The sequence below is a fragment of the Procambarus clarkii genome, chromosome 54 (assembly GCF_040958095.1).
Source record: "Procambarus clarkii isolate CNS0578487 chromosome 54, FALCON_Pclarkii_2.0, whole genome shotgun sequence".
Lineage (NCBI taxonomy): Eukaryota > Metazoa > Arthropoda > Malacostraca > Decapoda > Cambaridae > Procambarus > Procambarus clarkii.
In genome coordinates, this window is record NC_091203.1 from 10529077 (window position 1) to 10601165 (window position 72089).

Consider the following 72089-nt stretch of genomic DNA (forward strand, 5'->3'; position numbering starts at 1 on the left):
GCGGCACGAAGCCATCAGAGCTAAATTTATCTCAAAGGCGTCAGTGAAATCTCCCGTGTTGAGGCGTGATGGTAACACCTGATACAAACTCCTGAATTTCCTACAATTCTTGAAACATAGTTTTTTTTTTGTTATTCTCATGCGGCTCCTGACAAATTATGAGTAACTATACTTATTGTGTTATAAAACTCCTTTAACACTCATATGAACAATTATTATTCTCTAAATAATGATTGGATGACATGTTTTATGCTCTATTGAAAAAATCATTTTTATTATGTTTAGATTTTTATTTATTATTCAATTCATATAATGTTCTTTTATTCTATTATCCGCATTTTTCCTCCCAATATTTTATACGCTATATACTGCATCATGAGGTTACCTTGAGTTGATTTCGGGGCTTAGCGTCCCGAGGCATGGTCCCGGACCATGCGTCCCGAGGCATAGTCCCGGACCATGCCTCCTTTTTGTTGTCATTGTGGCAGCATGTTTACTTACAGCATGAGTGGCGCTAGGCACTGTTCCTGATATATGTAAATGAACTTCTAGAGGGAAAAGATTCATTCCTCTCATTGTTTGCTGATGATGCAAAAATTATGAGGAGGATTAAGACGGAGGAAGATAATATGAGGCTACAAGATGACCTAGACAGACTGAATGAATGGTCTAACAAATGTCTACTAAAGTTCAACCCCGAGTATATGCAAGGTAATGAAACAATACTGTGGAAACAGGTCAGATACAGGATAGTAATTATGAGGAGGATTAAGACGGAGGAAGATAATATGAGGCTACAAGATGACCTAGACAGACTGAATGAATGGTCTAACAAATGTCTACTAAAGTTCAACCCCGAGTATATGCAAGGTAATGAAACTATACTGTGGAAACAGGAGATCAGATACAGGATAGTGAATGAGAGATGAAGGCATTCATGAAACGGGCAAAGAGCAAGATCTAGAAGTTGATGTCACACCAAACCTGTCTTCTAAAGGGCACATCAAGAGAATAACATCTGCGGCGTATGCGAGTCTGGCTAACATCAGAACTGCCTTCAGGAACCTGTGTAAGGAATCATTCAGAACCTTGTATACCGCATATGTAAGACCAATCCTGGAATATGCAGTCCCAGCATGGAGCCCGTACCTTGTCAAGCACAAGATGAACCTGGTAAAAGTTCTGAGGTATGCCACTAGGCTAGTCCTAGAACTAAGAGGCATGAGTTACGAGGAAAGGCAGCGTGAAATGAACCTCACGACACTGGAAGACAGAAGAGTAGGGGGAGACATGATCACTACATACAATATTCTTAGAGGAATTGACAGGGTTATCTTGAGTTGATTTCGAGCACCCCCTGGAAGCAGCCCGTGACAGCTGACTAACTCCCAGGTACGTATTTACTGCTAGGTAACAGGGGCATAGGGTGAAAGAAACTCTGTCCATCGTTTCTCGCCGGCGCCCGGGGCCACAGGATCACGTTCCAGCGTGTTGTCCGCCCGGCTCCATTCGGGTAGATAAAGATAAACTGTTTAACACGGGTGGTACACGAACAAGGGGACACAGGTGGAAACTGAGTACCCAAATGAGCCACTGGGACATTAGAAAGAACATTTTCAGTGTCAGGGTAGTTAACAGATGGAATGCATTAGGCAGTGATGTGGTGGAGGTTGACGCCATACAAAATTTCAAATGTAGATATGTTAGTGCCCAGTAGGTTCAGGAATCTGTACACCAGTTGATTGACAGTTGAGAAGCGGTACCAAAGAGCCGGAGCTGAAACCCCGCAAACACAAATAGTTGAGTACAGTGAACTAACTCTCGTGGGCTGAAATTATTTTTTTCGTCTAAAATTGTCAGTAAATATATTTCATCAACACTCAGAATACTCTACTGATAAACTAATATCACTTTAACCTTACATTAATGCGAGTCTTAGTAAATTTTATCGTATTTTACCCATATTTGCATCAGAGGAAAGAACCGACAATATTTATAAAATAGATGCTTTGACTCGGCGAGCCGTGGCCCCTTCCCATCTAATGCTATTCCATCCACCTAAAATCTGTGTAAAGTATACATAAAAAATATATATTGATTTTTATTTTACTTAAATGTAAATATTTAATTTTATTTAAATATAAATACATTTAAATACTAAAAATATTTAAATGCTGACATCTCAATCTGAACTTACTGTATTGTATTTTATAGCAAACTGTTATGTAGAATTTAGTTTTTGTCAAAATGTTATTAGATGTGTATTGTGTATTTAAATATACGTCTATTTCGCATGCCTCCTAAAGCAAGCAACAATTTCCACGGAAATCGTTTCATAGATTCAGTACCAAATCACAATATATACAAGTATATTCTCTATTAAATTAATTAATTACATACATCTTTTTTCATCAATATTATTGACGGAAGTTAATATATTCTTCCAGATATATTAACCATATCAACATTAAACATCTTAACCATCTCAACCAACCGGAAACACATTGAATCGTTTTCAGCGTTATGATACCACTATGATATTAATGATGCAAATGATAATTAATAATAAACTTAACAATTATTATATAGATTTATTTCTTTGCTGTATAACAGAACACTCAACAAAACAAAATTAAACTTGTTAAATAATTTAATGTATATTTCAGCTCATGGATGTCATGGTGATAGTAATCCTGGCGATGAGTGCAATCTTTGCAATTGTTTGTCATGTAGGCCTCGTAGTCTGAAAATTATTGTTGAGATGGTTTACCATATAGTTTAATTTCTCGTAGGCCTAAATGTAAGTAGAGATGTTGTCATTTAAATCAGCAGAAATCTAGTAAAGGTGGTGACTATAAGGGTTTAGTGGCCGGTAACCATAATTAGAGAAGACTGAGTAGGATGGTTCAGGATCTGCAGACCTCTTGTAGAAATGGCGGCGATAACTGTGACGGGGAGCGGAGTAGAGAGGATACAATGGTTCAGGTTCTGGTTCGGCAGACCTCTTGTAGTAATGGTGGCCATAACCATATCGAAGGCCGGAGGAATAAATTGGGTATGATGGTTCAGGCTCTGGCTCGGCAGACCTCTTTCCATTGTGGTAACGGTGAATGTATGCAGGGTAAGCACTACCGTAATTGCTCGTCACGTAACTGGGCTCCGCATCTCGCTTCTCAATCTCAGAAGCGCAAGCGGCAGCCGCCAGGATCACAAACACCTAAATATGAAAAAATCACACATACAGTCATAAAATATTTAGCAGTAAAGTACTGTATTGTCATTCGCGTAAATGAAATATTCTTCGAAAAGACCACTACTTTTCTTGATATTTTATGTAATACATTGCATTAAATATTAACCAATATCAGAGAATCCGATTGTTAGTGCAATTTACCAAGAGCTTCATGGCTGAAAGTTGGTTAGCTGTGGCCACAGCTGAGCGAGTGTGTGTTTCAGCAGTGATGCCGGGCTTTTATACCTGAGAGTCTTGAGTCCTTGAATCGTAACTCAATGTTATAGTGACGTTCCACTGAGAAAGCTGTAATTATTATGTTTCTTATTTCTTTATTTTATAAAATTTTTCCATATATAATCAATTGCATATTATATTAAAAGATTTTCCTTTAGGTTAATAAATATAAAACCCTAGTTAAATGCCAAATATTAAATATATGAATTTGTTTTACTTCTCGTTAAGACAATGCTCTGTTTACGATTCCTTGTTAATCTTAGCAAGTATTGCATACTTGGTATATACAGGGATAGTTTACCTTGGTCATTTATTATGTTCCATACTGAAATATGCTTAGTGGTTCGCAAGTAATCTCATGTTGTAGCTTTAATACTTTCCTCGGTTTAAAAGCCTTAAACCTAATTCCATTCCAACATGTGCTAGACTTTTCAAGTAATATAGTGTTTGTCAAATCTAAGTATTCTTGCGAATTTGGTAATACACTTTAATACAATTTACTGACTACATTAAAACAATTTTTTTTTGTTTATTAATTCCAGGTTTTACTTTTTCTTTGAATTACTTTTCATGTAATTAAAATTTAATTGTAAATATTTTTTAATTAATCTGAATTAATTAACAAAAAATAAATTACTAATTTTATTAGCTAATTTATAAATTATAATGTATAATATTTATGGCTCACCATAGCCCGTGCTACTTGGAACTTTTGTTCTGCGTAGCGGAATCTAAAACAACAATCATTGTTTGGACAAGTTAGCGACCCTCTCCTGTGCCACTTAAGTCCACAAGGGGCTCACCATAGCCTGTGATACTTGCCCCGCTCCTGTGCCAGGTAAGTCCTCTACTTGCTAAGCATAGCCCATACTTCTTATATATTTATTTATTTATTTATTTATTTATTTATTTATTTATATACAAGGGTTTGGGTTTGTGAGAATATATAGCATGGTATTTACAATCTTGTAAAGCCAATAGTGCGCGCATCGTTTCGGGCAGGTCCCTAATCTAACAGATAATTTTAAGTAGGTAAATTCTAGCGGAATTAATAAAATTATAACAGATACATTGCAAGAAGGGAAAAAAATGAGATGAGAGAGACTAGTAGGTATATTAAAGCACATTGGTATATTATAGCTCTGATTGATTACACTAACAGCTTCATTGGTAATTTAAACGAAGATTAATAGGCAACATACAGCAAATTGAGAGAACATATAGGAATACAGCAATAATAAAGTATATGCAATAAAGTACAAATAAAGTTCAATGATAAAGTTGTTTGGATTTGGTACATGAAGATTGGGAGATTGGGTAGCAGTAGATAAGGTGCAGTTTTAAAGCAACAAGGTAGAAAACTATGAAGGTGAAATTAGGTATTTTTTAGTTTTGTATTTGAAAGACGCAAAGTTGGACAACTTTTCAATTCATTAGGGAGTGAGTTCCATAGACTAGGAACCTTTATTTGCATAGAGTGTTTGCACAGAATAAGTTTGACTGTAGGGATATCAAAGAGATATTTATTTCTGGTGTGGTGATAAGGGTCCTATTACATCTCTCCAGGGAGAATTTCAGAGCTTTATTTGCATTTAAAAACAGGGTTTTGTAAATGTAGTTGACACAATTGAATATGTGTGGAGTGAGATTATGTTTAGCATGTTTAGGGAGTTAAAGAAGGGGGCTGAGTGTTGTCTGAAAACATAATTTGTTATTATTCTGATAGCTGATTTTTGCTGGGTGATGATGGACCTGAGGTGGTTTGCAGTGGTTGAACCCCATGCACAGATACTATAATTAAGATAGGGATAGATTAGTACATAATATAGTGAGATGAGAGCAGAGTTACGTACATAATATCTGATTTTGGAGAGTATACCAACGGTTTTAGAGACTTTCTTAGTTATGTGTTGTATGTGGGTGCTGAAGTTGTGTCTCTTGTCTAGGAATAGGCCAAGAAACTTTCCATCATTTTTACTACTAATGTTAACATTGTCTATCTGAAGCTGAATTGCATTTGTTGATTTGCTTCCAAATAAGATGTGGTAGGTCTTTTCTTTGTTAAGTGTTAGTTTGTTGGTTGACATCTATAAGTGGACTTTTTTTTAGTTCATTATTAACAACATTATTTGATGTATGTGGGTTGAGGTTAGAGTAGATGAGGGTAGTATCATCAGCAAACATTATAGGTTTCAGAATGTTAGAGACATTAGGTAGATCATTGATGTATATAAGGAATAAGAGAGGTCCCAAGATGTTGCCCTGTGGCACTCCAACTGTTATTGGTAGAGTGGGAGAGGTTATATCATTTATGGCTACATATTGGTGTCTATCACTAAGATAGGATTGGACATGCCATTCCTCGGATTCCATAATGATGGAGTTTACGTAAGAGGTAGTTGTCATTAACAGCATCAAAGGCCTTTCTCAGGTCAATGAAGAGTCCAATCGGAAACTCATTTTTGTCAAGGGCTGAGTAAATTATATCAAGAAAACTAATAATTGCATCGTTGGTACTCTTTTGGGAGCGGAAGCCAAACTGTCAGGGGCTGAGTATGTCAAATCTTACGAGGTAGGAGTAGAGCTGTTTGATGGAATGGGTAGGTTTGATATTGGTCTATAATTGTTTATGTCTGTCTGATTGCCTCCTTTATGAACTGGCGTTACTCTTGCTTCTTTTAAGGATGTCAGGGAAGGTATGACATTTTAGAGATTTGTTGAACAGCAGAGCTATGGGTGCTGCAAGGGTATGAGTGTATGATGGACACAACATCTGTCGGGCTGACTGGTGAAAGGAGAAGAGAGTTTGGATAGCAGCCTGAGAGATATGTGTCTGAGAGATATTAACTGGGAATCTGAATTCAATAATGCACAGGATATAAACTCATCAACTAAACGCTTTCTCTCTAAAACTCTAAGCCTCTACAACACTCACTGTCCCCTCCTTACCAAACAAGTAACTGACAAAAGAATAAACAATCAGTGGCTCACAGGAGGCATATTCAAATCATTCAACAAAAAACATGAATATATAAAGAAATTTAGGATTGGCCTAGTTATAAAGGAAGTAGTTAAAAGGTAGTCATCAATGATTACCAGTATCATAAGAAAAGCTAAACTTTCACTTTATGATACTAGACTCAAAGAAGGAAAAAGCAACATGAAAAGCACATGGAAAAGCCATCTCTAATATCCTAGGAACTAAACAACACTCCCACAACCAGATAACACTCTCTATGGAAGGCTATACACCGTCAACTGATTTAGAAATGGCAAATGAATTTATTAGCTTCTTTTCATTGGTTGGTGGTAACCTCGCCAGTAAAATCCCACAGACTCAGACACATATCTCTCAGGAAGCTATCCAAACTCTCTTCTCCTTTCACCAGTCAGCCCGACAGATGTTGTGTCCATCATACACTCACTAAAAACCAAGGCTGGGAACAACAGTGAAATCCCATCTATTGTATACAAGAGCGCCTCCCATGCCCTTGTGGCACCTATAGCTCTGCTGTTCAACAAATCCCTTGAGTGTCATACCTTCCCTGATATCCTTAAAAAAAAGCAAGAGTAACGCCAGTTCATAAAGGAGGCAATCCGACAGACATAAACAATTGTAGACCAATATCAAACCTACCCATACTATCGAGAATATTTGAAAAAATGATCTGCAAACAGCTCTACTCCTACCTCGTAAAATTTGACATACTCAGCCCCTGTCAGTTTGGCTTCCGCTCCCAAAAGAATACCAACGATGCAATTATTAGTCTCCTTGATATAATTTACTCAACCCTTGAAGAAAAATGAGTTTCCGATTGGACTCTTCATTGACATGAGAAAAGTCTTTGATACTGTTAATCACAACTACCTCTTATGTAAACTCCATCATTATGGAATCCGAGGCATGATCTGGACTATATCCAATCCTATCTTAGTGATAGACACCAATATGTAGCCATAAATGATATAGCCTCGCCCACTCTACCAATACCCATTGGAGTGCCACAGGGCAGCATCTTGGGACCTCTCATATTTCTTTTATACATCAATGATCTGCTTAATGTCACCAACATTCAGAAACCTATATTGTTTGCTGATGATACTACCCTCATCTACTCTAACCCCAACCCACATACACTAAATAAAGTTGTTAATAATGAACTAAAAAATGTCCACTTATGGATGTCAACCAACAAACTAACACTTAACATAGAAAAGACCTACTACATCTTATTTGGAAACAAATCAACAAATTGAATTCGGCTTCAAATAGACAATGTTAACATTAGTAGTAAAAATGATGGAAAGTTTCTTGGCCTATTCCTAGACAAGAGACACAACTTCAGCACCCACATACAACACATAACTAAGAATGTCTCTAAAAACAAGTTGGTATACTCTCCAAAACCATATATTATGTACCCAACTCTGCTCTCATCTCACTATATTATGCACTAATCTATCCCTATCTTATTAATAGTATCTTTGCAAGGAGTTCAACCACTGCAAACCACGTCAGGTCCATTATCACCCAACAAAAATCAGCTATCAGAATAAAAACAAATTATGCTTTCAGACAACACTTAGCCCCCTTGTTTAACTCCCTAAACATGCTAAACATAATCTCACTCCACACATATTCTCTTGTGTCAACTACATTTACAAAACCCTGTTCTCAAATGCAAATCCTGCTCTGAAACTCTCCCTGGACAGATGTAATAGGACCCTTATCACCACACCAGAAATAAATATCTCTTTGATATCCCTAGAGTCAAACTTAATCTGTGCAAACACTCTATGCAAATAAAGGGACCTAGTCTATTGAACTCACTCCCTAATGAATTGAAAAGTTGTACAACTTTTGCGTCATTCAAATACAAAACTAAAAAATACCTAATTTCTTCTTCATAGTTTTCTACCTTGTTGCTTTAAAATTGCACTTTATCTAGTGCTATCCAATCTCCCAATTTTCATGTACCAAATCCAAACAACTCTAACATTGTACTTTATTTGTACTTTATTGCATTTACTTTATCATTGCTGTCTTCTTATATGTGTTTTCAATTTGCTGTATGGTGCCTATTAATCTTCGTTTAAATTACCAATCAAGCTGTCAATGTAATCAATCAGAGCTTTAATATACCAATGTGCTTTAACAAGTTCTGAATTGGAAATGGAGTTGTGGATAAGTGGCATGGGCTACCCTCTTGTATTATAAAGGCAAGCAGTTTAACAGGTTTCAGGAATAAATAATATATGTATATATATATATATATATATATATATATATATATATATATATATATATATATATATATATATATATATATGTCGTACCTAGTAGCCAGAACGCACTTCTCAGCCTACTATGCAAGCCCCGATTTGCCTAATAAGCCAAGTTTTCCTGAATTAATATATTTTCTCTAATTTATTTCTTATGAAATGATAAAGCTAGCCATTTCATTATGTATGAGGTCAATTTTTTTTTATTGGTGTTAAAATTAACGTAGATATATGACCGAACCTAACCAACCCTACCTAACCTAACCTAACCTATCTTTATAGGTTAGGAAAGGTTAGGTAGTTGAAAAAGGTAAGTTAGGTTAGGTTAGGTAGGTTAGGTAGTCGAAAAACAATTAATTCATGAAAATTTGGCTTATTAGGCAAATCGGGGCTATATATATATATATATATATATATATATATATATATATATATATATATATATATATATATATATATATATATATATATATATATATATATATATATATACATACATATATATATATATATATATATATATATATATATATATATATATATATATATATATATATATATATACATACATATATATATATATATATATATATATATATAAATATATATATATATATATATATATATATATATATAAATAAATAAATAAATATATATATATATATATATATATATATATATATATATATATATATATATATATATATATATATATATATATATATATATATATATGTCGTACCTAGTAGCCAGAACGCACTTTTCACCCTACTATGCAAGGCCCAATTTGCCTAATAGGCCAAGTTTTCGTGAATGAATGTTTTTTCGACGACCTAACCTACCTAACCTAACCTAACCTACCTTTTTCGGTTTCCTAACCCAACCTAACCTATAAAGATAGGTTAGGTTAGGTTAGGTAGGGTTGGTTAGGTTCGGTCATATATCTACGTTAATTTTAACTACAATAAAATAAAATTGACCTCATATATAATGAAATGGGTAGCTTTATCATTTCATAAGAAAAAAATTAGAGAAAATATATTAATTCAGGAAAACTTGGCTTACTAGGCAAATCGGGCCATGCATAGTAGGCTGAAAAGTGCGTTCTGGCTACTAGGTACGACATATATATATATATATATTGTTGTATACTGGCAGCCGGTTTCATTTAAACATGTATCATTGAATATGACCTACCTATCTCTGGCAAAAAGACTCATATGACCAACCTATCTCTGGCAGCATATGTATTGATTTCTACCCAAGAATACATGAACAAAATTAGCGACATCCAAAGTGATGACACAAAATTTCAACGAATCACGAGGAGCCCTGTGGAAGACCTTAAGCGGAAAGCAAACAAAACAATTACAGCAATCAACGCAAAGAAACGTAGTGTGCATTTCAATAAACTTCAAGGCGACTATGGCTTAGGATATGCCTATGGCAATGTTAAGACACACAAACCAAGTAACCCACTAAGCCCTATAATCAGTCAAATACCAACTCCAACCGATCACCTGGCAAAAAGACTCGATGAACTCCTAACTCTATACACTCCAAGTAAGTATAGTCTACAATCATCAGCAGATTTCCTAGAATTAATCAAATCTACTCTGCCTGATGGAATCATTGCTTCCCTGGACGTCGAATCCCTATTTACCAACGTCCCAGTCGACACAACCATAGGAATGATACTGGACAGAGTATACAGAGACGAGAGCACCCCCAAATTAGACATACCGGAGCCACACTTGAAGAGTCTTCTCGAAGCATGTACAAAGGAAGCCCCTTTCATCAGTCCACAAGGAGACATGTATTTACAAATAGACGGAGTAGCAATGGGCTCCCCCTTAGGAGTTTTATTTGCTAATTTTTATATGGGTACCATCGAAGACAGATTCTTCAGTAGCAGACAAAAACCAACTGTATATTGCCGTTATGTAGATGACATATTCGTAATAGTAAAAGACTCAGATGAACTAATTTATCTAAAAAGCCATCTAGAGAGAGAGTCAGTACTCCGATTTACACATGAAAATAATAGTCTGCCACTCTTGGATGTACTAATAACAAAAACAGGAACCTCTTTAAGCACCAACGTATATACTAAGCCCACCAACATAGGATTATGCCTGAACGGTAGAAGTGAGTGCCCCCAAAGATACAAAGCCAGTGTTCTCAATGCTTATATTCGTCGAGCGCTTACCCACTGCTCTGAATGGAGTAACGTGAGTAGAGAGTTCGAAAGAGTAACTCAGGTTTTGGTGAACAACGGATATAGCAACGCGGAAATAAACGCTGTTATAAGAAGACACTTGGACCGTTGGTATAATTCTGAACCTAGAACAGAAACCACAATACCTCCAATAAAATTATATTACAAATCAACCATGCACAGTGAACATATAAAAGAGGAAAGAATAATGAAAGAAATAATCCGTAAAGGAGTAAAAAGCGTTACTCCTAACCAAAACATAGACCTGATCATATTCTAGAAAACCAAGAAGACTTCCGAACTCCTTATCAAAAACAGCCCGAAGCCAACGGAGAACCCTCTACAGCAGTCAAGCGTTGTATACATGTACACTTGCCCCCACGAAAGATGTAACCTTCAATCTAAGTACATAGATATGACGTCGACCAAGCTGACGAGGCGTTTGACATGCCATCTTCAATCCGGTGCCCCCAGGAATCACATGAGACAAGCTCATGACATCACCCTAACAAGAGAAATGTTGAACAAAAATACCTGTATAATAAACAAAACCCATGATGCCAGAAGATTACAAACTCTTGAAGCAATTCACATAAGAATAGAACAACCTACCATGAACACCCAAATCACGGAACTATTTACTCTACCCACCATGAGAGTAAGGACAAGACCAGAACATAACGATGCCAACACATAAGACACTGTTCAACATAACAGGCCAATTACACTTGATTAATCTTTGTATGTAGATAGGAGCTGCCTCGTATGGGCCAATAGACCTTCCGCAGTTACCTCTATTCTTATGTTTCACCCACCATTTATACCTTATGTATCCCCCCATGTTTTCACCTTTATTGTTTTATCACCTGACCCAGTGCGGGTATAAAATCAACCAGTCCTGAAAAATCTTTTCACTTGAGAATGAAACATGGAGGTTCGAAACGTTGTGCAAATTGTATAAATAAGTGTAATACATTCTATAGTAATTCACTTCTTTTTTTCACCTGGAAATTACGAAAATGAGTTTTGGAGAACTCCTATTTCAACTAAGCCCTGATGCTAAGAAAATAGTTAGAGGGATAGAAGCCCTCTTCTCTCTCTCTCTCTCTCTCTCTCTCTCTCTCTCTCTCTCTCTCTCTCTCTCTCTCTCTCTCTCTCTCTCTCTCTCTCTCTCTCTCTCTCTCTCTCTCTCTCTCTCTCTCTCTCTCTCTCTCTCTCTCTCTCTCTCTCTCTCTCTCTCTCTCTCTCTCTCTCTCTCTCTCTCTCTCTCTCTCTCTCTCTCTCTCTCTCTCTCTCTCTCTCTCTCTCTCTCTCTCTCTCTCTCTCTCTCTCTCTCTCTCTCTCTCTCTCTCTCTCTCTCTCTCTCTCTCTCTCCTCTCTCTCTCTCTCTCTCTCTCTCTCTCTCTCTCTCTCTCTCTCTCTCTCTCTCTCTCTCTCTCTCTCTCTCTCTCTCTCTCTCTCTCTCTCTCTCTCTCTCTCTCTCTCTCTCTCTCTCTCTCTCTCTCTCTCTCTCTCTCTCTCTCTCTCTCTCTCTCTCTCTCTCTCTCTCTCTCTCTCTCTCTCTCTCTCTCTCTCTCTCTCTCTCTCTCTCTCTCTCTCTCTCTCTCTCTCTCTCTCTCTCTCTCTCTCTCTCTCTCTCTCTCTCTCTCTCTCTCTCTCTCTCTCTCTCTCTCTCTCTCTCTCTCTCTCTCTCTCTCTCTCTCTCTCTCTCTCTCTCTCTCTCTCTCTCTCTCTCTCTCTCTCTCTCTCTCTCTCTCTCTCTCTCTCTCTCTCTCTCTCTCTCTCTCTCTCTCTCTCTCTCTCTCTCTCTCTCTCTCTCTCTCTCTCTCTCTCTCTCTCTCTCTCTCTCTCTCTCTCTCGCTCTCTCTCTCTCTCTCTCTCGCTCTCTCTCTCTCTCTCTCTCTCTCTCTCTCTCTCTCTCTCTCTCTCGCTCTCTCTCTCTCTCTCTCTCTCTCTCTCTCTCTCTCTCTCTCTCTCTCTCTCTCTCTCTCTCGCTCTCTCTCTCTCTCTCTCTCTCTCGCTCTCTCTCTCTCTCTCGCTCTCTCTCTCTCTCTCTCTCTCTCTCTCTCGCTCTCTCTCTCTCTCTCTCTCTCTCGCTCTCTCTCTCTCTCGCTCTCTCTCTCTCTCTCGCTCTCTCTCTCTCTCTCTCTCTCTCTCTCTCTCTCTCTCTCTCTCTCTCTCTCTCTCGCTCTCTCTCTCTCTCTCTCTCTCTCTCTCGCTCTCTCTCTCTCTCTCGCTCTCTCTCTCTCTCTCGCTCTCTCTCTCTCTCTCTCTCTCTCTCGCTCTCTCTCTCTCTCTCGCTCTCTCTCTCTCTCTCTCTCTCTCTCTCTTTGCTACATAATCGCTCACCAGATCTGGTAACCACTGCCCTCAGGAGATGCTGTTAATAATTTAAAGAAAGCATAAATACTGCTATATGTTCATAGTTTAATATCCGTTATAAAAACATATTACAGTTATTTACAAACTACTAAGGCAGTCGATGAGATTGAATTTGGGGTCTCTATTCATGCGATGTAATTACATCGCATACAATTTATATTATTATGGTATTATTTTATACACATTTCAAACTTCATATATGCAGAGAACCTTGTAATGAACAAATCCACAAGGTCCGTGACGAGGATTCTAACCTACGTCCGAGATCATCCCAGGCGCTGCCTTAATCGATTGAGCTACGACATGGTCAAAAAGAGTTAAAACCGAAGTTCTACTGAACTTACTGGATCCATCCTGTAGCCTCTCGGAGACACAAAACAGGGTTGGCGTTTTTCTACGCCAACATATTGCTAGCTTTCTCAATATGTATGTAGTTGATGAGAGTAGATAATCTCCAGAAGCTTTTGGCAGCTCACAAAAGTTTATAAATTTCATATTATGAACAATAAATAGAGATATATAGATAAATTCAAATTAATATAATTAATTATTGATTTTTAAATCAATATTAATTTTTGATTAAAAAATATAATTAATATATAATTGCATTACATATAAAAAATTATATATAATTTTTAATTATAAAAATGAAATAATTAATTTAATTAACTAAATTAATTAATAACATTATAATTTATAAATTGCCTAATAAAATTAGTAATTTATTTTTTGTTATTTAATTCAAATTAATTAAAAAATATTTACAATTAAATTTTAATTACTTGAAAAGTAATTCAAAGAAACAGTAAAACCTGGAATTAATAACAATTTTTTATTTTAATGCAGTTAGTAAATCTTATTAAAGTGTATTACTAAATTCGCAATAATACTTACATTTGCCTAACACTATATTACTTGAAAAGTCTAGCACATGTTGGAATAAAGTTTGGTTTAAGGCTTTTAAATCGTGGGAAGTACTAAAGCTACAACATGAGATTACTTGCCAACCACTAATCATATTTCAGTATGGAAATATTTACCAAGGTAACCTATCCCTGTATATACCAAGTATGCAATACTTGCTAAGATTAACAAGGAATCGTAAACAGTGCATTGTCTTAACGAAAAGTAAAACATATTAAATATTTAATATTTAATATTTAACTAGGGTTTTATATTTGTTAACCTAAAGGAAAATCTTATAATATAATATGTAATTGATTATATATGGAAAAAAATAATAAAATAAAGAGATAAGAAACATAATAATTACAGCTTTCTCAGTGGAACGTCACTATAACATTGAGTTACGATTCAAGGACTCAAGACTCTCCGGTATAAAAGCCCGGCATCACTGCTGCAAGACACACTCACTCAGCTGTGGCCACAGCTAACCAACTTTCAGCCATGAAGCTCTTGGTAAGTTGCACTAACAATCGGACTCTCTGATATTTGTTAATATTTAATGTAATGTATTACATAAAATATCAAGAAAAGTAGTAGTCTTTTCGACGAATATTTTATTTACGCGAATGAAAATATAGTACTTTACTGCTAAATATTATATGACTGTACGTGTGATTTTTCATATTTAGGTGCTTGTGATCCTGGCGGCTGCCGCTTGCGCTTTTGAGATTGAGAAGCGAGATGCGGAGCCCAGTTACGTGACGAGCAATTACGGTAGTGCTTACCCAGCATACAGGCACCGTTACCACAATGGAAAGAGGTCTGCCGAGCCAGAGTCTGAACCATCATACCCAATTTATTCCTTCGGCCTTCGACATAGTTATGACCACCATTACTACAAGAGGTCTGCCGAACCAGAGCCTGAACCATCGTATCCTCTCTACTACGCTCCCCGTCATGGTTATCGCCGACATTTCTACAAGAGGTCTGCAGATCCTGAACCATCCTACTCAGTCTTCTCTAATTATGGTTACCTGCCACTAAATCATTATAGTCACCACTATTACTAGATTTCTGCTGACCTAAATGACACCATCTCTACTTACATTTAGGTCTATGGGAAATCAAACTATATGGTAAACTATCTCAACAATAATTTTCAGACTACGAGGCCTACATGACAAACATGTGCAAAGATCACACTAATCGCCAGGATTACTATCATTATGAAATCAATGAGCTGAAATATGCATTAAATTATTCAACAAGTTTAATGATATTTTGTTGAGTGTTATGTAAATAATTGTTAAGTTTATTATTAATTATCATTTGCATCATTAATATCATAGTGGTATCATAACGCTGAAAACGATTCAATGTGTTTCCGGTTGGTTGAGATGGTTAAGATGTTTAATGTTGATATGGTTAATATATCTGGAAGAATATATTAACTTCCGTCAATAATATTGATGAAAAAAGATGTATGTAATTAATTAATTTTATAGAGAAAATACTTGTATATATTGCGATTTGGTACTGAACCTATGAAACGATTTCCGTGGAAATTGTATGCTTGCTTTAGGAGGCATGCGATGTATAGACGTATATTTTAAATACACACTACATGTCTAATAACATTTTGACAAAAACTAAATTCTATATAACAGTTTCCTATCAAATACAATACAGTAAGTTCGGATTGAGATGTCAGCATTTAAATATTTTTAATATTTAAATGTATTTATATTTAAATACATTAAATATTTATATATAAATAAAATAAAAAATATATTTTTTTTATGTATACTCTATACAGACGTTAGCTGGATGGAATAGAGTTGGATGGGAAGGGGCCACGACTCGCCGAGCCAAAGCATCCATTTTATAAATAGTGTCGGTTCTTTCCTCTGGTGCAAATATGGGTAATATATGATAATCTTTACTAAGACTCGCATTAATGCAAGGTTAAAGTGATATTAGTTTATAAGTAGAGTATTCTGAGTGTTGATGAAATATATTTACTGACAATTTTAGACGAAAAAATTTATATCAGCCCACGAGGGCTAGTTCACTGTACTCACCTATTTGTGTTTGCGGGGGTTACGCTCTGGCTCTTTGGTACCGCCTCTCAACTGTCAATCAACTGGTGTACAGATTCCTGAGCCTACTGGGCTCTTTCATATCTGCATTTGAAACTTTGTATGGAGTCAACCTCCACCACATCACTGCCTAATGCATTCCATCTGTTAACTACCCTGACACTGAAAATGTTGTTTCTAATGTCCCTGTGGCTGGCTCATTTGGGTACTCAGTTTCCACCTATGTCCCCTTGTTCGTGTACCACCCGTGTTAAACAGTTTATCTTTATCTACCCGAATGGAGCCAGTTGGCCGAGCAGACAGCACGCTTAACACGTGATCCTGTGGCTCCGGTTTCGATCCCGGGCTTCGGCGAGAAACGATGGGCAGAGTTTCTTTCACCCTATGCCCCTGTTACATAGCAGCAAATAGGTACCTGGGAGTTAGTCAGCTGTCACGGGCTGCTTCCTGGGGGGTGGCGGCCTGTTTGAGGACCAGACCGCGGGGACACTAAAGCCCCGAAATCAACTCAAGATAACCCTGTCAATTCCTTTAAGAATTTTGTATGAAGTGATCTTGTCTCCCCTTACTCTTCTGTCTTCCAGTGTCGTGAGGTTCATTTCTTGCAGCTTTTCCTCGTAACTTATGCCTTTTAGTTCTGGGACTAGCCTAGTTGCATATCTCAGAACATTTTCCAGCTTCGTCTTCTGTTTGACAAGGTACAGACTCCATGCTGGGGCCGCATACTCCAGGATTGGTCATACATATAGGGTATAGAGAGTTCTGAATGATTCCTTACACAGGTTTCTGAAGGCAGTTCTGATGTTAGATAGTCTCGCATACGTCGCAGATGTTATTCTCTTGATGTGGGCTTCAGGAGACTAGGTTTGGTGTAACATCAACTTCTAGATCTTTCTCTTTGTCCGTTTCATGAATGACTTTATCTCTCATTCAGTATCGTGTGTCTGACCTCCTGTTTCCACTGTATAGTTTCATGACCTTGCATTTACTCGAGGTTGAACTTTAGTAGACATTTGTTAGACCATTCATTCAATCTGTCTAGGTCATCTTGGAGCCTCATATTATCTTCCGCCGTCTTTTTCCTCTTCAAAATTTTTGCATCATCAGCAAACAATGAAAGGAATGAATCTTTTCCCTCTTGAAGTTCATTTACATATATCAGGAACAGTGCCTAGCGCCACTCATGCTGTGAGTAAACATGCTGCCACAATGACAACAAAAAGGAGGCATGGTCCGGGACCATGCCTCGGGACACTAAGCCCCGAAATCAACTCAAGATAACCTCAAGATGCAGTATATAGCGTATAAATTAAAGAGAGGAAAAATGTGGATAATAGAATAAAAGAACATAATAAGTATTGAATAATAAATAACTGTTCATATGAGTGTTAAAGGGAGTTTTATAACACATTAAGTATAGTTACTCAGAATTTGTCAGGATACGCATGAGAATAACAATAAAAACTATGTTTCAAGAATTGTAGGAAATTCAGGAGTTTGTATCAAGTGTGACCATCACGCCTCAACACGGAAGATTTCACTCACGCCTTTGAGATAAATTTAGCTCTGATGGCTTCGTGCCGCAGCTAATTTGTCAAACAGAATGTTTAATATTATTGTGCAATATATAAATATATATATATATATATATATATATATATATATATATATATATATATATATATATATATATATATGTATATATATATATATATATATATATATATATATATATATATATATATATATATGCAACAATGATCACAAAAACACTGATCCAAGTATGCAGAATAACCACATATGAAAAATAGAAAATGCTTAACGCGTTTTCGGCTAATTCGCCTTCATCAGAGCAAAGTAGAATGAAGATAAGTTTGCTGATCAGACCTTTATATCCGCCTGGGCAGATCACCTGACCACCAAAAATAAGTGGAGGAAAGGAATTATAAGAAAGAAGGTAACTGCAGAAGGCCTATTGGCCCATACAAGGCAGCTCCTTTTAATATCTCCAAGTGCCATACGTGTTTAAATGATTGCTATATTGTTTTGACGTGCTATATTGAGGCTTAAATAGGGATCCAACTTGTACATACCGGGGCTCACATTAAGGCTGTTGTTACAATGTTTGATCAGAGCAGACTCGATCACGTTTCGTTCAACAAAATCCTTACTTTTAACAATACATTTTGCCCCTGTGAAGTCGATAGAATGATTACATAAACTGGAATGTAAATACAATGCACTGGATTGCTGGGCTGTACGAATAGCATATGAATGCTGTTTTAAACGCGAGGAAAGAGAAACTGCTTCTGCAGTTACCTTCTTTCTTATAATTCCTTTCCTCCACTTATTTTTGGTGGTCAGGTGATCTGCCCAGGCGGATATAAAGGTCTGATCAGCAAACTTATCTTCATTCTACTTTGCTCTGATGAAGGCGAATTAGCCGAAAACGCGTTAAGCATTTTCTATTTTTCATATGTGGTTATTCTGCATATATATATATATATATATATATATATATATATATATATATATATATATATATATATATATTTATATATATATATATATACAATATATAAGTATATATATATATATATATATATATATATATATATATATATATATATATATAAATATATATATATATATATATATATATATATATATATATATATATATATATATATATATATATATATGTATATATATATATATATATATATATATATATATATATATATATATATATATATATATATATATTTATATATATATATATATATATATATATAAATATATATATATATATATATATATATATATATATATATATATATATATATATATAAATATATATATATATATATATATATATATATATATATATATATATATATATATATACATATATATGTATATATATATATATATATATATATATATATATAAATATATATATATATATATATATATATTTATATATATATATATATATATATATATATATATATATATATATATATATATATATATATATATATATATATATATATATGTATATATATATATATATATATATATATATATTTGTATATATATATATATATATATATATATATATATATATATATATATATATATATATATATATATATATATAAATATATATATATATATATATATATATGCGAACAAGCCTGAATGGTCCCCAGGACAATATGCAATTGAAAACTCACACCCCAGAAGTGACTCGAACCCATACTCCCAGAAGCAACGCAACTGGTATGTACAAGACGCCTTAATCCACTTGACCATCACGACCGGACATAATGAGGTGATAGCCGAGGCTATTTGAACCATCTATCTGAACTATCCGAGTGCCGGCGGTGGGGTGGTTCAAATAGCCTCGGCTATCACCTCATTATGTCCGGTCGTGATGGTCAAGTGGATTAAGGCGTCTTGTACATACCAGTTGCGTTGCTTCTGGGAGTATGGGTTCGAGTCACTTCTGGGGTGTGAGTTTTCAGTTATATATATATATATATATATATATATATATATATATATATATATATATATATATATATATATATATATATATATATATATATATATATATATATATATATATATATATATATATATATATATATATATATATTGATACTGATACTGAGAGATTCAGCAGGAATACACGATCCTGCTTTCACTGAATGTTCAAATCAGTGGGATGTTCTTGCAGCCCCAGCAACCATTATAGAGCCAACAAAACAACATAAACAATCCGGCTGGGACTACCCTGTAGTGGAAAAAGTAGCTGATGCCATGCTCAGCGTCGCAACATCAGACAAGGAGAAAGCCCGTGTCAGAGCAGTGCGTGCCCCCCCATGCAGGAGACTTCCTCCTGGCAGTACCCATGTCAGCAATGGGCACACGCCTAGATCCAGAATCGCTTCGTGTAGCAGTGGCCCTCCGCCTTGGTGCCCCAATTCACACTGAATACAAGTGTATTTGCAATAGAGTGGAAGCAGACCAATACGGACTGCATGGGTTGCATTGCGGAAGCACAAAGAGCTGGCATGCAAGACACAACGAGGTCAATGACATCATCAAGAGAAACCTCGTCTCAGCTAGGTGCCCAGCGGAGAGAGAACCTCGCATCCTAGGTGTCCAAAACCTGGATTTCCCTGCACTTCGCCCTGATGGCATCACCATATACTCCTGGAAGGATGGTAGACAGTTGGTGTGGGACTACACATGTGTATCCACCTTGGCTGACACCTATGTACACTTCGGAGCTGATCACGCAGGTGGGGCGGCCAACCACAGGGAAACAGCAAAATCACTCAAGTACAGGCGACTGGAAGGTCAATACCTCTTTGTTCCCATAGGTTCTCAGACGCATGGCCCCTGGGGCAAGAGTGCCTTGGGATTTCTCAAGGAATTAGGTTCCAAGCTCATTGACGTCACCAGAGACCCAAGAGCTTCCAGTTTTTTGTTTCAGCGTCTCAGTGTGGCGATCCATAGGGAAAATGCTTGCTGCGTCCTCCGTTCCTGTCCGGAAGCGGAGGAGCTTCAAGAGATCCATAACCTTTACGCATTTGTCTTGTATGTTTTGTAGCCTTTAAATACACAATAAAGCAAAAAAAAAAAAAAAAAAAAAAGAGAAGGGGGTGGTAGGAGAAAAGCACACAGAAACTGTATTGGAGGGGACCTACATTCCCTCCAATGCGTTATGTGTGGTTTCCTCCGAGGCTATGGGTCCCCCTTCTTCCAGCCAGAGGTGGTACTCCCTTCCCTATTAATATATATATATATATATATATATATATATATATATATATATATATATATATATATATATATATATATATATATATATATATATATATATATATTAGTATATTTTGGTAGCAGTCTTTCCTGTAGACATATATTATTAAATATGACCGAAAAAGTAAGATTAATAATTCTAACACGAATTTTCTCAATCTTTCGTACATTTCTTTTCACTGTTGGAGGTAATTCAAAAATCAATTCTCCAAAATTCATTTTTATTTCTAGTCTGACGCGACACGAGCGCGTTTCGTAAAACTTATTACATTTTCAAAGACTTTAGTTTACAAATACACAACTGAATAGAACTTACACATCTCCGATTTTGTTTATATCTACATTTGAGTGAGGTGGATGGGGTGAGGTGGCATTAATAGGGTATTAATTTCATCAACACAAGACAGAACAAGAGGTGGCATTAATAGGGTATTAATTTCATCAACACAAAACAGAACACGAAACAATTGGTATTGAAATGGAAGTGATTGTAGAAAGCCTATTGGTCCATATTTCTTGATGCTTCTATATTGGAGCGGAGTCTTGAGGTGGGTAGAATATAGTTGTGCATTAATTGGCTGTTGATTGCTGGTGTTGACTTCTTAATGTGTAGTGTCTCGCAAACGTCAAGCCGCCTGCTATCGCTGTATCTATCGATGATTTCTGTGTTGTTTACTAGGATTTCTCTGGCGATGGTTTGGTTGTGGGAAGAGATTATATGTTCCTTAATGGAGCCCTGTTGTTTATGCATCGTTAAACGCCTAGAAAGAGATGTTGTTGTCTTGCCTATATACTGGGTTTTTTGGAGCTTACAGTCCCCAAGTGGGCATTTGAAGGCATAGACGACGTTGGTCTCTTTTAAAGCGTTCTGCTTTGTGTCTGGAGAGTTTCTCATGAGTAGGCTGGCCGTTTTTCTGGTTTTATAGTAAATCGTCAGTTGTATCCTCTGATTTTTGTCTGTAGGGATAACGTTTCTATTAACAATATCTTTCAGGACCCTTTCCTCTGTTTTATGAGCTGTGGAAAAGAAGTTCCTGTAAAATAGTCTAATAGGGGGTATAGGTGTTGTGTTAGTTGTCTCTTCAGAGGTTGCATGGCGTTTCACTTTCCTTCTTATGATGTCTTCGACGAAACCATTGGAGAAGCCGTTGTTGACTAGGACCTGCCTTACCCTACAGAGTTCTTCGTCGACTTGCTTCCATTCTGAGCTGTGGCTTAGAGCATGGTCGACATATGCGTTAACAACACTCCTCTTCTACCTGTCTGGGCAGTCGCTGTTGGCATTTAGGCACATTCCTATGTTCGTTTCCTTAGTGTAGACTGCAGTGTGGAAACCTCCGCTCTTTTCCATGACTGTTACATCTAGAAAGGTTAGCTTCCCATCCTTTTCCATCTCGTAAGTGAAACGCAGCACGGAACTCTGCTCAAATGCCTCCTTCAGCTCCTGCAGATGTCTGACATCAGGTACCTGTGTAAAAATGTCGTCAACATACCTGCAGTATATGGCCGGTTTCAAGTTCATGTCGACTGAGAGTTTTTGCTCGATGGTACCCATGTAGAAGTTTGCAAACAGGACACCTAGGGGAGAACCCATGGCGACCCCATCTACTTGCTTATACATGAGCCCATCCGGGCTCAAGAAGGGTGCCTCTTTAGTACAAGATTGGAGTAGTTTCCTTAGAATATTTTCGGGTATGTCAAGAGGAGTACAGGCTGGATCATGATACACTCTGTCGGCTATCATCCCGATTGTCTCGTCCACAGGTACGTTGGTAAACAGCGATTCTACGTCCAACGAGGCTCTTATCCCTGTGGCCCGTGTGCCCCGCAGTAAGTCAACAAATTCCATTGGAGACTTCAGGCTGAAGGCGCAAGGAACATAAGGAGTCAGCAGGCCGTTGAGTCGCTTCGCCAGTCTGTACGTGGGTGTGGGTATCTGGCTAATGATTGGCCGAAGTGGGTTTCCAGGCTTGTGTGTCTTGACATTTCCATACGCATATCCAGTTTTATATTCCCCAATGATCTTTGGCAGGTGGAGTCCGGATTTCTTGGCGTTCACAGTTGCGATCAGTTTGTTGACCTTTGCTTTCAATTCGGCTGTAGTGTCCTTCGTTACCCTTTGGAACTTAGTTTGGTCAGAGAGTATGAGGTTCATTTTCGCCAGATATTCGTCTTTTTTAAGAATGACACATATTGGCGACTTGTCACCTCTCCTGACAACTATCTCCTTGTTCTCAGGAAGGCTTTTAGCTGCTGCTTTGAGCTCGGGGGACAGTATGGTGCTTCTGTAATTGCCTCGATTCTTTCCTCCTTCTGCAATAAGTTCTATTGCAGAACTTAGTACAGATAATTTCAGAATCTCTGTATTCCAGAATTCTTAATACAGAATACAGAATTTCAGCAATCTCTCCTGCTCTGAAGGGGGAAGTGAGTACTGAACAGTACTCAAGACGGGACAACACAAGTGATTTGAAGAGCACAACCATTGTGATGGGATCTCTGGACTTGAAGGTTCTCGTAATCCATCCTATCATTTTTCTGGCTGACGCAATACTTGCTTGGTTATGCTCTCTAAACGTTAGGTCGTCGAACATCATTATTCCCAAATCCTTGACACGCTGTTTCCTACTATGGTCAATTTCGATTGTGTTTTGTACCCAGAATTATGTTTCAGATCCTCATTTTTACTGTATCTGAGTACCTGGAATTTATCACCGTTAAACATCATGTTATTTTCTGCTGCCCAATCGAAAACTTTGTTAATATCTGTTTGTAGTTTATCAATGTCTTCAGCAGAGGTAATTTTCATGCTAATTTTTGTATCATCTGCAAAGGATGACACGAAGCTGTGACTTGTGTTTTTGTCAATATCTGATATGAGAATAAGGAACAGCAGTGGTGCAAGGACTGTACCTTGAGGTACAGAGCTTTTAACTGCGCTCGGACTCGATTTTACTTGATTGACTGTTACTCTTTGTGTTTTGTTCGACAGGAAATTGAGTATCCAGCGTCCTATTTTACCAGTTATACCAATTGACCTCATTTTGTGTGCAATCACTCCATGGTCACATTTGTCGAATGCCTTTGCAAAATCTGTGCACACGACATCTGCATTATGTTTTTCCTCTAATGCCTCAGTGATTTTGTCATAGTGGTCAAGTAGCTGTGAGAGGAATGATCTTCCTGTTCTAAATCCATGTTGGCCTGGATTGTGGAGGTCATTGGTTTCCATGAAACCAATGACCTCCACAGTCTAGTGACCTGACCTCCACAGTCTAGTGACCTGACTCCTGAATACTCTCTCAAATACTTTTACTATGTGGGACGTTAGTGCAACTGGTCTATAATTCTTTGCCAATGCTTTGCTACCACCCTTGTGTAGAGGGGAAATGTCTGATGCTTTAAGCGCTTCTGGTATTTCCCCTGTGTCCAAGTTCTTCCTCCACACTATACTGAGTGCCTGTGCTACTGGCACTTTGCATTTCTTTATAAATATTGATTTTCATGAGTCTGGACCCGGGGCTGAGTGCATGGGCATAGTATCAATTTCTCTTTCAAAATCTGCCACGTTCGTGTTGATATCAGTTATATTTACAGGTGTTTGAGTATCATTTGAGTACTACATATATAGTAGTACTTTTATAATTTGGATACTTTACATAAAAAGCACAGCTATTAATTACATAAAACATTTTCACAAAATGAATAACATGTAGACATTGGCATTATCAGAATCAGAAAGAATTGGTAACAATTTAAGCTAATCATTTCAATGCCGGCTGCACTTAATACGAGTTTGGCAATCTAAATAAAAAATTACATTTAGGCATCAAGATAGGGATATTTAACAAGAATTAGAAGGATTATATATTGTAAAGACATTATCTATCACAAAATTAGAATGATGAAGCAGATAACAGCAAATTTAATATAAATTAATCATATGGCGTAGAATATTTATGTTCACACTCTGCATCAATAAAATCTGGCCCTATCCTCGCTCAAAATCTCTCCAAACACTCATTTCATTTAGCATCAATCTGACTTCATTAAACTCATAATGCCTGTCAGTAATCCATCGCTGATCACGCAGGTGGGGCGGCCAACCACAGGGAAACAGCAAAATCACTCAAGTACAGGCGACTGGAAGGTCAATACCTCTTTGTTCCCATAGGTTCTCAGACGCATGGCCCCTGGGGCAAGAGTGCCTTGGGATTTCTCAAGGAATTAGGTTCCAAGCTCATTGACGTCACCAGAGACCCAAGAGCTTCCAGTTTTTTGTTTCAGCGTCTCAGTGTGGCGATCCATAGGGAAAATGCTTGCTGCGTCCTCCGTTCCTGTCCGGAAGCGGAGGAGCTTCAAGAGATCCATAACCTTTACGCATTTGTCTTGTATGTTTTGTAGCCTTTAAATACACAATAAAGCAAAAAAAAAAAAAAAAAAAAAAAGAGAAGGGGGTGGTAGGAGAAAAGCACACAGAAACTGTATTGGAGGGGACCTACATTCCCTCCAATGCGTTATGTGTGGTTTCCTCCGAGGCTATGGGTCCCCCTTCTTCCAGCCAGAGGTGGTACTCCCTTCCCTATTAATATATATATATATATATATATATATATATATATATATATATATATATATATATATATATATATATATATATATATATATATATATATATATATATATATATATATATATATATATATATATATATATATATATATATATATATATATATTAGTATATTTTGGTAGCAGTCTTTCCTGTAGACATATATTATTAAATATGACCGAAAAAGTAAGATTAATAATTCTAACACGAATTTTCTCAATCTTTCGTACATTTCTTTTCACTGTTGGAGGTAATTCAAAAATCAATTCTCCAAAATTCATTTTTATTTCTAGTCTGACGCGACACGAGCGCGTTTCGTAAAACTTATTACATTTTCAAAGACTTTAGTTTACAAATACACAACTGAATAGAACTTACACATCTCCGATTTTGTTTATATCTACATTTGAGTGAGGTGGATGGGGTGAGGTGGCATTAATAGGGTATTAATTTCATCAACACAAGACAGAACAAGAGGTGGCATTAATAGGGTATTAATTTCATCAACACAAAACAGAACATGAAACAATTGGTATTGAAATGGAAGTGATTGTAGAAAGCCTATTGGTCCATATTTCTTGATGCTTCTATATTGGAGCGGAGTCTTGAGGTGGGTAGAATATAGTTGTGCATTAATTGGCTGTTGATTGCTGGTGTTGACTTCTTAATGTGTAGTGTCTCGCAAACGTCAAGCCGCCTGCTATCGCTGTATCTATCGATGATTTCTGTGTTGTTTACTAGGATTTCTCTGGCGATGGTTTGGTTGTGGGAAGAGATTATATGTTCCTTAATGGAGCCCTGTTGTTTATGCATCGTTAAACGCCTAGAAAGAGATGTTGTTGTCTTGCCTATATACTGGGTTTTTTGGAGCTTACAGTCCCCAAGTGGGCATTTGAAGGCATAGACGACGTTGGTCTCTTTTAAAGCGTTCTGCTTTGTGTCTGGAGAGTTTCTCATGAGTAGGCTGGCCGTTTTTCTGGTTTTATAGTAAATCGTCAGTTGTATCCTCTGATTTTTGTCTGTAGGGATAACGTTTCTATTAACAATATCTTTCAGGACCCTTTCCTCTGTTTTATGAGCTGTGGAAAAGAAGTTCCTGTAAAATAGTCTAATAGGGGGTATAGGTGTTGTGTTAGTTGTCTCTTCAGAGGTTGCATGGCGTTTCACTTTCCTTCTTATGATGTCTTCGACGAAACCATTGGAGAAGCCGTTGTTGACTAGGACCTGCCTTACCCTACAGAGTTCTTCGTCGACTTGCTTCCATTCTGAGCTGTGGCTTAGAGCATGGTCGACATATGCGTTAACAACACTCCTCTTCTACCTGTCTGGGCAGTCGCTGTTGGCATTTAGGCACATTCCTATGTTCGTTTCCTTAGTGTAGACTGCAGTGTGGAAACCTCCGCTCTTTTCCATGACTGTTACATCTAGAAAGGTTAGCTTCCCATCCTTTTCCATCTCGTAAGTGAAACGCAGCACGGAACTCTGCTCAAATGCCTCCTTCAGCTCCTGCAGATGTCTGACATCAGGTACCTGTGTAAAAATGTCGTCAACATACCTGCAGTATATGGCCGGTTTCAAGTTCATGTCGACTGAGAGTTTTTGCTCGATGGTACCCATGTAGAAGTTTGCAAACAGGACACCTAGGAGAGAACCCATGGCGACCCCATCTACTTGCTTATACATGAGCCCATCCGGGCTCAAGAAGGGTGCCTCTTTAGTACAAGCTTGGAGTAGTTTCCTTAGAATATTTTCGGGTATGTCAAGAGGAGTACAGGCTGGATCATGATACACTCTGTCGGCTATCATCCCGATTGTCTCGTCCACAGGTACGTTGGTAAACAGCGATTCTACGTCCAACGAGGCTCTTATCCCTGTGGCCCGTGTGCCCCGCAGTAAGTCAACAAATTCCATTGGAGACTTCAGGCTGAAGGCGCAAGGAACATAAGGAGTCAGCAGGCCGTTGAGTCGCTTCGCCAGTCTGTACGTGGGTGTGGGTATCTGGCTAATGATTGGCCGAAGTGGGTTTCCAGGCTTGTGTGTCTTGACATTTCCATACGCATATCCAGTTTTATATTCCCCAATGATCTTTGGCAGGTGGAGTCCGGATTTCTTGGCGTTCACAGTTGCGATCAGTTTGTTGACCTTTGCTTTCAATTCGGCTGTAGTGTCCTTCGTTACCCTTTGGAACTTAGTTTGGTCAGAGAGTATGAGGTTCATTTTCGCCAGATATTCGTCTTTTTTAAGAATGACACATATTGGCGACTTGTCACCTCTCCTGACAACTATCTCCTTGTTCTCAGGAAGGCTTTTAGCTGCTGCTTTGAGCTCGGGGGACAGTATGGTGCTTCTGTAATTGCCTCGATTCTTTCCTCCTTCTGCAATAAGTTCTATTGCAGAACTTAGTACAGATAATTTCAGAATCTCTGTATTCCAGAATTCTTAATACAGAATACAGAATTTCAGCAATCTCTCCTGCTCTGAAGGGGGAAGTGAGTACTGAACAGTACTCAAGACGGGACAACACAAGTGATTTGAAGAGCACAACCATTGTGATGGGATCTCTGGACTTGAAGGTTCTCGTAATCCATCCTATCATTTTTCTGGCTGACGCAATACTTGCTTGGTTATGCTCTCTAAACGTTAGGTCGTCGAACATCATTATTCCCAAATCCTTGACACGCTGTTTCCTACTATGGTCAATTTCGATTGTGTTTTGTACCCAGAATTATGTTTCAGATCCTCATTTTTACTGTATCTGAGTACCTGGAATTTATCACCGTTAAACATCATGTTATTTTCTGCTGCCCAATCGAAAACTTTGTTAATATCTGTTTGTAGTTTATCAATGTCTTCAGCAGAGGTAATTTTCATGCTAATTTTTGTATCATCTGCAAAGGATGACACGAAGCTGTGACTTGTGTTTTTGTCAATATCTGATATGAGAATAAGGAACAGCAGTGGTGCAAGGACTGTACCTTGAGGTACAGAGCTTTTAACTGCGCTCGGACTCGATTTTACTTGATTGACTGTTACTCTTTGTGTTTTGTTCGACAGGAAATTGAGTATCCAGCGTCCTATTTTACCAGTTATACCAATTGACCTCATTTTGTGTGCAATCACTCCATGGTCACATTTGTCGAATGCCTTTGCAAAATCTGTGCACACGACATCTGCATTATGTTTTTCCTCTAATGCCTCAGTGATTTTGTCATAGTGGTCAAGTAGCTGTGAGAGGAATGATCTTCCTGTTCTAAATCCATGTTGGCCTGGATTGTGGAGGTCATTGGTTTCCATGAAACCAATGACCTCCACAGTCTAGTGACCTGACCTCCACAGTCTAGTGACCTGACTCCTGAATACTCTCTCAAATACTTTTACTATGTGGGACGTTAGTGCAACTGGTCTATAATTCTTTGCCAATGCTTTGCTACCACCCTTGTGTAGAGGGGAAATGTCTGATGCTTTAAGCGCTTCTGGTATTTCCCCTGTGTCCAAGTTCTTCCTCCACACTATACTGAGTGCCTGTGCTACTGGCACTTTGCATTTCTTTATAAATATTGATTTTCATGAGTCTGGACCCGGGGCTGAGTGCATGGGCATAGTATCAATTTCTCTTTCAAAATCTGCCACGTTCGTGTTGATATCAGTTATATTTACAGGTGTTTGAGTATCATTTGAGTACTACATATATAGTAGTACTTTTATAATTTGGATACTTTACATAAAAAGCACAGCTATTAATTACATAAAACATTTTCACAAAATGAATAACATGTAGACATTGGCATTATCAGAATCAGAAAGAATTGGTAACAATTTAAGCTAATCATTTCAATGCCGGCTGCACTTAATACGAGTTTGGCAATCTAAATAAAAAATTACATTTAGGCATCAAGATAGGGATATTTAACAAGAATTAGAAGGATTATATATTGTAAAGACATTATCTATCACAAAATTAGAATGATGAAGCAGATAACAGCAAATTTAATATAAATTAATCATATGGCGTAGAATATTTATGTTCACACTCTGCATCAATAAAATCTGGCCCTATCCTCGCTCAAAATCTCTCCAAACACTCATTTCATTTAGCATCAATCTGACTTCATTAAACTCATAATGCCTGTCAGTAATCCATCTCTCACTCTCTGTGATATAAGTCCTTAATTATTCCAAACATTCAGTTGGGGTAAGGCATTACCTGTATACTGTTTTAAGTGTTCCGGTAAGGCACTATGTATTATAAGGGTATCGTACCAGCTGAGACCACATTCACTGACTCACCTGGTGTTGCTGGATCCCATGGAAGTATGGTGCCGTTTGTGAAGGACTATAATTGAAAATTTTCTTTATTCATGCACTGAGGTTTCGTTAAATAAATAGGTATACTAGAGATATTCAATTGTTGTGGGGCTGCATCTCAGAGAAGGTCAGAACTTCGACCTTTAGGGGGATCTCGATATATGCCTATTGTGTATAAATGAACAGGTTGCCTGTCCCTGACAAAACCACCTATAATTCTTATTATAATAACAACTGTTCATTTGAGTGTTAAAGGGAGTTTTAAAACACAATAAGTATAGCGTCAGAATTATAAATAAAAACCATTTTTCAAGAAGGAAATAGAGGAGTTTGTCTCAAGTCTGCCTCACTTTCACTCCTCGACACGGAAGATTTTACTGACGCCTTTGAGATAAATTTAGCTCACATGCCTTCTAACCACAGCTAATTTGTCAAACAGCATGGTTAATTTTACTGTGCTTATTTGAGATAGTCTGTAGAGCCTTGCCCGAGAGATTGGGGTGTGGTGAGCAGACGTTTATGGAAGGATGGATGGATGGGTGTGTTAATGTTTAGGATGGATGTGGTGACGTGAGATTATGAGTGAGCCAAAAGTGATGTTGGTATAGTGTGGATAATATTAGGTAATGTGTGAGGTGTGGTAATGAGAGAGATTGATGAAAAAGTGATAAAATGTGTGGGGTGCGTGAGATATGAGGTAGCTATATTATTGGTGGGGTGAAATAGCCTATGCAATGGGTGTAGTGTAGTGTGGGTGAAGTTATCTGTGGAACTGGTGTTATAAAGTATAGACAAGGTGACTTCTGGGATAGGTGTAGTGTAGGGGGTGAGGTCAAGTAGTGATGGGGAGAGATCAAATTAGTTATAAGAGGGCTAGAGCTGGCATTGTTTAGGTGAGGGATAAATTGTGGGTTCTCGACCTTAACGAGCGGCATACTATACAGACGGGTGCAATTTTTTTTTGAAAATTACGTAGTAGAAATGTTTTATATCATCATATAACTATAATATAAAATGACAGAGGTGATTACACGAGTGAAGATATATGTTTTAAGGAGGCATTAGATTAGTTTATTAAAAGTTGTGAAATAACAACCAATAATTTTCGACTAGTTGTATATGAAAAGAGCTGCAATTGTTCTAAGTTTCAGTACTGCAGGCTAAATAGAATGGTAGATTTTTTTTGTTTTTGTTTTTTTCAACGAATATTACACATTTTCAAGTGTGTATATACAACCACACGTTTCAGATATAATCTTTCTATGACACTTTTCTGACACAATAGCATATAATTTTACAAATTCTGACACAAGAGCATATAATTTTACAATTTTTGACACAACAGCAAATTTCATATACAAGAATATAAATACAGTTCTTTTCTGCTTAATATTATATAACTGTTCTTGTGATTTTTCATATATAGGGGGTTTGTGATTCTGGTGGCTGCCACTTGCGCTTCTGAGATTGAGAAGCGAGAAACGGAGCCCAGTTACGTGACGAGCAATTACGGTAGTGCTTACCATGCATACATTCACCGTTACCACAATGGAAAGAGGTCTGCCGAGCCAGAACCATCATACCCAGTTTATTCCTACGGCCAAAGACATGGTTATGGCCGCCATTTCTACATGAGATCTGCAGAACCTGAGCCTGAACCATTGTACCCGGTCTACTACGCTCCCCGTCACCGTTATGGCCGCCATTTCTACAAGAGGTCTGCAGATCCTGAACCATCCTACTCAGTCTTCTCTAATTACGGTTACCGGCCACTAAACACTTATAGCAACCACCATTACTAGACTTCTGCTGATCCAAATGACACCATCTATACCTACATTTAGGCCTATGGGAAACCAAACCCTTTCAACAATAATTTTCACACTATGAGGCCTTCATGACAAACAATTGCAAAGATCGCACCATCATCATGACATCAATGACCTGAACTACATTTTTAATGCTTGCAACATGATCAATGTTGTTTTGATGAGTGTCATGTTGTACAGTAAAGAAATATTTATATATAATGACTTTAAATCTATTATTAATTACCATTTGTACTATTATTAATTACAATTTGTATCAATAATATCGATTTGAGAACATGACGCTGAAAGCGAATCAGTATGTTACTAGTTGGTTGACATGGTTAAGATGTTTTAACAATACTCTACTCTCATTATACCATGCCCTAATCATTTCCTATCTTACATACGGTATCTGTGCATGGTGTTCAACCACTGTAAATTACTTCAACTCCATCATCGCTCTGCTAAAAATTGCTATCAGAACTATAACAAGCTCTTGTGTTTTTTCTGAAGACAACACACACAGCCCCTCTGTTCAAGTCCATTAACATGATAAACATACATTCGCTCCACACATTCTCATGTGCTGTTTACACGTACAAATACTTTCTCCTAACTGCTAATCATGGTCTAAAACTGTTACTTGATAGGTGTAACAGAACCCCCTAAACACCTTACCAGAAATAAATATCTCTTGCATATCCCAATAGTCAAACTAAATCTGTGCAAACATTCCATGCAAATAAAAGAACCCAGTCTTTGGAACTCAATCCTTAATGAATATTGTCCAACCATCTATACCTATATTTAGGCCTATGAGGCATTATTCAAAAGTAAAACCAAAAAGTACCTAGTTTTATCCTCATTGTTTCCTACCTTCAAACTCACGCTATATCTTGTACAACCCATTTCCCCAATATTAGTACTTAAGACATATCTTCATCCGTGTAATCACCTCTGTCAGTTTATGTTGTAGATATATGCTGATATAAAATATTGCTACAATGTAATTTCGAAAACAAAATTACATTCTTCTGCATAGTATGCCGCTTGTTAAGGTCAAGAACCCACAATTTGCCCCCTCACCTAATCAATGCCAGCTTTTGCCCACTCATAACTAATTTGATTTTTCCACATCAATACTTGACCTCACCCTCTACATTACATCTATCCCAGAAGTCACCTTATCGACACTTTATTACACCAGTCCCACAGATAACTTCACCCACACTACAGTACACACTCACCCGGGTCTGGTAGCTGAGCGGACAGCGCGCAGGATTCGTAATTCTGTAGCCATGGTTCGATTCCCGGACCAGGCAGAAAGAAATGGGGAAAGTTTCTTTCACCCTGGTGGCCCTGTTACCTGGCAGTAAATAGATAACTGGAAGTTAGATAGCTGTTACGGGCTGTTTCCTGGGTGTGAGTGTGTGTGTGAAAAATCCTAGTAGTTAGTAACAGTTGATTGATTGACAGTTGAAAGGCTGGCCGAAAGAGCAGAGCTCAACCCCCGCAAGCACAACTAGGTGAATACTAAACCCATTGCATAGGCTATTTCGCCCCACCAATATTATGGCTACCCAATGTCTCACTCATCCTACACATTTCGTCAATTTCTCACCACTCTCTCACATTAACACACCCTTTACATTACCTAATATTATCCTCACTATTCCAACACCACTTTCGTGTCACTCGTAATCTCACCCCACCGCACACAGAAATCACACTAGCATGATCCATCAGATGAACAAATCCAAAAGGGCCGTGACGAGGGTTCTAACCTTCGTCTGAGAGGATTCCAGACGCTTCCTTGCCGTCCGGCAGCGTCTGGGATTCTCTCGGAGGTAGGTTCGAACCATCGTCACGGCCCTTGTGGACTTGCTCACCTCACCACATCCATCCTAAACATTATCACACCCATCCATCCATCCTTCCAGAAACATTTGCTTACCACGCCCCTAACCTCTCCGACAAGTCTCTACAGACCATCTCAAATAAGCACAATAATATTAAACATTCTGTTTGACAAATTAGCCGCGGCACGAAGCCATCAGAGCTAAATTTATCTCAAAGGCGTCAGTGAAATCTTCCGTGTTGAGGCGTGATGGTCACACCTGATACAAACTCCTGAATTTCCTACAATTCTTGAAACATAGTTTTTATTGTTATTCTCGTGCGTATCCTGACAAATTCTGAGTAACTATACTTAATGTGTTATAAAACTCCCTTTAACACTCATATGAACAGTTATTTATTATTCAATAGATATTATGTTCTTTTATTCTATTATCCACATTTTCCCTCTCTTTAATTTATACGCTATATACTGCATCTTGAGGTTATCTTGAGTTGATTTCGGGGCTTAGTGTCCCGAGGTATGGTCCCGGACCATGCCTCCTTTTTGTTGTCATTGTGGCAGCATGTTTATTCACAGCATGAGTGGCGCTAGGCACTGTTCCTGATATATGTAAATGAATTTCAAGAGGGAAAAGATTCATTCCTTTCATTGTTTGCTGATGATGCAAAATTTTTGAAGAGGAAAAAGACGGCGGAAGATAATATGAGGCTCCAAGATGACCTAGACAGAATGAATGAATGGTCTAACAAATGTCTACTAAAGTTCCACCTCGAGTAAATGCAAGGTCATAAAACTATACAGTGGAAACAGGAGGTCAGACACAGGATACTGAATGAGAGATAAAGTCATTCATGAAACGGACAAAGAGAAAGATCTAGAAGTTGATGTTACACCAAACCTAGTCTCCTGAAGCCCACATCAAGAGAATAACATCTGCGACGTAAGCGAGACTATCTAACATCAGAACTGCCTTCAGAAACCTGTGTAAGGAATCATTCAGAACTCTCTATACCCTATATGTATGACCAATCCTGGAGTATGCGGCCCTAGCACGGAGTTTGTACCTTGTCAAGCAGAAGACGAAGCTGGAAAAAGTTCTGAGATATGCCTCTAGGCTAGTCCCAGAACTAAGAGGCATAAGTTACGAGGAAAAGCTGCGTGAAATGAACTTCACGACACTGGAAAACAGAAGAGTAAGGGGAGACAAGATCACTTCATACAAAATTCTCAAAGGAATTGACAGGGTTATCTTGAGTTGATTTCGGGGCTTTAGTGTCCCCGCGGCCTGGTCCTCAACCAGGCCACCACCCCCCAGGAAGCAGCCCGTGACAGCTGACTAACTCCCAGGTACCTATTTACTGCTATGTAACAGGGGCATAGGGTGAAAGAAACTCTGCCCATCGTTTCTCGCCGAAGCCCGGGATCGAACCCGGGGCCACAGGATCACGTGTAAAGCGTGCTGTCCGCTCGGCCAACTGGCTCCATTCGGGTAGATAAAGATAAACTGTTTAACACGGGTGGTACACAAACAAGGGGACACAGGTGGAAACTGAGTACCCAAATGAGCCACAGGGACATTAGAAACAACATTTTCAGTGTCAGGGTAGTTAACAGATGGAATGCATTAGGCAGTGATGTGGTGGAGGTTGACTCCATACAAAGTTTCAAATGTAGATATGAAAGAGCCCAGTAGGCTCAGGAATCTGTACACCAGTTGATTGACAGTTGACAGGCGGTACCAAAGAGCCAGAGCGTAACACCCGCAAACACAAATAGGTGAGTACAGTGAACTAGCCCTCGTGGGCTGATATAAATTTTTTCGTCTAAAATTGTCAGTAAATATATTTCATCAACACTCAGAATACTCTACTGATAAACTAATATCACTTTAACCTTGCATTAATGCGAGTCGTAGTAAATATTATCATATATTACCCTTATTTGCATCAGAGGAAAGAACCGACAATATTTAAAATAGATGCTTTGGCTCGGCGAATCGTGGCCCCTTCCCATCCAACTCTATTCCATCCAGCTAACGTCTGTATAGAGTATACATAAAAAAATATATATTTTTTTTATTTTATTTATATATAAATATTTAATTTTATTAAATATAAATACATTTAAATATTAAAAATATTTAAATGCTGACATCTCAATCTGAACTTACTGTATTGTATTTGATAGGAAACGGTTATATAGAATTTTGTTTTTGTCAAAATGTTATTAGACATGTAGTGTGTATTTAAAATATACGTCTATACATCGCATGCCTCCTAAAGCAAGCACACAATTTCCACGGAAATCGTTTCATAGGTTCAGTACCAAATCGCAATATATACAAGTATTTTCTCTATAAAAATTGATTAGTTACATATATCTTTTTGCATCAATATTATTGATGAAAGTTAATATATTCTTCCATATATATTAACCATATCAACATTAAACATCTTAACCATGTCAAACAGCCGGAAACACCTTGAATCGTTTTCATCGTTATGATACCACTATGATATTAATGATGCAAATGATAATTAATAATAAACTTAACAATTACTATATAGATTTATTTCTTTGCTGTACAACAGAACACTCAACAAAATAACATTAAACTTGTTGAATAATTTAATGCATATATCAGCTCATTGATGTCATAATGATAGTAATCCTGGCGATGAGTGTGATCTTTGCAATTGTTTGTCATGTAGGCCTCGTAGTATGAAAATTATTGTTGAGATGGTTTACCATATAGTTTGATTTCCCATAGACCTAAATGTAAGTAGAGATGGTGTCATTTAGGTCAGCAGAAATCTAGTAATAGTGGTGACTATAATGGTTTAGTGGCCGGTAACCATAATTAGAGAAGACTGAGTAGGATGGTTCAGGATCTGCAGACCTCTTGTAGAAATGGCGGCGATAACCATGACGGGGAGCGAAGTAGAGAGGATACGATGGTTCAGGCTTTGGTTCGGCAGACCTCTTGTAGTAATGACGATCATAACCATGTCGAAGGCCGGAGGAATAAATTGGGTATGATGGCTCAGGCTCTGGCTCGGCAGACCTCTTTCCATTGTGGTAACGGTGACTGTATGCTGGGTAAGCACTAGCGTAATTGCTCGTCACGTAACTGGGCTCTGCATCTCGCTTCTCAATTTTTGAAGCGCAAGCGGCAGCCACCAGGATCACAAGCACCTATATATGAAAAATCACACGTACAGTCATATAATATTTAGCAGTAAAGTACTATATTTTCATTCGCGTAAATTAAATATTCTTCGAAAAGACTACTACTTTCCTTGATATTTTATGTAATACATTACATTAAATATTAACCAATATCAGAGAGTCCGATTGTTAGTGCAACTTACCAAGAGCTTCATGGCTGAACGTTGGTTAGCTGTGGCCACAGCTGAGCGAGTGTGTCTTGCAGCAGTGATGCCGGGCTTTTATACCGGAGTCTTGAGTCCTTGAATCGTATCTCAATGTTATAGTGACGTTCCACTGAGAAAGCTGTAATTAATATGTTTCTTATCTATTTATTTTATTATTTTTTTCCATATATAATCAATTACATATTATATTATAAGATTTTCCTTTAGGTTAACAAATATAAAACCCTAGTTAAATGTTAAATATTTAATATGTTTTACTTTTCGTTAAGGCAATGCACTGTTTACGATTCCTTGTTAATCTTAGCAAGTACTGCATACTTGGTATATAAAGGGATAGTTTACCTTGGTAAATATTTCCATACTGAAATATGATTAGTGGTTGGCAAGTAATCTCATGTTGTAGCTTTAGTACTTCCCTCGGTTTAAAAGTCTTAAACCTAACTATTCCAACATGTGCTAGACTTTTCAAGTAATATAGTGTTAGGCAAATGTAAGTATTATTGCGAATTTGGTAATACACTTTAATAAAATTTACTGACTGCATTAAAATATTTTTTTTTATTAATTCCAGGTTTTACTGCTTCTTTGAATTACTTTTCAAGTAATTAAAATTTAATTGTAAATATTTTTTATTAATTTGAATTAAATAAAAAAAAAAATACTAATTTTATTAGGCAATTTATAAATTAAAATGTTATTAATTAATTTAGTTAATTAAATTAATGATTCATTTTTTATAATTAAAAATTAAATATAAATTTTTATAAGTAATAAAATTATATATTAATTATATTAATCAATAATTAATATTGATTTAAAAATCAATAATTAATTATATTAAATTGAATTTATCTATATATCTCTATTTATTGTTCATAATATGAAATTTATAAACTTTTGTGAGCTCCCGAATGTTTCTGGAGATTATCTACTCTCATCAACTACATACATATTGAGAAAGCTAGCAATATGTTGGCGTAGAAAAACGCCAACCCTGTTTTGTGTCTCCGAGAGGCTACAGGATCCACTAAGTTCAGTAGAACTTCGGTTTCAACTCTTTTTGACCATGTCGTAGCTCAATCGATTAAGGCAGCGTCTGGGATGATCTCGGACGTAGGTTAGAATCCTCGTCACGGACCTTGTGGATTTGTTCATTACAAGGTTCTCTGCATATATAAAGTTTGAAATGTGTATAAAATAATACAATAATAATATAAATTGTATGCGATGTAATTACATCGCATGAATAGAGACCCCAAATTCAATCTCATCGACTACCTCAGTAGTTTGTAAATAACTGTAATATGTTTTTATAACGGATATTAAACTATGTACATATAGCAGTATTTATGTTTTCTTTAAATTATTAACAGCATCTCCTGAGGGCAGTGGTTACCTGATGTGGTGAGCGATTATGTAACAAAGAAGTTATTACCCAATGTATACACATCTCCCTAAGACACCTGACTTCACGCTATAAAAGCAGCTACAACCATGATTGTTTTTTCGCAGCACCGCTCCTGTGCCAGGTAATTCCACTATGGCCTCACCAAAGCCCGTGCTTCTTGGAACTTTTGTTCTGAGTAGCTGAATCTAAAACCACAAACAACAATCATTGTTTGGATAAGTTACAGACCCGCTCCTGTGCCAGGTAAGTCCACAACGGGCTCGCCATAGCCCGTGCTACTTGCCCCGCTCTTGTGCCAGGTAAGTCCTCTACTTGCTAACCATAGCCCGTGCTACTTATATATTTATTTACCTATAAACAAGAAGGTACATTGGGTTTGTGAGAATACATAACATGGTATTTACAATCATGTAAAGCCAATAGTACACGGAACATTTCGGGCAGGTTCCTACTCTAACAGATAATTTTAAGTAGGTAAATTCTAGCGGAATTAATAAAATCATGACAGATACATTGCAAGAAAGAAAAAAATGAGATGAGAGAGACTAGAAAGTATATTAAAGCACATTGGTATATTAAAGCTCACATTGAGTGAACTGACAGCTTGATTGGTAATTTAAACGATTATAAATTACCTAATAAAATTAGTAATTTATTTTTTGTTAATTAATTCAAATTAATTAAAAAATATTTACAATTAAATTTTAATTACTTGAAAAGTAATTCAAAGAAACAGTAAAACCTGGAATTAATAAAAAATTTTTTTTAATGCAGTCAGTAAATCTTATTAAATTGTATTACCAAATTCGCTATAATACTTACATTTGCCTAACACTATATTACTTGAAAAGTCTTGCACATGTTGGAATAAAGTTAGGTTTAAGACTTTTAAACCGAGGGAAGTACTAAAGCTACAACATGAGATTACTTGCCAACCACTAATCATATTTCAGTATGGAAATATTTACCAAGGTAAACTATCCCTTTATATACCAAGTATGCAGTACTTGCTAAGATTAACAAGGAATCGTAAACAGTGCATTGTCTTAACGAAAAGTAAAACATATTAAATACCATAGCCCGTGCTACTTGCCCCGCTCCTGTGCTAGGTAAGTACCTCTACTTGCTAACCATAGCCCGTGCTACTTATATATTTATTTATGTATAAACAAGATGGTACATTGGGTTTGTGAGAATACATAACATGGTATTTACAATCATGTAAAACCACTAGTACACGCAACATTTCGGGCAGGTCCCTAATCAAACAGATAATTTCAAGTAGGTAAATTCTAGCGGAATTAATAAAATCATAACAGATACATTGCAAGAAAGAAAAAAATGAGATGAGAGAGACTAGAAAGTATATTAAAGCACATTGGTATATTAAAGCTCACATTGATTGAACTGACAGCTTGATTGGTAATTTAAACGATTATAAATTACCTAATAAAATTAGTAATTTATTTTTTGTTAATTAATTCAAATTAATTAAAAAATATTTACAATTAAATTTTAATTACTTGAAAAGTAATTCAAAGAAACAGTAAAACCTGGAATTAATAAAAAAAAATATTTTAATGCAGTCAGTAAATTTTATTAATGTGTATTACCAAATTCGCAATAATTTTTACATTTGCCTAACACTATATTACTTGAAAAGTCTAGCACATGTTGGAATAAAGTTAGGTTTAAGACTTTTAAACCGAGGGAAGTACTAAAGCTACAACATGAGATTACTTGCCAACCACTAATCATATGTCAGTATGGAAATATTTACCAAGGTAAACTATCCCTGTATATACCAAGTATGCAGTACTTGCTAAGATTAACAAGGAATCGTAAACAGTGCATTGCCTTAACGAAAAGTAAAACATATTAAATACCATAGCCCGTGCTACTTGCCCCGCTCCTGTGCCAGGTAAGTCCTCAACTTGCTAACCATAGCCCGTGCTACTTATATATTTATTTATGTATAAACAAGATGGTACATTGGGTTTGTGAGAATACATAACATGGTATTTACAATCTTGTAAAGCCACTAGTACACGCAACATTTTGGGCAGGTCCCTAATCTAACAGATAATTTTAAGTAGGTAAATTCTAGCGGAATTAATAAAATCATAACAGATACATTGCAAGAAAGAAAAAAATGAGATGAGAGAGACTAGAAAGTATATTAAAGAACATTGGTATATTAAAGCTCACATTGATTGAACTGACAGCTTGATTGGTAATTTAAACGATTATAAATTACCTAATAAAATTAGTAATTTATTTTGTGTTAATTAATTCAAATTAATTAAAAAATATTTACAATTAAATTTTAATTACTTGAAAAGTAATTCAAAGAAACAGTAAAACCTGGAATTAATAAAAAAAAATATTTTAATGCAGTCAGTAAATTTTATTTAAGTGTATTACCAAATTCGCAATAATACTTACATTTGCCTAACACTATATTACTTGAAAAGTCTAGCACATGTTGGAATAAAGTTAGGTTTAAGACTTTTAAACCGAGGGAAGTACTAAAGCTACAACATGAGATTACTTGCCAACCACTAATCATATTTCAGTATGGAAATATTTACCAAGGTAAACTATCCCTGTATATACCAAGTATGCAGTACTTGCTAAGATTAACAAGGAATCGTAAACAGTGCATTGCCTTAACGAAAAGTAAAACATATTAAATATTTAATATTTAACTAGGGTTTTATATATGTTAACCTAGAGGAAAATCTTATAATATAATATGTAATTGATTATATATGGAAAAAAAATAATAAAATAAAGAGATAAGAAACATATTAATTACACCTTTCTCAGTGGAACGTCACTATAACATTGAGATACGATTCAAGGACTCAAGACTCTCCGGTATAAATGCCCGGCATCACTGCTGCAAGACACACTCGCTCAGCTGTGGCCACAGCTAACAAACTTTCAGCCATGAAGCTCTTGGTAAGTTTCACTAACAATCGGACTCTCTGATATTGGTTAATATTTAATGTAATGTATTACATAAAATATTCAGGAAAGTAGTAGTCTTTTCGAAGAATATTTCATTTACGCGAATGAAAATATAGTACTTTACTGCTAAATATTATATGACTGTACGTGTGATTTTTCATATATAGGTGCTTGTGATCCTGGTGGCTGCCGCTTGCGCTTCTGAGATTGAGAAGCGAGATGCAGAGCCGAGTTACGTGACGAGGAATTACGCTAGTGCTTACCCAGCATACAGTCACCGTTACCACAATGGAAAGAGGTCTGCCGAGCCAGAGCCTGAGCCATCATACCCAATTTATTCCTCCGGCCTTCGACATGGTTATGATCGTCATTACTACAAGAGGTCTGCCGAACCAGAGCCTGAACCATCGTATCCTCTCTACTTCGCTCCCCGTCATGGTTATCGCCGCCATTTCTACAAGAGGTCTGCAGATCCTGAACCATCCTACTCAGTCTTCTCTAATTATAGTTACCGGCCACTAAACCATTATAGTCACCACTATTACTAGATTTCTGCTGACCTAAATGACACCATCTCTACTTACATTTAGGTCTATGGGAAATCAAACTATATGGTAAACCATCTCAAGAATAATTTTCACACTACGAGGCCTACATGAGAAACAATTGCAAAGATCACACTCATCGCCAGGATTACTATCATTATGACATCAATGAGCTGAAATATGCATTAAATTATTCAACAAGTTTAATGTTATTTTGTTGAGTGTTCTGTTGTACAGCAAAGAAATAAATCTATATAGTAATTGTTAAGTTTATTTTTAATTATCATTTGCATCAATAATATCATAGTGGTATCATAACGCTGAAAACGATTCAAGGTGTTTCCGGTTAGTTGAGATGGTTAAGATGTTTAATGTTGATATGGTTAATATATCTGGAAGAATATATTAACTTCCGTCAATAATATTGATGCAAAAAGATATATGTAATTAATCAATTTTTATTGAGAAAATATTTGTATATATTGCGATTTGGTACTGAACCTATGAAACGATTTCCGTGGAAATTGTATGCTTGCTTTAGGAGGCATGCGATGTATAGACGTATATTTTAAATACACACTACATGTCTAATAACATTTTGACAAAAACAAAATTCTATATAACAGTTTCCTATCAAATACAATACAGTAAGTTCAGATTGAGATGTCAGCATTTAAATATTTTTAATATTTAAATGTATTTATATTTAAATAAAATTAAATATTTATATATAAATAAAATAAAAAATATATATATTTTTTTATGTATACTCTATACAGACGTTAGCTGGATGGAATAGAGTTGGATGGGAAGGGGCCACGATTCGCCGAGCCAAAGCATCCATTTTATAAATATTGTCGGTTCTTTCCTCTGATGCAAATAAGGGTAATATATGATACTATTTACTAAGACTCGCATTAATGCAAGGTTTAAGTGATATTAGTTTATCAGTAGAGTATTCTGAGTGTTGATGAAATATATTTACTGACAATTTTAGACGAAAAATTTATATCAGCCCACGAGGGCTAGTTCACTGTACTCACCTATTTGTGTTTGCGGGGGTTACGCTCTGACTCTTTGGTACCGCCTCTCAACTGTCAATCAACTGGTGTACAGATTCCTGAGCCTACTGGGCTCTTTCATATCTGCATTTGAAACTTTGTATGGAGTCAACCTCCACCACATCACTGCCTAATGCATTCCATCTGTTAACTACCCTGACACTGAAAATGTTGTTTCTAATGTCCCTGTGGCTCATTTGGGTACTCAGTTTCCACCTGTGTCCCCTTGTTTGTGTACCACCCGTGTTAAACAGTTTATCTTTATCTACCCGAATGGAGCCAGTTGGCCGAGCGGACAGCTGCACGCTTTACACGTGATCCTGTGGCCCCGGGTTCGATCCCGGGCTTCGGCGAGAAACGATGGGCAGAGTTTCTTTCACCCTATGCCCCTGTTACATAGCAGTAAATAGGTACCTGGGAGTTAGTCAGCTGTCACGGGCTGCTTCCTGGGGGTGGCGGCCAGGTTGAGGACCAGGCCGCGGGGACACTAAAGCCCCGAAATCAACTCAAGATAACCCTGTCAATTCCTTTGAGTATTTTGTATGAAGTGATCTTGTCTCCCCTTACTCTTCTGTCTTCCAGTGTCGTGAGGTTCATTTCACGCAGCTTTTCCTCGTAACTTATGCCTCTTAGTTCTGGGACTAGCCTAGTGGCATATCTCAGAACTTTTTCCAGCTTCGTCTTCTGCTTGACAAGGTACAGACTCCATGCTGGGGCCGCATACTCCAGGATTGGTCATACATATAGGGTATAGAGAGTTCTGAATGATTCCTTACACAGGTTTCTGAAGGCAGTTCTGATGTTAGATAGTCTCGCTTACGTCGCAGATGTTATTCTCTTGATGTGGGCTTCAGGAGACTAGGTTTGGTGTAACATCAACTTCTAGATCTTTCTCTTTGTCCGTTTCATGAATGACTTTATCTCTCATTCAGTATCCTGTGTCTGACTTCCTGTTTCCACTGTATAGTTTCATGTCCTTGCATTTACTCGAGGTGGAACTTTAGTAGACATTTGTTAGACCATTCATTCAATCTGTCTAGGTCATCTTGGAGCCTCATATTATCTTCCGCCGTCTTTTTCCTCTTCAAAATTTTTGCATCATCAGCAAACAATGAAAGGAATGAATCTTTTCCCTCTTGAAATTCATTTACATATATCAGGAACAGTGCCTAGCGCCACTCATGCTGTGAGTAAACATGCTGCCACAATGACAACAAAAAGGAGGCATGGTCCGGGACCATACCTCGGGACACTAAGCCCCAAAATCAACTCAAGATAACCTCAAGATGCAGTATATAGCGTATAAATTAAAGAGAGGAAAAATGTGGATAATAGAATAAAAGAACATAATATCTATTGAATAATAAATAACTGTTCATATGAGTGTTAAAGGGAGTTTTATAACTTAAGTATAGTTACTCAGAATTTGTCAGGATACGCATGAGAATAACAATAAAAACTATGTTTCAAGAATTGTAGGAAATTCAGGAGTTTGTATCAAGTGTGACCATCACGCCTCAACACGGAAGATTTCACTGACGCCTTTGAGATAAATTTAGCTCTGATGGCTTCGTGCCGCAGCTAATTTGTCAAACAGAATGTTTAATATTATTGTGCTTATTTGAGATGGTCTGTAGAGACTTGCCGGAGAGGTTAGGGGTGTGGTAAGCAAATGTTTTTGGAAGGATGGATGGATGGGTGTGATAATGTTTAGGATGGATGTGGTGAGGTGAGCAAGTCCACAAGGGCCGTGACGATGGTTCGAACCTACCTCCGAGAGAATCCCAGACGCTGCCGGACGGCAAGGAAGCGTCTGGAATCCTCTCAGACGAAGGTTAGAACCCTCGTCACGGCCCTTTTGGATTTGTTCATCTGATGGATCATGCTAGTGTGATTTCTGTGTGCGGTGGGGTGAGATTACGAGTGAGACGAAAGTGGTGTTGGAATAGTGAGGATAATATTAGGTAATGTAAAGGGTGTGTTAATGTGAGAGAGTGGTGAGAAATTGACGAAATGTGTAGGATGAGTGAGACATTGGGTAGCCATAATATTGGTGGGGCGAAATAGCCTATGCAATGGGTTTAGTATTCACCTAGTTGTGCTTGCGGGGGTTGAGCTCTGCTCTTTCGGCCAGCCTTTCAACTGTCAATCAATCAACTGTTACTAACTACTAGGATTTTTCACACACACACTCACACCCAGGAAACAGCCCGGAACAGCTATCTAACTTCCAGTTATCTATTTACTGCCAGGTAACAGGGCCACCAGGGTGAAAGAAACTTTCCCCATTTCTTTCTGCCTGGTCCGGGAATCGAACCGTGGCTTCAGAATTACGAGTCCTGCGCGCTGTCCGCTCAGCTACCAGACCCGGGTGAGTGTGTACTGTAGTGTGGGTGAAGTTATCTGTGGGACTGGTGTAATAAAGTGTCGATAAGGTGACTTCTGGGATAGATGTAATGTAGAGGGTGAGGTCAAGTATTGATGTGGAAAAATCAAATTAGTTATGAGTGGGCAAAAGCTGGCATTGATTAGGTGAGGGGGCAAATTGTGGGTTCTTGACCTTAACGAGCCGCTATACTATGCAGAAGAATGTAATTTTGTTTTCGAAATTACATTGTAGCAATGTTTTATATCAGCATATATCTACAACATAAACTGACAGAGGTGATTACACGGATGAAGATATGTCTTAAGTACTAATATTGGGGAAATGGGTTGTACAAGATATAGCGTGAGTTTGAAGCACAAGGAAAGAAACAATGAGGATAAAACACACTCATAGAACTTTTCTATCGCTCAAAGCGTTAGAGAGAATTTTCTAATATATTCCTACACAACAATTTGGGTATAATACCGCACCTCTCCTTGTCAACCCCTCCTCACTTGTCTGCACATGTCTTTGTCAACCTTTCCCCACTCGTCTGCACATGACCTTGTCAAACTCTTCCCCATCGTCTGCACATTTTTTGTATCAACCCCTCCCCACTCAGCTGTAAAGATATGACACTTTCTGAAATTCTAAAAATTGGAATTAGGGAACACCTAAGATGGCTTCTTTGCCATACTCTGCGGGATCTGTTAAAATCAACCCTCCCTCTCTCTCTCACACACACACACACACACACACACATACACACACACACACACACACACACACACACACACACACACACACACACACACACACACACACACACACACACACACACACACACACACACACACACACACACACACACACACACACACACACACACACACACACACACACACACACACACACACACACACACACACACATATATATATATATATATATATATATATATATATATATATATATATATATATATATATATATATATATATATATATATATATATATATATATATATATATCTGGGCATAAACTGTCATGTTATGTCCAGACCGAGTGAAATGGCCCGGAAAGTAGAGTTGGAAATTCTGTTGGACGACATATTCGACCTCGAGACACAAAAGAAGGTCACTACCAAAGATACCTTACAAGCAGAACTTATTGCAGAAGGAGGAAAGAATCGAGGCAACTACAGAAGCACCATACTGTCCCCCGAGCTTAAAGCGGCAGCTAAAAGCCTTCGTGAGAACAAGGAGATAGTTGTCAGGAGAGGTGACAAGTCGCCAATATATGCCATTCTTAAAAAAGACGAATATCTGGCGAAAATGAACATCATACTCTCTGACCAAACTAAGTTCCAAAGGGTAACGAAGGACACTACAGCCGAATTAAAAGCAAAGGTCAACAAACTGATCGAAACTGTAAACGCCAAGAAATCCGGACTCCACCTGCCAAAGATCATTGGGGAATATAAACCTGGATATGCGTATGGAAATGTCAAGACGCACAAGCCTGGAAACCCACTTCGGCCAATCATTAGCCAGATACCCACACCCACGTACAGACTGGCAAAGCGACTCAACGGCCTGCTGACTCCTTATGTTCCTTGCGCCTTCAGCCTGAAGTCTCCAAAGGAATTTGTGGACTTACTGCGGGGCACACGGGCCACAGGGATAAGAGCCTCGTTGGACGTAGAATCGCTGTTTACCAACGTACCTGTGGACGAGACAATCGGAATGATAGCCGACAGAGTGTATCGTGATCCAGCCTGTACTCCTCTTGACATGCCAGAAAGTATTCTGAGGAAACTACTCCAAGCTTGTACTAAAGAGGCACCCTTCTTGAGCCCGGATGGGCACATGTATAAGCAAGTAGATGGGGTCGCCATGGGTTCTCCCCTAGGTGTCCTGTTTGCAAACTTCTACATGGGTACCATCGAGGAAAAAGTCTTAGTCGACATGAACTTGAAACCGGCCATATACTGCAGGTATGTTGACGACATTTTTACACAGGTACCTGATGTCAGACATCTGCAGAAGCTGAAGGAGGCATTTGAGCAGAGTTCCGTGCTGCGTTTCACTTACGAGACGGAAAAGGATGGGAAGCTGCCTTTTCTAGATGTAACAGTCATGGAAAAGGGCGGAGGTTTCCACACTGCAGTCTACACTAAGGAAACAAACATAGGAATGTGCCTAAATGCCAACAGCGACTGCCCTGACAGGTACAAGAGGAGTGTTGTTAACGCATACGTCGACCGTGCTCTCAGCCACAGCTCAGAATGGAAGCAAGTCGACGAAGAACTCTGTAGGGTAAGGCAGGTCCTAGTCAATAACGGCTTCTCCAATGGTTTCATCGAAGACATCATAAGAAGGAAAGTGAAAAGCCATGCAACCTCTGAAGAGACAACTAACACAACACCTATACCCCCTATTAGACTATTTTACAGGAACTTCTTTTCCACAGCTCATAAAACGGAGGAAAGGGTCCTGAAAGATATTGTTAATAGAAACGTTATCCCTACAGACAAAAATCAGAGGATACAACTGACGATTTACTATAAAACCAGAAAAACGGCCAGCCTACTCATGAGAAACTCTCCAGACACAAAACAGAACGCTTTAAAAGAGACTAATGTCGTCTATGCCTTCAAATGCCCACTTGGGGACTGTAAGCTCCAAAAAACCCAGTATATAGGCAAGACAACAACATCTCTTTCTAGGCGTTTAACGATGCATAAGCAACAGGGCTCCATTAAGGAACATATAATCTCTTCCCATAACCAAACCATCGCCAGAGAAATCCTAGTAAACAACACAGAAATCATCGATAGATACAGCGATAGCAGGCGGCTTGACGTTTGCGAGGCACTACACATCAAGAAGTCAACACCAGCAATCAACAGCCAATTATTGCACAACTATATTCTACCCACCTCAAGACTCCGCTCCAATATAGAAGCATCAAGAAATATGGACCAATAGGCTTTCTACAAACACTTCTATTCAATACCCATTGTTTCTGTTCTGTCTTGTGTTGATACTTTTAATACCCTATTAATATCCCCTCCTGTTCTGTCTTGTGGTAATGCCACATCACCCTTCCCACCTCACTCAAATGTAGATATAAAATCAGAGATACGTTCTAATCAGTTGTGTATTTGTGAAGTCTTTGAAAATGTAATAAGTTTTACGAAACGCGCCCGTGTCGCGTCAGACTAGAAATAAAAATGAATTTTGGAGAAGTGATTTTTGATTTACCTCCAACAGTGAAGCGTAATGTACGAAAGATTGAGAAAATTCGTGTTAGAATTATTAATCTTACTTTTTCGGTCATATTTAATAATATATATATATAAATATATATATATATATATATATATATATATATATATATATATATATATATATATATATATATATAAATAAATATATATATATAAATATATATATATATATATATATATATATATATATATATATATATATATATATATATATATATATAACTGAAAACTCACACCCCAGAAGTGACTCGAACCCATACTCCCACAACTGGTATGTACAGGGACGCCTTAATCCGCTTGACCATCACGACCGGACAATAAGGAAGTGATAGCCGAGGCTATTTGAACCACTTCCCCGCCGGCACTCGGATGGTAATCTTGGGCATAGCATTTTATCAAATCACCTCATTCTTTGGGGCACACGTGAGGAACACAAATGCAAACAAGCCTGAATGGTCCCCAGGACTATATACAACTGAAAACTCACACCCCAGAAGTGACTCGAACCCATACTCCCACAACTGGTATGTACAGGGACGCCTTAATCCGCTTGACCATCACGACCGGACAATAAGGAAGTGATAGCCGAGGCTATTTGAACCACTTCCCCGCCGGCACTCGGATGGTAATCTTGGGCATAGCATTTTATCAAATCACCTCATTCTTTGGGGCACACGTGAGGAACACAAATGCAAACAAGCCTGAATGGTCCCCAGGACTATATACAACTGAAAACTCACACCCCAGAAGTGACTCGAACCCATACTCCCACAACTGGTATGTACAGGGACGCCTTAATCCGCTTGACCATCACGACCGGACAATAAGGAAGTGATAGCCGAGGCTATTTGAACCACTTCCCCGCCGGCACTCGGATGGTAATCTTGGGCATAGCATTTTATCAAATCACCTCATTCTTTGGGGCACACGTGAGGAACACAAATGCAAACAAGCCTGAATGGTCCCCAGGACTATATACAACTGAAAACTCACACCCCAGAAGTGACTCGAACCCATACTCCCACAACTGGTATGTACAGGGACGCCTTAATCCGCTTGACCATCACGACCGGACAATAAGGAAGTGATAGCCGAGGCTATTTGAACCACTTCCCCGCCGGCACTCGGATGGTAATCTTGGGCACAGCATTTTATCAAATCACCTCATTCTTTGGGGCACACGTGAGGAACACAAATGCAAACAAGCCTGAATGGTCCCCAGGACTATATACAACTGAAAACTCACACCCCAGAAGTGACTCGAACCCATACTCCCACAACTGGTATGTACAGGGACGCCTTAATCCGCTTGACCATCACGACCGGACAATAAGGAAGTGATAGCCGAGGCTATTTGAACCACTTCCCCGCCGGCACTCGGATGGTAATCTTGGGCATAGCATTTTATCAAATCACCTCATTCTTTGGGGCACACGTGAGGAACACAAATGCAAACAAGCCTGAATGGTCCCCAGGACTATATACAACTGAAAACTCACACCCCAGAAGTGACTCGAACCCATACTCCCACAACTGGTATGTACAGGGACGCCTTAATCCGCTTGACCATCACGACCGGACAATAAGGAAGTGATAGCCGAGGCTATTTGAACCACTTCCCCGCCGGCACTCGGATGGTAATCTTGGGCATAGCATTTTATCAAATCACCTCATTCTTTGGGGCACACGTGAGGAACACAAATGCAAACAAGCCTGAATGGTCCCCAGGACTATATACAACTGAAAACTCACACCCCAGAAGTGACTCGAACCCATACTCCCACAACTGGTATGTACAGGGACGCCTTAATCCGCTTGACCATCACGACCGGACAATAAGGAAGTGATAGCCGAGGCTATTTGAACCACTTCCCCGCCGGCACTCGGATGGTAATCTTGGGCATAGCATTTTATCAAATCACCTCATTCTTTGGGGCACACGTGAGGAACACAAATGCAAACAAGCCTGAATGGTCCCCAGGACTATATACAACTGAAAACTCACACCCCAGAAGTGACTCGAACCCATACTCCCACAACTGGTATGTACAGGGACGCCTTAATCCGCTTGACCATCACGACCGGACAATAAGGAAGTGATAGCCGAGGCTATTTGAACCACTTCCCCGCCGGCACTCGGATGGTAATCTTGGGCATAGCATTTTATCAAATCACCTCATTCTTTGGGGCACACGTGAGGAACACAAATGCAAACAAGCCTGAATGGTCCCCAGGACTATATACAACTGAAAACTCACACCCCAGAAGTGACTCGAACCCATACTCCCACAACTGGTATGTACAGGGACGCCTTAATCCGCTTGACCATCACGACCGGACAATAAGGAAGTGATAGCCGAGGCTATTTGAACCACTTCCCCGCCGGCACTCGGATGGTAATCTTGGGCATAGCATTTTATCAAATCACCTCATTCTTTGGGGCACACGTGAGGAACACAAATGCAAACAAGCCTGAATGGTCCCCAGGACTATATACAACTGAAAACTCACACCCCAGAAGTGACTCGAACCCATACTCCCACAACTGGTATGTACAGGGACGCCTTAATCCGCTTGACCATCACGACCGGACAATAAGGAAGTGATAGCCGAGGCTATTTGAACCACTTCCCCGCCGGCACTCGGATGGTAATCTTGGGCATAGCATTTTATCAAATCACCTCATTCTTTGGGGCACACGTGAGGAACACCATCCGAGATTACCGTCCGAGTGCCGGCGGGGAAGTGGTTCAAATAGCCTCGGCTATCACTTCCTTATTGTCCGGTCGTGATGGTCAAGCGGATTAAGGCGTCCCTGTACATACCAGTTGTGGGAGTATGGGTTCGAGTCACTTCTGGGGTGTGAGTTTTCAGTTGTATATAGTCCTGGGGACCATTCAGGCTTGTTTGCATTTGTGTTCCTCACGTGTGCCCCAAAGAATGAGGTGATTTGATAAAATGCTATGCCCAAGATTACCATCCGAGTGCCGGCGGGGAAGTGGTTCAAATAGCCTCGGCTATCACTTCCTTATTGTCCGGTCGTGATGGTCAAGCGGATTAAGGCGTCCCTGTACATACCAGTTGTGGGAGTATGGGTTCGAGTCACTTCTGGGGTGTGAGTTTTCAGTTGTATATAGTCCTGGGGACCATTCAGGCTTGTTTGCATTTGTGTTCCTCACGTGTGCCCCAAAGAATGAGGTGATTTGATAAAATGCTATGCCCAAGATTATCATCCGAGTGCCGGCGGGGAAGTGGTTCAAATAGCCTCGGCTATCACTTCCTTATTGTCCGGTCGTGATGGTCAAGCGGATTAAGGCGTCCCTGTACATACCAGTTGTGGGAGTATGGGTTCGAGTCACTTCTGGGGTGTGAGTTTTCAGTTGTATATAGTCCTGGGGACCATTCAGGCTTGTTTGCATTTGTGTTCCTCACGTGTGCCCCAAAGAATGAGGTGATTTGATAAAATGCTATGCCCAAGATTACCATCCGAGTGCCGGCGGGGAAGTGGTTCAAATAGCCTCGGCTATCACTTCCTTATTGTCCGGTCGTGATGGTCAAGCGGATTAAGGCGTCCCTGTACATACCAGTTGTGGGAGTATGGGTTCGAGTCACTTCTGGGGTGTGAGTTTTCAGTTGTATATAGTCCTGGGAACCATTCAGGCTTGTTTGCATTTGTGTTCCTCACGTGTGCCCCAAAGAATGAGGTGATTTGATAAAATGCTATGCCCAAGATTACCATCCGAGTGCCGGCGGGGAAGTGGTTCAAATAGCCTCGGCTATCACTTCCTTATTGTCCGGTCGTGATGGTCAAGCGGATTAAGGCGTCCCTGTACATACCAGTTGTGGGAGTATGGGTTCGAGTCACTTCTGGGGTGTGAGTTTTCAGTTGTATATAGTCCTGGGGACCATTCAGGCTTGTTTGCATATATATATATATATATATATATATATATATATATATATATATATATATATATATATATATATATATATATATATATATATATATATATATATTTTGTGACGATAATCTCTTTCAAGAGAGATTGAGCCTGCTCTTCCCTACATAATTCACGTCATTCAAGTACAAGATACTATATTGAAAACGTTATCGCCAAACGTTTTGCCCAGGAAGCACAGCGTACCTTGCACCACCAGACACACCGGCTCCCGCCCGCCGTCAATGAGCAAACTACCCATTCTCCGCCTGCCTGCTCCTGATTGGCTGGTGTGTCGCCGCACCTGCACTCACGCCACTACCTGAGTCGACGTCAGGGCCAGCACACGCCGTACTCCTCAGAATATCTCTGTGCTCTTTGGAGTTGACATCTCTCTCTAGTAGACAAAGCTCTGGCTGTCGTGTACTAAGGGAGGTGGCAGCTTAAGCCAGTATTCTCAGCACCTGATTAATATTATTATCATTGTATTGCACTTTATTTTATTTTAGAGTAAATTTTACAGCCATTAATTATTCCTGTTGTTTTGTTTGTTGACTTGTTTTGAATTTTACGTAAGCCTAGGGATTGTATTTGTTCATATCTTGTTTTCTAGAGTAATTAAAATTTAATTGATTGTACTTTGTGTTTTGTGTGTCTTCCCATTACCTTACCACAGACAAACAGGCAAGCTGTTTCTTTTTTTTCTGTAAATGTGACGAGGCATTGCCATATGCATAAGCAACAGGGCTCCATTAAGGAACATATAATCTCTTCCCACAACCAAACCATCGCCAGAGAAATCCTAGTAAACAACACAGAAATCATCGATAGATACAGCGACAGCAGGCGGCTTGACGTCTGCGAGGCTCTACACATCAAGAAGTCAACACCAGCAATCAACAGCCAATTAATGCACAACTATATTCTACCCACCTCAAGACTCCGCTCCAATATATAAGCATCAAGAAATATGGACCAATAGGGTTTCTACAAATCACTTCCATTCAATACCCATTGTTTTATGTTCTGTCTTGTGTTTAGGAATTTAATACCCTATTAATACCACCTCACCCCATCCACCTCACTCAAATGTAGATATAAACAAATCGAAGATGTGTAAGTTCTATTCAGTTGTGTATGTGTAAGCTAAAGTCTTTGAAAATGTAATAAGTTTTACGAAACGCGCTCAAGTTTGGCAAAACGTTTGGCGATAACTTTTTCAATATAGTATCTTGTACTTGAATGACGTGAATTATGTAGGGAAGAGCAGGCTCAATCTCTCTTAAAAGAGATTATCGTCACAAAATATATATATATATATATATATATATATATATATATATATATATATATATATATATATATATATATATATATATATATATATATATATATATATTTATATATAGGGAGAGGGAGAGGCCTAGGGGACGGACGTGTGGCGGAGGAGCTGCTGCCTTCTCAGCCATTACCCTGAGACATCTTGGCCTCACCGTACCAAGTCTCAACCATATTCACCGTGAATACACCAAGCAGACGTGGGAGTGGCCGGAAGTGCCTACGGTGTACCATCTATGTGAAAACTTATCAAAACAGGTGGGTTGGCAGTGTGGAGTCATGGAGGCTGTAGTGAGGGGCCAGGATGGACCCTGCAGGCCTCCCATAGTGAGGGGAGGTGGGGGGTGAGTGAGGGGTGTTGTGTGGTCAGGAGAGAGAGGTGGGGGTTACGCGTGTGCCAAACAGTGTTTTGTGTTTTTCTTTTTTGAAAGTTTTGCTGAACAAGTTACGTTGTCAGCGATAATTGGCGCAACATATCTATCATATTGTGAGTACATCACACGTGCAGTGAGTCAGATTACAAGTGTGTGATTCATTCATTATTGTGCAGTGATATACGGGGAAATTATACCAGTGTTAGTGTCGCCCTGACCCCCGCCCCCACCCAGCGCCCAGGCCGGGAAGTACCTGCTCTTCCCCTACTACCCACCCCACCACGTCGCCTCCCCACCCACGAGGCCACCTTGCCACCCGCCCATAGAAGCCGGGAGGCTCCCATGTGTGTCTACGCTACCCACCCACCCAGTGTATACCCACATATTGTGTAGTGGGTGTATACCCACACTTTGTATAGAGGTGGTATATGTATTACCACTCACCTGAGTAGTAAGTGCCACGGCCAGCTGATCACCCCCCCAGCCTCCAACCGCCGCCCACCCTCCAGTCTCCACCCGCCGTCCACCTTCCCGCCCAGCGCCCGCCCAGCGCCAGCCCAGCGCCCGCCCATGTCGCAGCTCCCAACAGATAGCCAGGCTTCTCCAAGCCAAGATGAGCCATCAAACAGGGGTAGACAAGGTAGATGTCAGACGTGTGACCGGGTATGCTATATCCGGTTGAGTGACGATAATGTGCGCAGTCATTACCACAACGGAGCCAGGTGTTTGGGTTCTGGGCGCCCTCCCAGGGAGAACACCAATCAACAGCCCACACCGCCCGTAAGGCAAAACACCTCCCAGACCTTCATTCCCACAGAAAATTTATTAGAAGCTATCAAAGCAACATCGGCCAGAACCTTGCAACACATCCCTAAAGCAGCCCGCCCCCATGCAGCAGCCAAATTATCTGCCCTCCTGAGAAAGGTCAACGACTCTCCTGGAACGACCCAAGCATGGCACAACCTCCTAATGTTTGGCAACATATGTCTAGCCACCCCTGCAAGGAGAGACAAAACCTTAGCTGCCTCAGTCATCAAAGCTATAAATGATTTTCCCAGGGAGGACAACCAGGTGCGCCTTCCCACTCGCGCGAGAAACACCCACGGCAGGAAGAGCAACAGTGGCATATCCGAGACATCAAAAATCAGAACATCAGTCACCAAGAAAATAGAAGAAGGAAACACTATTGGCGCAATACGAGTCATCACCAGTGAGGACTCAATTGCCGACAGAGATGCCGCAACAGCTCAAGCCCTAAGGGAGAAACACCCACCCAGGGCTCCGCGTGAGGACGACATTGTACAAGTGGGGGCTACCGGAGCAGACCCTCTCTGGGTGGCTGAATCTGTGGTCCATAAAGCAGCCTTGTCCTTCCCTACAGGATCAGCAGGTGGGTTCACAGGACTAAAACCCAACCACCTCAAGCAAATGCTCAACCCTGCACTGGGTGACATTGCAAAGAACCTCTTGGTGGAACTAACCAGATTCACCAACACATGTCTAGCTGGCAACATACCAGCGTCCATAAGACCTATCTTTTTTGGAGCATCTCTCCGTGCTCTAAAGAAAAAGGATGGAGGGATCAGGCCAATAGCTGTGGGCAATTCTCTCCGGCGTCTCGTCGCAAAGGCAGCTGCAAGAACAGTTAGTGATGCAGCGGCCAACATGCTGAAGCCAAAACAGCTCGGGTTTGGCATTCCACAAGGGTGTGAGGCGGCAGCCCATGCAGCTCGAGCCTTCATCGCCAACATCACAGACGAAAAGGCCCTTATCAAGCTAGATTTCAAAAATGCGTTCAATTTGGTGCGGAGGGATGCTGTACTCCGTGCGGTTCATAGTCATTTCCCTTCCCTCTACCCTTTTGTACATTCATGCTACAGTATGGATCTTAAGCTACTTTTTGGCGAACATGAAATTGACTCGCGAGAAGGCGTCCAACAGGGTGACCCCCTCGCTCCTCTCCTTTTCTGCTTAGTCATCAAACAAGTCACAGAGGTCCTGTCCAGCGAGCTTAACATCTGGTTCTTGGATGATGGTACCCTAGCTGGTTCCCAAGACTCCCTCCTGGAGGACATCAGAAAAATCCAGGAGCAAGGTGCAGTTTTAGGCCTCACCCTGAACCCTTCTAAATGTGAAATAATATGTTCCAACCAGGGCATCGTAGAGAGAATAGAGGGTCTTCTGCCAAATATCCATAAAACTAAACCTGAAGACAGCACACTCCTAGGAGCTCCCCTGGGGTTGAAAGCCATCGATGAGGTCCTTGATAAGAAAATCGCCGACCTTAAGAGGATGGATGGGAGGATTGAGGATATTGATGCTCATGATGCACTCTACCTCATCACCAGATGTCTGTCCCTCCCCAGGTTAACCTACTTTCTGAGGTGTTCACCATCTTACAGTAGCCAAAAACTAAGTGAGTATGACCGGTTACTGAAATCAATGCTAGAAAAAGCCCTTAACCTCTCTCTCGATGACCTACAGTGGAAACAAGCCTCTCTTCCCGTAAGACTTGGGGGCCTCGGAGTTCGAACAGCAACGCAAATCGCTGTTCCAGCCTTCCTGTCCTCCTTATCAGCATCCGACGACCTTGTGAAGGAAATTCTACCTGCCCACTTACATCAGCTGGCAGGTGTACATGATCCCAATTTTACACGCTGTGCCACAGAGTGGGCCTCTCGTGCAGGCCAATCACCTCAACCACCATCCCCAAAATCCCACAAGCAATCCAGCTGGGATGGTCCCATTGTAGACCAAGTTGCTGCAGAGTGCCTGGGTGCTGCAACAACACAACACGACATTGCTCGCCTCACAGCAGTAGCAGCACCACATGCAGGGGATTTCCTGTTAGCAACCCCAATGTCGGCAACTGGCACGCGTCTCACACCACACGCCCTCCGAATTGCTGTGGCCCTCCGCCTTGCTGCCCCAATCCACACCAGATATAGGTGTATTTGCGGCGAGGTGGTGGCTGACAGGTACGGTCACCATGGCCTACTCTGCCAAAGCACAGGGGGATGGCACTCGAGGCACAGCGAAGTTAACGACATCATCAAGAGGAGCCTCACCACAGCTGGATGCCCAGCTGAAAGAGAGCCCCGTTACCTAACGCCCCGTAACTCTGATGCTCTTATTGGTCGCCCAGATGGTATCACAGTGAACCCCTGGAAGAATGGCAAGCAGTTGGTATGGGACTACACGTGCGTATCAACCCTGGCTAACACCTACATTAACCTCAGTGTTGCACAAATCCCGTAAGTATAGAGAACTGGATCACCACTACAATTTTTGTCCCCATTGCTTCTGAGACGCTCGGCGCCTGGGGTAAAAGTGCTACCAGTTTTTTGAAGGAACTGGGTTCTAGGCTCATTGAAACAACAAGGGACCCGAGAGCTGCAAGCTTTCTTTTCCAGCGCCTCAGTGTGGCGATACAGAGGGGAAATGCGCACTGCATCCAGGGTTCCTGCCCGCCATCTGAGGAGCTGGAGGAACTCGACAACCTATGACAACCATCTTTGTAACCTATATGTAACTCCTTTTTTGTTACAAAGTTCAAATAAAGCAAATATATATGTGTACATACAAAAGAATGGGGGTGGTAGGAGAAGATAATATTAGTGTTCAGTGAGAAACCACAAGGTCTCCTCTGAATACTTTTTATTTTCTTCTCCGAGGCTATGGGTCCCCACATTGGCACCAGAGGTGGTACCCTCACAAACTTTTATATATTTATATATATATATATATATATTTATATATATGTATATATATATATATATATTTATATATATATATATATATATATATATATATATATATATATATATATATATATATATATATATATATATATATATGTGTGTGTGTGTGTGTGTGTGTGTGTGTGTGTGTGTGTGTGTGTGTGTGTGTGTGTGTGTGTGTGTGTGTGTGTGTGTGTGTGTGTGTGTGTGTGTGTGTGTGTGTGTGTGTGTGTGTGTGTGTGTGTGAGAGAGGGAGGGTTGATTTTAACAGATCCCGCAGAGTATGGCAAAGAAGCCATCTTAGGTGTTCCCTAATTCCAATTTTTAGAATTTCAGAAAGTGTCATATCTTTACAGCTGAGTGGGGAGGGGTTGATACAAAAAATGTGCAGACGATGGGGAAGAGTTTGACAAGGTCATGTGCAGACGAGTGGGGAAAGGTTGACAAAGACATGTGCAGACTAGTGAGGAGGAGTTGACAAGGAGAGGTGCGGTATTATACCCAAATTGTTGTGTAGGAAAAGTGTTATATGGAAAAAAATAATAAAATAAATAGATAAGAAACATATTAATTACAGCTTTCTCAGTGGAACGTCACTATAACATTGAGATACGATTCAAGGACTCAAGACTCTCCGGTATAAAAGCCCGGCATCACTGCTGCAAGACACACTCGCTCAGCTGTGGCCACTGCTAACCAACTTTCAGCCATGAAGCTCTTGGTAAGTTGAACTAACAATCGGACTCTCTGATATTGGTTAATATTTAATGTAATGTATTACATAAAATATCAAGGAAAGTAGTAGTCTTTTCGAAGAATATTTAATTTACGCGAATGAAAATATAGTACTTTACTGCTAAATATTATATGACTGTACGTGTGATTTTTCATATATAGGTGCTTGTGATCCTGGTGGCTGCCGCTTGCGCTTCTGAGATTGAGAAGCGAGATGCAGAGCCCAGTTACGTGACGAGCAATTACGCTAGTGCTTACCCAGCATACAGTCACCGTTACCACAATGGAAAGAGGTCTGCCGAGCCAGAGCCTGAGCCATCATACCCAATTTATTCCTCCGGCCTTCGACATGGTTATGATCGTCATTACTACAAGAGGTCTGCCGAACCAAAGCCTGAACCATCGTATCCTCTCTACTTCGCTCCCCGTCATGGTTATCGCCGCCATTTCTACAAGAGGTCTGCAGATCCTGAACCATCCTACTCAGTCTTCTCTAATTATGGTTACCGGCCACTAAACCATTATAGTCACCACTATTACTAGATTTCTGCTGACCTAAATGACACCATCTCTACTTACATTTAGGTCTATGGGAAATCAAACTATATGGTAAACCATCTCAACAATAATTTTCAGACTACGAGGCCTACATGACAAACAATTGCAAAGATCACACTCATCGCCAGGATTACTATCATTATGACATCAATGAGCTGATATATGCATTAAATTATTCAACAAGTTTAATGTTATTTTGTTGAGTGTTCTGTTGTACAGCAAAGAAATAAATCTATATAGTAATTGTTAAGTTTATTATTAATTATCATTTGCATCATTAATATCATAGTGGTATCATAACGATGAAAACGATTCAAGGTGTTTCCGGCTGCTTGACATGGTTAAGATGTTTAATGTTGATATGGTTAATATATCTGGAAGAATATATTAACTTCCATCAATAATATTGATGCAAAAAGATATATGTAATTAATCAATTTTTATAGAGAAAATACTTGTATATATTGCGATTTGGTACTGAACCTATGAAACGATTTCCGTGGAAATTGTGTGCTTGCTTTAGGAGGCATGCGATGTATAGACGTATATTTTAAATACACACTACATGTCTAATAACATTTTGACAAAAACAAAATTCTATATAACAGTTTCCTATCAAATACAATACAGTAAGTTCAGATTGAGATGTCAGCATATAAATATTTTTAATATTTAAATGTATTTATATTTAAATAAAATTAAATATTTATATATAAATAAAATAAAAAATATATATATTTTTTTATGTATTCTCTATACAGACGTTAGCTGGAAGGAATAGAGTTGGATGGGAAGGGGCCACGATTCGCCGAGCCAAAGCATCAATTTTATAAATATTGTCGGTTCTTTCCTCTGATGCAAATAAGGGTAATATATGATAATATTTACTACGACTCGCATTAATGCAAGGTTAAAGTGATATTAGTTTATCAGTAGAGTATTCTGAGTGTTGATGAAATATATTTACTGACAATTTTAGACGAAAAAATTTATATCAGCCCACGAGGGCTAGTTCACTGTACTCACCTATTTGTGTTTGGGGGTGTTACGCTCTGGCTCTTTGGTACCGCCTGTCAACTGTCAATCAACTGGTGTACAGATTCCTGAGCCTACTGGGCTCTTTCATATCTACATTTGAAACTTTGTATGGAGTCAACCTCCACCACATCACTGCCTAATGCATTCCATCTGTTAACTACCCTGACACTGAAAATGTTGTTTCTAATGTCCCTGTGGCTCATTTGGGTACTCAGTTTCCACCTGTGTCCCCTTGTTTGTGTACCACCCGTGTTAAACAGTTTATCTTTATCTACCCGAATGGAGCCAGTTGGCCGAGCGGACAGCACGCTTTACACGTGATCCTGTGGCCCCGGGTTCGATCCCGGGCTTCGGCGAGAAACGATGGGCAGAGTTTCTTTCACCCTATGCCCCTGTTACATAGCAGTAAATAGGTACCTGGGAGTTAGTCAGCTGTCACGGGCTGCTTCCTGGGGGTGGCGGCCTGGTTGAGGACCAGGCCGCGGGGACACTAAAGCCCCGAAATCAACTCAAGATAACCCTGTCAATTCCTTTGAGTATTTTGTATGAAGTGATCTTGTCTCCCCTTACTCTTCTGTCTTCCAGTGTCGTGAGGTTCATTTCACGCAGCTTTTCCTCGTAACTTATGCCTCTTAGTTCTGGGACTAGCCTAGTGGCATATCTCAGAACTTTTTCCAGCTTCGTCTTCTGCTTGACAAGGTACAAACTCCATGCTGGGGCCGCATACTCCAGGATTGGTCATACATATAGGGTATAGAGAGTTCTGAATGATTCCTTACACAGGTTTCTGAAGGCAGTTCTGATGTTAGATAGTCTCGCTTACGTCGCAGATGTTATTCTCTTGATGTGGGCTTCAGGAGACTAGGTTTGGTGTAACATCAACTTCTAGATCTTTCTCTTTGTCCGTTTCATGAATGACTTTATCTCTCATTCAGTATCCTGTGTCTGACTTCCTGTTTCCACTGTATAGTTTCATGTCCTTGCATTTACTCGAGGTGGAACTTTAGTAGACATTTGTTAGGCCATTCATTCAATCTGTCTAGGTCATCTTGGAGCCTCATATTATCTTCCGCCGTCTTTTTCCTCTTCAAAATTTTTGCATCATCAGCAAACAATGAAACGAATGAATCTTTTCCCTCTTGAAATTCATTTACATATATCAGGAACAGTGCCTAGCGCCACTCATGCTGTGAGTAAACATGCTGCCACAATGACAACAAAAAGGAGGCATGGTCCGGGACCATACCTCGGGACACTAAGCCCCAAAATCAACTCAAGATAACCTCAAGATGCAGTATATAGCGTATAAATTAAAGAGAGGAAAAATGTGGATAATAGAATAAAAGAACATAATATCTATTGAATAATAAATAACTGTTCATATGAGTGTTAAAGGGAGTTTTATAACACATTAAGTATAGTTACTCAGAATTTGTCAGGAGCCGCATGAGAATAACAATAAAAACTATGTTTCAAGAATTGTAGGAAATTCAGGAGTTTGTATCAAGTGTGACCATCACGCCTCAACACGGAAGATTTCACTCACGCCTTTGAGATAAATTTAGCTCTGATGGCTTCGTGCCGCGGCTAATTTGTCAAACAGAATGTTTAATATTATTGTGCTTATTTGAGATGGTCTGTAGAGACTTGTCGGAGAGGTTAGGGGCGTGGTAAGCAAATGTTTCTGGAAGGATGGATGGATGGGTGTGATAATGTTTAGGATGGATGTGGTGAGGTGAGCAAGTCCACAAAGGCCGTGACGATGGTTCGAACCTACCTCCGAGAGAATCCCAGACGCTGCCGGACGGCAAGGAAGCGTCTGGAATCCTCTCAGACGAAGGTTAGAACCCTCGTCACGGCCCTTTTGGATTTGTTCATCTGATGGATCATGCTAGTGTGATTTCTGTGTGCGGTGGGGTGAGATTACGAGTGACACGAAAGTGGTGTTGGAATAGTGAGGATAATATTAGGTAATGTAAAGGGTGTGTTAATGTGAGAGAGTGGTGAGAAATTGACGAAATGTGTAGGATGAGTGAGACATTGGGTAGCCATAATATTGGTGGGGCGAAATAGCCTATGCAATGGGTTTAGTATTCACCTAGTTGTGCTTGCGGGGGTTGAGCTCTGCTCTTTCGGCCAGCCTTTCAACTGTCAATCAATCAACTGTTACTAACTACTAGGATTTTTCACACACACACTCACACCCAGGAAACAGCCCGGAACAGCTATCTAACTTCCAGTTATCTATTTACTGCCAGGTAACAGGGCCACCAGGGTGAAAGAAACATTCCCCATTTCTTTCTGCCTGGTCCGGGAATCGAACCATGGCTACAGAATTACGAGTCCTGCGCGCTGTCCGCTCAGCTACCAGACCCGGGTGAGTGTGTACTGTAGTGTGGGTGAAGTTATCTGTGGGACTGGTGTAATAAAGTGTCGATAAGGTGACTTCTGGGATAGATGTAATGTAGAGGGTGAGGTCAAGTATTGATGTGGAAAAATCAAATTAGTTATGAGTGGGCAAAAGCTGGCATTGATTAGGTGAGGGGGCAAATTGTGGGTTCTTGACCTTAACAAGCGGCATACTATGCAGAAGAATGTAATTTTGTTTTCGAAATTACATTGTAGCAATATTTTATATCAGCATATATCTACAACATAAACTGACAGAGGTGATTACACGGATGAAGATATGTCTTAAGTACTAATATTTGGGAAATGGGTTGTACAAGATATAGCGTGAGTTTGAAGCACAAGGTAGGAAACAATGAGGATAAAACTAGGTACTTTTTGGTTTTACTTTTGAATAATGCGTCACAGGCCTAAATATAGGTATAGATGGTTGGACAATATTCATTAAGGATTGAGTTCCAAAGACTGGGTTCTTTTATTTGCATGGAATGTTTGCACAGATTTAGTTTGACTATTGGGATATGCAAGATATATTTATTTCTGGTAAGGTGTTTAGGGGGTTCTGTTACACCTATCAAGTAACAGTTTTAGACCATGATTAGCAGTTAGGAGAAAGTATTTGTACGTGTAAACAGCACATGAGAATGTGTGGAGCGAATGTATGTTTATCATGTTAAGGGACTTGAACAGAGGGGCTGTGTGTGTTGTCTTCAGAAAAAACACAAGAGCTTGTTATAGTTCTGATAGCAATTTTTAGCAGAGCGATGATGGAGTTGAAGTAATTTACAGTGGTTGAACACCATGCACAGATACCGTATGTAAGATAGGAAATGATTAGGGCATGGTATAATGAGAGTAGAGTATTGTTAAGACATCTTAACCATGTCAACCAACTAGTAACATACTGATTCGCTTTCAGCGTCATGTTCCCAAATCGATATTATTGATACAAATTGTAATTAATAATAGTACAAATGGTAATTAATAATAGATTTAAAGTCATTATATATAAATATTTCTTTACTGTACAACATGACACTCATCAAAACAACATTGATCATGTTGCAAGCATTAAAAATGTAGTTCAGGTCATTGATGTCATGATGATGGTGCGATCTTTGCAATTGTTTGTCATGAAGGCCTCATAGTGTGAAAATTATTGTTGAAAGGGTTTGGTTTCCCATAAGCCTAAATGTAGGTATAGATGGTGTCATTTGGATCAGCAGAAGTCTAGTAATGGTGGTTGCTATAAGTGTTTAGTGGCCGGTAACCGTAATTAGAGAAGACTGAGTAGGATGGTTCAGGATCTGCAGACCTCTTGTAGAAATGGCGGCCATAACGGTGACGGGGAGCGTAGTAGACCGGGTACAATGGTTCAGGCTCAGGTTCTGCAGATCTCATGTAGAAATGGCGGCCATAACCATGTCTTTGGCCGTAGGAATAAACTGGGTATGATGGTTCTGGCTCGGCAGACCTCTTTCCATTGTGGTAACGTTGAATGTATGCATGGTAAGCACTACCGTAATTGCTCGTCACGTAACTGGGCTCCGTTTCTCGCTTCTCAATCTCAGAAGCGCAAGTGGCAGCCACCAGAATCACAAACCCCCTATATATGAAAAATCACAAGAACAGTTATATAATATTAAGCAGAAAAGAACTGTATTTATATTCTTGTATATGAAATTTGCTGTTGTGTCAAAAATTGTAAAATTATATGCTCTTGTGTCAGAATTTGTAAAATTATATGCTATTGTGTCAGAAAAGTGTCATAGAAAGATTATATCTGAAACGTGTGGTTGTATATACACACTTGAAAATGTGTAATATTCGTTGAAAAAAACAAAAACAAAAAAAATCTCCCTTTCTATTTAGCCTGCAGTACTGAAACTTAGAACAATTGCAGCTCTTTTCATATACAACTAGTCGAAAATTATTGGTTGTTATTTCACAACTTTTAATAAACTAATCTAATGCCTCCTTAAAACATATATCTTCACTCGTGTAATCACCTCTGTCATTTTATATTATAGTTATATGATGATATAAAACATTTCTACTACGTAATTTTCAAAAAAAATTGCACCCGTCTGTATAGTATGCCGCTCGTTAAGGTCGAGAACCCACAATTTATCCCTCACCTAAACAATGCCAGCTCTAGCCCTCTTATAACTAATTTGATCTCTCCCCATCACTACTTGACCTCACCCCCTACACTACACCTATCCCAGAAGTCACCTTGTCTATACTTTATAACACCAGTTCCACAGATAACTTCACCCACACTACACTACACCCATTGCATAGGCTATTTCACCCCACCAATAATATATATCTTATATCCAACCTTATATCTCACGCACCCCACACATTTTATCACTTTTTCATCAATCTCTCTCATTACCACACCTCACACATTACCTAATATTATCCACACTATACCAACATCACTTTTGCCTCACTCATAATCTCACGTCACCACATCCATCCTAAACATTAACACACCCATCCATCCATCCTTCCATAAACGTCTGCTCACCACACCCCAATCTCTCGGGCAAGGCTCTACAGACTATCTCAAATAAGCACAGTAAAATTAACCATGCTGTTTGACAAATTAGCTGTGGTTAGAAGGCATGTGAGCTAAATTTATCTCAAAGGCGTCAGTAAAATCTTCCGTGTCGAGGAGTGAAGGTGAGGCAGACTTGAGACAAACTCCTCTATTTCCTTCTTGAAAAATGGTTTTTATTTATAATTCTGACGCTATACTTATTGTGTTTTAAAACTCCCTTTAACACTCAAATGAATAGTTGTTATTATAATAAGAATTATAGGTGGTTTTGTCAGGGACAGGCAACCTGTTCATTTATACACAATAGGCATATATCGAGATCCCCCTAAAGGTCGAAGTTCTGACCTTCTCTGAGATGCAGCCCCACAACAATTGAATATCTCTAGTATACCTATTTATTTAACGAAACCTCAGTGCATGAATAAAGAAAATTTTCAATTATAGTCCTTCACAAACGGCACCATACTTCCATGGGATCCAGCAACACCAGGTGAGTCAGTGAATGTGGTCTCAGCTGGTACGATACCCTTATAATACATAGTGCCTTACCGGAACACTTAAAACAGTATACAGGTAATGCCTTACCCCAACTGAATGTTTGGAATAATTAAGGACTTATATCACAGAGAGTGAGAGATGGATTACTGACAGGCATTATGAGTTTAATGAAGTCAGATTGATGCTAAATGAAATGAGTGTTTGGAGAGATTTTGAGCGAGGATAGGGCCAGATTTTGTTGATGCAGAGTGTGAACATAAATATTCTACGCCATATGATTAATTTATATTAAATTTGCTGTTATCTGCTTCATCATTCTAATTTTGTGATAGATAATGTCTTTACAATATATAATCCTTCTAATTCTTGTTAAATATCCCTATCTTGATGCCTAAATGTAATTTTTTATTTAGATTGCCAAACTCGTATTAAGTGCAGCCGGCATTGAAATGATTAGCTTAAATTGTTACCAATTCTTTCTGATTCTGATAATGCCAATGTCTACATGTTATTCATTTTGTGAAAATGTTTTATGTAATTAATAGCTGTGCTTTTTATGTAAAGTATCCAAATTATAAAAGTACTACTATATATGTAGTACTCAAATGATACTCAAACACCTGTAAATATAACTGATATCAACACGAACGTGGCAGATTTTGAAAGAGAAATTGATACTATGCCCATGCACTCAGCCCCGGGTCCAGACTCATGAAAATCAATATTTATAAAGAAATGCAAAGTGCCAGTAGCACAGGCACTCAGTATAGTGTGGAGGAAGAACTTGGACACAGGGGAAATACCAGAAGCGCTTAAAGCATCAGACATTTCCCCTCTACACAAGGGTGGTAGCAAAGCATTGGCAAAGAATTATAGACCAGTTGCACTAACGTCCCACATAGTAAAAGTATTTGAGAGAGTATTCAGGAGTCAGGTCACTAGATTCATGGAAACCAATGACCTCCACAATCCAGGCCAACATGGATTTAGAACAGGAAGATCATTCCTCTCACAGCTACTTGACCACTATGACAAAATCACTGAGGCATTAGAGGAAAAACATAATGCAGATGTCGTGTGCACAGATTTTGCAAAGGCATTCGACAAATGTGACCATGGAGTGATTGCACACAAAATGAGGTCAATTGGTATAACTGGTAAAATAGGACGCTGGATACTCAATTTCCTGTCGAACAAAACACAAAGAGTAACAGTCAATCAAGTAAAATCGAGTCCGAGCGCAGTTAAAAGCTCTGTACCTCAAGGTACAGTCCTTGCACCACTGCTGTTCCTTATTCTCATATCAGATATTGACAAAAACACAAGTCACAGCTTCGTGTCATCCTTTGCAGATGATACAAAAATTAGCATGAAAATTACCTCTTCTGAAGACATTGATAAACTACAAACAGATATTAACAAAGTTTTCGATTGGGCAGCAGAAAATAACATGATGTTTAACGGTGATAAATTCCAGGTACTCAGATACAGTAAAAATGAGGATCTGAAACATAATTCTGGGTACAAAACACAATCGAAATTGACCATAGTAGGAAACAGCGTGTCAAGGATTTGGGAATAATGATGTTCGACGACCTAACGTTTAGAGAGCATAACCAAGCAAGTATTGCGTCAGCCAGAAAAATGATAGGATGGATTACGAGAACCTTCAAGTCCAGAGATCCCATCACAATGGTTGTGCTCTTCAAATCACTTGTGTTGTCCCGTCTTGAGTACTGTTCAGTACTCACTTCCCCCTTCAGAGCAGGAGAGATTGCTGAAATTCTGTATTCTGTATTAAGAATTCTGGAATACAGAGATTCTGAAATTATCTGTACTAAGTTCTGCAATAGAACTTATTGCAGAAGGAGGAAAGAATCGAGGCAATTACAGAAGCACCATACTGTCCCCCGAGCTCAAAGCAGCAGCTAAAAGCCTTCGTGAGAACAAGGAGATAGTTGTCAGGAGAGGTGACAAGTCGCCAATATATGTCATTCTTAAAAAAGACGAATATCTGGCGAAAATGAACCTCATACTCTCTGACCAAACTAAGTTCCAAAGGGTAACGAAGGACACTACAGCCGAATTGAAAGCAAAGGTCAACAAACTGATCGCAACTGTGAACGCCAAGAAATCCGGACTCCACCTGCCAAAGATCATTGGGGAATATAAACCTGGATATGCGTATGGAAATGTCAAGACACACAAGCCTGGAAACCCACTTCGGCCAATCATTAGCCAGATACCCACACCCACGTACAGACTGGCGAAGCGACTGAACGGCCTGCTGACTCCTTATGTTCCTTGCGCCTTCAGCCTGAAGTCTCCAATGGAATTTGTTGACTTACTGCGGGGCACATGGGCCACAGGGATAAGAGCATCGTTGGACGTAGAATCGCTGTTTACCAACGTACCTGTGGACGAGACAATCGGGATGATAGCCGACAGAGTGTATCATGATCCAGCCTGTACTCCTCTTGACATACCCGAAAATATTCTAAGGAAACTACTCCAAGCTTGTACTAAAGAGGCACCCTTCTTGAGCCCGGATGGGCTCATGTATAAGCAAGTAGATGGGGTCGCCATGGGTTCTCCCCTAGGTGTCCTGTTTGCAAACTTCTACATGGGTACCATCGAGCAAAAACTCTTAGTCGACATGAACTTGAAACCGGCCATATACTGCAGGTATGTTGACGACATTTTTACACAGGTACCTGATGTCAGACATCTGCAGGAGCTGAAGGAGGCATTTGAGCAGAGTTCCGTGCTGCGTTTCACTTACGAGATGGAAAAGGATGGGAAGCTAACCTTTCTAGATGTAACAGTCATGGAAAAGAGCGGAGGTTTCCACACTGCAGTCTACACTAAGGAAACGAACATAGGAATGTGCCTAAATGCCAACAGCGACTGCCCAGACAGGTAGAAGAGGAGTGTTGTTAACGCATATGTCGACCATGCTCTAAGCCACAGCTCAGAATGGAAGCAAGTCGACGAAGAACTCTGTAGGGTAAGGCAGGTCCTAGTCAACAACGGCTTCTCCAATGGTTTCGTCGAAGACATCATAAGAAGGAAAGTGAAACGCCATGCAACCTCCGAAGAGACAACTAACACAACACCTATACCCCCTATTAGACTATTTTACAGGAACTTCTTTTCCACAGCTCATAAAACAGAGGAAAGGGTCCTGAAAGATATTGTTAATAGAAACGTTATCCCTACAGACAAAAATCAGAGGATACAACTGACGATTTACTATAAAACCAGAAAAACGGCCAGCCTACTCATGAGAAACTCTCCAGACACAAAGCAGAACGCTTTAAAAGAGACCAACGTCGTCTATGCCTTCAAATGCCCACTTGGGGACTGTAAGCTCCAAAAAACCCAGTATATAGGCAAGACAACAACATCACTTTCTAGGCGTTTAACGATGCATAAACAACAGGGCTCCATTAAGGAACATATAATCTCTTCCCACAACCAAACCATCGCCAGAGAAATCCTAGTAAACAACACAGAAATCATCGATAGATACAGCGATAGCAGGCGGCTTGACGTTTGCGAGACACTACACATTAAGAAGTCAACACCAGCAATCAACAGCCAATTAATGCACAACTATATTCTACCCACCTCAAGACTCCGCTCCAATATAGAAGCATCAAGAAATATGGACCAATAGGCTTTCTACAATCACTTCCATTTCAATACCAATTGTTTCGTGTTCTGTTTTGTGTTGATGAAATTAATACCCTATTAATGCCACCTCTTGTTCTGTCTTGTGTTGATGAAATTAATACCCTATTAATGCCACCTCACCCCATCCACCTCACTCAAATGTAGATATAAATAAAATCGGAGATGTGTAAGTTCTATTCAGTTGTGTATTTGTAAACTAAAGTCTTTGAAAATGTAATAAGTTTTACGAAACGCGCTCGTGTCGCGTCAGACTAGAAATAAAAATGAATTTTGGAGAATTGATTTTTGAATTACCTCCAACAGTGAAAAGAAATGTACGAAAGATTGAGAAAATTCGTGTTAGAATTATTAATCTTACTTTTTCGGTCATATTTAATAATATATGTCTACAGGAAAGACTGCTACCAAAATATACTAATATATATATATATATATATATATATATATATATATATATATATATATATATATATATATATATATATATATATATATATATATATATATATATATATATTTTAATAGGGAAGGGAGTACCACCTCTGGCTGGAAGAAGGGGGGACCCATAGCCTCGGAGGAAACCACACATAACGCATTGGAGGGAATGTAGGTCCCCTCCAATACAGTTTCTGTGTGCTTTTTTCCTACCACCCCCATTCTTTTTTTTTTTTTTTTTTTTTTTTGCTTTATTGTGTATTTAAAGGTTACAAAACATACAAGACAAATGCGTAAAGGTTATGGATCTCTTGAAGCTCCTCCGCTTCCGGACAGGAACGGAGGACGCAGCAAGCATTTCCCCTATGGATCGCCACACTGAGACGCTGAAACAAAAAACTGGAAGCTCTTGGGTCTCTGGTGACGTCAATGAGCTTGGAACCTAATTCCTTGAGAAATCCCAAGGCACTCTTGCCCCAGGGGCCATGCGTCTGAGAACCTATGGGAACAAAGAGGTATTGACCTTCCAGTCGCCTGTACTTGAGTGATTTTGCTGTTTCCCTGTGGTTGGCCGCCCCACCTGCGTGATCAGCTCCGAAGTGTACATAGGTGTCAGCCAAGGTGGATACACATGTGTAGTCCCACACCAACTGTCTACCCTCCTTCCAGGAGTATATGGTGATGCCATCAGGGCGAAGTGCAGGGAAATCCAGGTTTTGGACACCTAGGATGCGAGGTTCTCTCTCCGCTGGGCACCTAGCTGAGACGAGGTTTCTCTTGATGATGTCATTGACCTCGTTGTGTCTTGCATGCCAGCTCTTTGTGCTTCCGCAATGCAACCCATGCAGTCCGTATTGGTCTGCTTCCACTCTGTTGCAAATACACTTGTATTCAGTGTGAATTGGGGCACCAAGGCGGAGGGCCACTGCTACACGAAGGGATTCTGGATCTAGGCGTGTGCCCATTGCTGACATGGGTACTGCCAGGAGGAAGTCTCGTGAATGGGGGGGCACGCACTGCTCTGACACGGGCTTTCTCCTTGTCTGATGTTGCGACGCTGAGCATGGCATCAGCTACTTTTTCCACTACAGGGTAGTCCCAGCCGGATTGTTTATGTTGTTTTGTTGGCTCTATAATGGTTGCTGGGGCTGCAAGAACATCGCACTGATTTGAACATTCAGTGAAAGCAGGATCGTGTATTCCTGCTGAATCTCTCAGTATCAATATATATATATATATATATATATATATATATATATATATATATATATATATATATATATATATATATATATATATATATATATATGTATATATATATATATATATATATATATATATATATATATATATATATATATATATATATATATATATATATATATATATATATATATATATATATATGTTTCATTGAATATGACCGCATATTCTGTATTTATTATTTTCTGGTTTAGGGCTTCTATCCCTCTAACTATTTTCTTAGCATCAGGGCTTAATTGAAATAGGAGTTCTCCAAAACTCATTTTCGTACTTTTAAGGTGAAGAAAAGAAGTGATTTACTATAGAGTGTATTACACTTATTTGTATAATTTGCACGACGTTTCGAACCTCCATGGTTCATTCTCAAGTGAACAGATCTTACAATACTAGTTGATTTTATACCCGCATTAGGTCAGGTGATAATACAATGAAGGTGAAAACATGGGGGGATACATAAGGGATAAACATAGGGGCTGCAGAAGGCTTATTGGCCTATACGAGGCATCTCCTATCTAAACACAAAGATTAATCCAGTGTAATTGGCCTGTTATGTTGGACATTGTCTTCTGTGTTGGCATCGATATGTTCTTGTCTTGTCCTTACTCTCATGGTGGGTAGAGTAAATAGTTCCGTGATTTGGGTGTTCATGGTAGGTCGCTCTATTCTTATGTGAAT

General features: G+C 39.1%; 3 protein-coding genes across 3 annotated transcripts; 1 reads left to right on the forward strand and 2 right to left on the reverse strand.

Annotated features, from left to right (window-relative positions):
• Positions 1-2577: 2577 nt before the first annotated feature.
• LOC138352518 (uncharacterized) lies at positions 2578-3428 on the reverse strand. The gene is made up of 2 exons (XM_069305015.1): positions 3395-3428; positions 2578-3217 (listed from the first exon to the last, which is right to left on the reverse strand). The coding sequence occupies exons 1-2, from the start codon at positions 3404-3406 to the stop codon at positions 2837-2839; spliced, it is 393 nt and encodes a 130-aa protein (XP_069161116.1). The 5' UTR covers positions 3407-3428; the 3' UTR covers positions 2578-2836.
• An 11307-nt stretch (positions 3429-14735) lies between these two features.
• Positions 14736-59661, forward strand: LOC123752787 (uncharacterized). The gene is made up of 5 exons (XM_069305238.1): positions 14736-14771; positions 41725-42088; positions 58570-58676; positions 58860-58934; positions 59111-59661. Exons 1-5 carry the CDS (start codon positions 14760-14762, stop codon positions 59489-59491), a joined length of 939 nt encoding a protein of 312 aa, XP_069161339.1. The 5' UTR covers positions 14736-14759; the 3' UTR covers positions 59492-59661.
• Positions 36503-37189, reverse strand: LOC123752789 (uncharacterized). The gene is made up of 2 exons (XM_045734811.2): positions 37153-37189; positions 36503-36976 (listed from the first exon to the last, which is right to left on the reverse strand). The coding sequence occupies exons 1-2, from the start codon at positions 37162-37164 to the stop codon at positions 36596-36598; spliced, it is 393 nt and encodes a 130-aa protein (XP_045590767.1). The 5' UTR covers positions 37165-37189; the 3' UTR covers positions 36503-36595.
• Positions 59662-72089: the final 12428 nt, after the last annotated feature.

Coding starts and splice junctions, on each gene's coding strand:
- LOC123752787 (XM_069305238.1), top strand. Junction 42,089..58,569: donor CCGGCCACTAAACCATTATA/GTCACCACTATT, acceptor ATATCTTTACAG/CTGAGTGGGGAGGGGTTGAT. Junction 58,677..58,859: donor ACAAAGACATGTGCAGACTA/GTGAGGAGGAGT, acceptor CCGGTATAAAAG/CCCGGCATCACTGCTGCAAG.